Source organism: Myxine glutinosa, chromosome 8 (genome assembly GCF_964187855.1).
Source record: "Myxine glutinosa chromosome 8, kmMyxGlut1.1, whole genome shotgun sequence".
Taxonomy (NCBI): Eukaryota; Metazoa; Chordata; class Myxini; order Myxiniformes; family Myxinidae; genus Myxine; species Myxine glutinosa.
In genome coordinates this window covers 5686858-5758946 of record NC_136268.1, presented here as the reverse complement: position 1 = coordinate 5758946, position 72089 = coordinate 5686858, and the positions used below count along the sequence as shown (strand labels likewise).

Below are 72089 nucleotides of genomic sequence, written 5' to 3'. Positions count from 1 at the left end.
TAATCATATGATCAGTTAGAGCATGGTAATTAATCATATGATCAGTTAGAGCATGGTAATGAATCATATGATCAGTTAGAGCATGGTAATGAATCATATGATCAGTTAGAGCATGGTAATGAATCATATGATCAGTTAGAGCATGGTAATTAATCATATGATCAGTTAGAGCATGGTAATTAATCATATGATCAGTTAGAGCATGGTAATTAATCATATGATCAGTTAGAGCATGGTAATGAATCATATGATCAGTTAGAGCATGGTAATGAATCATATGATCAGTTAGAGCATGGTAATTAATCATATGATCAGTTAGAGCATGGTAATGAATCATATGATCAGTTAGAGCATGGTAATTAATCATATGATCAGTTAGAGCATGGTAATTAATCATATGATCAGTTAGAGCATGGTAATGAATCATATGATCAGTTAGAGCATGGTAATGAATCATATGATCAGTTAGAGCATGGTAATTAATCATATGATCAGTTAGAGCATGGTAATTAATCATATGATCAGTTAGAGCATGGTAATGAATCATATGATCAGTTAGAGCATGGTAATTAATCATATGATCAGTTAGAGCATGGTAATTAATCATATGATCAGTTAGAGCATGGTAATTAATCATATGATCAGTTAGAGCATGGTAATGAATCATATGATCAGTTAGAGCATGGTAATTAATCATATGATCAGTTAGAGCATGGTAATGAATCATATGATCAGTTAGAGCATGGTAATTAATCATATGATCAGTTAGAGCATGGTAATGAATCATATGATCAGTTAGAGCATGGTAATTAATCATATGATCAGTTAGAGCATGGTAATGAATCATATGATCAGTTAGAGCATGGTAATGAATCATATGATCAGTTAGAGCATGGTAATGAATCATATGATCAGTTAGAGCATGGTAATTAATCATATGATCAGTTAGAGCATGGTAATTTTATGTGAAGGTATGTTAAGGTTTTATGTTTTTATATTTTATGTTGTTATCGGTTTTAGCCTTTATCTCTCAATAGTGAAGAACCACTTAAATAATTAATAAGTCTCGTATCCGAATCCATATTCACATCGTCACCAAAATTGAACCAATTCTTCCTTTCCGCGCACACAACATCTCCTCCAAGTTTCGTCTAAATCCGTCCATAACTTTTTGAGATATCCTGCTATATATTATGGTTTTTGGCCCTATCTCTCAATGGTGAAGAATCACTTAAAAATTATACTAGCTGGATCCGGATCTACACCAAAATCTAATAATTTCGTCCTTGTCACATACACAACATCTCTGCCAAATCTTCACCATCACCAATCATCCTCCACTCGGTTATCTCCAGTAAAAGAGCATGCCTAGCTACAGTACTTGCGGAGCATCCCTAAAGTAGTGATTTGTTCAGATTGGCTTGTTGGTGTTCATCCTATCTTGTGCGTGGTGGTGGTGGATTTGTGTAGCCCAGCTTGTGGCCGTTTGGTTGCATCATTTTCTGGAGGCGCAGCTGTGCCACTGATGCAGTGCCCCTGGCACCAGTAAGCGGGTACTCATTTTGCCAACCTCAAGTCAACCCACCTAGAGTTATTTCAATGGCCCAACAGGGGTTTGAACTTCAGGACCTGAGGATCTTCAGGCAGCCGCCTTTCGCCATTGAGCCAACACCAGACTTTGCTTCATCCTTTCTGAACATGAAACATGATTGGTTCATGAAGCAGAAACCCCATGTTTACAACACATATTTTTTTAAATACCAAGTCGATTCGTCATGCGTATTTGTGTCCTTTGTCCGCTGATGTCCTTAAAGTTGTTGGGAAACTCGCTCATCATTGGTGCCAACTTGTGTCTTTGTCCTGCATGTGATGTACAAGTTTTATTTGAAGTTATATATTTTATTCGAGTCGGCTGCTCCTCCATGAGCCATAGGTAATTGTTAACAAGAACATTTTTGTGTTCGGGGTATTTCACCATAAAATGGCCGAGTCGGTGTTAGACACGCGTGGGATGATTAGTGCTTAATTTATCGACACATTAAATTTGTAAAGACAAGACGCATTCTGTGTTTTCCCCTTCGCATAAATGAATGAATGAATATAAGAATCAATAAATAAGTTCCCTTATTGCCAACCTTTATTTTTTTTATTTTTTTTTGTTTACAAGATCGAGGCTCGTGGAAGAGCTAAAACCTTTGGTTGTTTGTCCGTGCTCAATCCTTTTGAATGCTGAGCCTCAAGCAAGGAAGCAGCATGTACCATTTCTAGTCTGTTGTATGACTCGGCTGGGGTTGAAGTTAACCCTAATCTTAACCCTAACAGCTCAGGGTGAAAGCTCGAACCATGACACCACCGAGTCTGGTTAACAAACTGAACGTTGAAACTCTACCCTCTGGTGTCCAAACGTAGTACTTTGTTTAAAACACGTGTTTCGTGTAACAGGTTCTTGTAATATTGGCCATATGTTTATGATATACCAGCAGGGGTACCCTCCACTGCCCGGTGCTGTTCTAATCTTGTTGGCATTTTGAAGAAATAATTTCTTTGTGGGGGGGTGGGCTAAGTTGTGTAGCCCACCATTTAGCCCACCTTCTTCCGCTGAACTTGGGGACGACTAAGGAGAAGACCTTTGTTGGTCGAAAGCTTGTCGAGAATTAAAGATTGACCGTCCTGAAGCTACGTCCGCGTCTGATTTAATCTCCCGATTATTTATTTAATGCAAATGAGATGCCCTGCTCATACTGTGGAGTTTCTACTATTTCTCACAGTTGTATGTATGTATATATATATATATATATATATATATACATGTATATATCGTGGGTTTTAATCCCTTCTCCCTGGCACCTTCTCAAACTCGGACCAATGTACAAGAGATATATTAATGAAGATTAACATGCATGGGAGGCATTGCACTTAGGCTCACACAGCCAAGCACCAACATCATCCCAGAATTACAACTTGTGTTCGTCTTAATATACTGTTGCGGTTGTGCCATAAAGGTAAACCCCCTATAGTTCCTTGCATGACAACATGTAGCCTGCAGAAGTCAGTTATGTCTTATTGAATGTAAAGATTAGCCCTTTCCCATTGTGTAGTAATAAAGACCAAATATGCATTGAGTTAGGCAGGATGTCAAGCCTTCGTGGCTGGGAGAAGCCATTACTAATGTGCAGGAAGGCGCGGCCAGAAGCACAGGCCCACGTGACCAGTGAGGAGGCGGGAACACCTAGCCAGGATGCGACAAGCCTCAGCCAATGGGAGCCTCTGGGACATTTTGAAGGGCATGGGCGGGTCTGGTAAAAGCCCACGCGGAGCGCATTATCATTTCTCTTTTGCCGAGGATTTCGCTGCGCACAGGACGACTTCCTGCTTTGTTCTCTCTTTGCCTGGGATTTTGCCACGTGGACGACACCCTGCTCTGGGCTCTCTTGTTTTCGCTCCAACGACACGTGTTTTGGCTTTTGTTCTTCGTCAACGCCAATCGCTTCTGCGCCGATCTTTTGCGCCATCTGGCTGACCTGCAAGCTTGTCCAACCTGTGCTGAAGTTCATCCGTACCAACTTTGAGGCGGCGGTTCGTCCTTCGGACCTTACCTCATCCAGGCTGCACGTCCAGATCGGGTATTGAACTGCGAGCCACGCACACCAGACCATGTGGTCACTAGCGAGACAATTCCAGCACGTACATCGGTACGCCCTTAACAGGTGTCCTTTTTCCCTCTGTGTGTGTCAGAGTGTGAAGGCGCCAAGTCGGGGTTATTATTAGGTAATAATTGATGAGCTGAATCTTCGTCTCTGTTTCTCTGTGCCTTCTAAATAAAAGGCTGTACATTTTGTTCTTACTTTCCAACCTGTTCGGTACGTCTTTTCTCCATTGGCCTAGCATCATCCGGGACTGCATTTGGCTAGACTCAGGTCCATAAATCTCGTGGGGTAACGCCGCTTTCCACACCGTGCAAATCCGCTTGGCACGCAATTGAATAAGGTGTGTGAAAGCGAGGGTTCGATCGCGCGGTTCTTCGGCACGCGCGCGTGCACCTTGATCCATGCACCTTGAAGGTATTTGTGATTCTCCGGTATTAACCGAGGGGAATCACGCAAAAAAATTGTTGTGCAAGAAGGGGGTTTTGAACCCGCCCCCCGCAACAAATTGTTGTTAAAGAGTGGAATAAATTGAACCACCGCAACAAATTGTTGTCAGGAGTGGGGATTCGTACCTCCTCGCACCGCAATAAATTGTTGTTAAGGAGTGGGATAATTTGAACCACCACAACAATACTTTTCTTCAAAGGACAAGGAACTCAAAACATTTCCCCAGTTTCCCAGATTGTAGCAAGGAGAAAGACTCGGCAAGCAGGGAGCTCTAGTTTACTGTAGTTGTAAAACAACTGTAGTTGTTTTATTTTTTGTAAAATGGATCGGTATCAAAAATCAAAGTGGAGAATTGCATTGAAAATCAAAGGTTGTTGGTTCAAGGAATGCAAGAAGTGTTAACGGTGATCAGAAACAATCACAGGTGAGTTTGGACAACAGTCACACCCATGGAAGGCAATTTGCTCAAAATGCACCAAATAAACAGTTGAATTTGCTCAGATATTTTATTGCAGAACGATCCAAATAAGTTTTCCAAAGCACAAGTTAACTTTGAGGTCTGCGCAAATAAAGCAGAGCTACTGCAAAGGTAAGCGACCAGACTCTGTCAGAATGGCTTGCGTAAACGAGGTCTTTGAGACAGGTCATCATGGCAGGGAGTTCCCCCCTTGATCTGTTACTGTTCAGGTTTATGGGTTCTCGATGCAGGATGAGAGACCCAGACTTTGTTCAGTGCAGTCGACAAGATCTGGATCACAAGGTAGACATTTGCAAGTAACTGCTGAAGGAAACTTGAAGAATGGGTCTTCATCCGGAGGACATCCACTTGTAAAACTCACCAGGTCATTAAACTCTTCATACTGACAGGACACCTGAAGATTCCTCTTGAGGACGTTTTTCATATTGGGGTCCTGACAACGAGATGCAAACATACATCAGTACTATATACATTCACATAAGACCCACAGGTAAGGTTTGTGGACATTGCATCGGTAACAACCCTATGTAGCGAGTTCAACATTTGGACAACATGTCCTAGTGAAATTGTTTGAGGCTTTTAGCGATGTTGGTGTTGCTAACGTACCCATGTGCTGCAATATCCACTGCAGATGCTCACATTGATAGCGAGGCACTCACTGCACTGGGTCTTCTCCACAAACATGGTCACGTTATGGAGTTCACAGGCTTGGCTTGCTTGTGAGACAAAGAGCCCCATGACGATCAGAACTGAGGTTCGTGCAACCATCGCGTCCGTAGTGTCGGACGTGTGAACGACCAGACAGACGACGAGTAAAAATATATAGTTTCCTCCACACATCGGATTATATTTACAGGTAAAGGATATGCGTAATGCATGCTTATTAGGTTCTCCTCCCACTTTGTAAATCTGGCTTTATTCCATCTCTTCTGATAATGCTGGCAGATGTTACTTTTTCCATATTTGTGGAACAATTCAAAGTGTAATTTGTACATGCAACATGATGAAAAGTATCAATTCTGGGAGGTGATTAAATTGCATTATTTGCAGTCGGAAAATAAGTCTGGTCTTGGTTTTATGGTTAATCTTAAGACCCTGAAGACCCAAAATTCCATTAAAAGACACTGACGACCCCAAAGACCGAAAATGCCGCAAAGACCGAAAAGACCATGAAGATCCAAAATACCACAAATACTGAAAAAACCCTAAAATAATCAGAAGACCCAAAAGACCCTTAAAGACCCAAAATACCCTGAAGACCCAAAAGACCCTTAGAGACACTGACGACCCAAATGACCCTTAAAGACCCCAAAGACCGAAAATGCCGCAAAGACTGAAAAGACCCTGAAGACCCAAATTACCACAAATACTGAAAAAAAACCCTTAAATACCCAGAAGACCCAAAATACCGTGAAGACCCTTAGATACCCCAAAGACCCAAAAGACCCCGAAGACTCAAAATACAGCAAAGACCAAAAAGACTCCAAAATACCACAAAGACCAAAAAGATGCGGAGACCCAGAAGACCCATGTAATCATGTTTCAATAGCATGTAATTAATAGACGTACTCAATGTAATTAATAGACGTACTCAATGTAATTAATAGATGTACTCAGGTTTCCATATAGTATGGCAGATAGGTGCAGGAATTGTGCCTTTGATGACACAAGCATGGCATTTGGCACACAGTCAGAGTATGTCCTAAGAAAGATATTTGGCTATTGGGCCATCGCAGATTTGTCCTTTTTTTTAAAATGGCCGCCATTGTTGTCACAGCAAAAATCTGCGATGGCCCTATAGCCAAATATCATCCTTAGGGCATACTCTAACTGTGTGCCAACTCTCGTGCTTGTATCATCAAAGGCACAATTCTCCCAAATATTTCACCTATCTGCCGTACCAATAGCATGTAATTAATGGACGTACTCCACTCATATTCCAATAGTATGTATTTAATAGACGTACTCAGTCAGGGTTAAAAGGTATGTAATTAATAGACGTACTCACCTTTCAATCTTACTATAATTCACCAAATGTCCGTCTGTCCGTCTGTTCGAAGGTACCGCAAAAACGGCTCAACCGATCGAAACGATATTTTGTGTGGGTAATCCTGGGATCTCCAGGAGTGAAATAGGCGACGGCGAATTACAACCAATTGGATGTAATTAATCAACATAGTCAGGTTTCAATCGTATGTAATTAATAGACATATTCAACTTTAAATGATATATTTTTTTATTATTATAATGGAGCAAACGTATTTGATAATGTATGCATATTTGTAACCAAAATGTTTTCTTCTTCAAATTTTCTTTAACAATTCCATCGTGTTATTTATATATTTAAAGCTAACCTAAGAAACACATTCGTAACTTATCCATTTTCATCAGCGATACTTTTTTGTTACCTTGCCTTGGTCAATCGAGATGTAAATCGTGATACGGGCAAAATAAAAGATCCGTCGTAAAAACCCGGCCGGAAGTCGAGGGGAGCATTGGGGGCACATCTGCTCTGTGAGGCTGGAAGTTCGATTTTCCCATCCAGTTTTTGACAAATTTGTAATGACCTTCTCTTCCAGCTCGAACTGATAATATTTAAAATAAGTATAAATTTGTGCTCAGTTCATTTTTATTTACACATGTTGGGTTCTGATTTTGATTGACAGTATATATTCAATCAGAGCACAATATGTATTTAGCCGATCTCCTCCACAACCCGCCCCCATTCCCCAACACCCCCCCTCACCCCCACGACCCCCAATACACTGTCACCACTACTAACCCCCACCCACCAATCCTGCCATCCCTCACTCATTGAGAAAGCAGACATGGTCAAAGATGCCTATCCCTCTGAAATGACGTGTGGTGAGGTTTGCGGAGCCATGCTGGTAGCGAATAATGGATCACTCGAGGCTTTTGCCGTCAAACCTCGTCTTTGATTCTGCAACTGGACCAGACGGCATCAGCTCACATGTCCGAAATCCAGCTCTGCCGCTCTATCTCACCCTCTCTCTGTTCTCTTCACCCTCTCTTTTGCTCAAGGTCATCTGTTATCAGCTTGGAAATCAGCCAACATCACCGCTTTACACAAAAAACGTGCAAAAACAGATCCTAGCAACTACAGACCAATCAGCCTGCTGCCAAACATCATCAAAGTCATGGAATCCATCATCACTTCGGATATGAAATCTTTCCTCTTCTCCAATGGCTTGATCTCTGATCATCAATTTGGATTCAGACCAGGTCACTCTACTCTGGACATGTTGCTTCTGCTGTCTCAACAATGGATGGAGGTCCTCAATGTCAAACAGGAAATCAGAGCTGTCTCCCTGGACATATCCATATCACGTGCCTTCGATAGGTCGGGCACTCCGCTCTGCTCACCAAACTCTCCTCATTGTATCCATGGAAATATCCACGCATGGCTTCCGGACTTCCTCTCCTGTAAGTCAATGTGTGGCCCTGAATGGATTTCTCTCTCCCCTTCCTGTTAAGGCTGGAGTTCCACAATGGAGTGTTCTGGCCCCTGTGCTTTTTCTGGTCTTCGTCAATGATCTCTCTGACTCTCTGGAAAATCCTCTATATCTTTTTGCTGATGACTCCACTCTTTGCTGCTCCATATCCCAACCCTCAGATTGGCAGTCTGCAGTCTCCTCACTCTCTGCAGACCTGGATAACATCACAAACTGGTTAAACAAGCGCAACATGTTTTTCAATCCTGACAAATCACACACTCTCATAATGTCTCTTCAAAAGTACAGTCTGGAACCATCCCCCCCCCCCCCCCATCCCTACCGCCATATACTTTCTGAATAATCCTCTCCAAGAAGTTCTGTCACTCAAGCTTTTGGGTCTCACTATTTGCCATGAACTTTCCTGGGAAAACCACATTTCCAAGCTGGCCTCCAAAGCCAGTCACCGACTATGCATCCTCCATCGTGCGAAGTCCTTCCTTGGCACACCTGAGCTCCTCACCACATACAAGGCTTTCATCCGCAGCTCAATGGAATACTGCTCTCCCCTCTGGGCCGGTGCTCCTGCCTCACACCTAGCTCGTCTTCACGCTGTTGAAACCAAAGCTTTCAGAATCATTGGAATCTCTCATGATAAGGCTGATTGTGAGGGCCTTTCACTCTCTCACCTCAGGCAGGTAGGTGGTCTTTGTCTTCTACCGACACCTCTCCGGCCTATCTCCCCCAGCTCTCTCTGGGCTCTGTCCCCCAAATATTCCTACAGGTCGCACAAGATCTGCCTGCAACCCTCTTCTGGTTAAACTGCCAAAATCCTGACTCTCTGCTCACCTTCACTCTTTCATTCCTCTTTACTCCCGCCTCTGGAACAAACTCCCTCACTCTCTTCAATCCCACTCCTCCCTCCAGGTCTTCAAAACAGCTGTTCACCACCATCTCTTATCTTCCCCCATCCAAAACCTTGATCTTTTCTACCCCTGTTAATACACCTCAAATCCATCTCCTTCAAATTCCGTTTTCTTTCCTGAAAGTCCATGTCGTGTCCATCTTGTTTATCTCGTGTACCCCGCCCCAGCCCTCTCCCTTCCACAGTTCTCCCGATGTCCACGTTCTCCACTGTTGTTGTGCTTCCCTCCCTCTCTCCCCCTCTTCTCTCCTGCTCCCTTTATTATATGTTCTGTGTGTTAGCACTTGTATAACCCTTCACAACGAATACAAAAAGGCACGATTTGACAAAAAAGCAGAGTACCATGTTTGGGCTTTTGGAGTTGGGAAAAGATGGAAAGCCGAAAGATTCGTATAAAATGTACTTTTTTTTACTAACTAACGTTGGAGGCTGTCCAGGGCTTCGTGCCGATCCTGAAAAGAGAGGAATAAAATGGAAATGTTGAAAGAAACAGTGTTGAATATTGCAAGCGTTTCCTGATTCTAATCGATATGAGAAACGGGATTGAATTGAGACTCTGCATTATTATAAGTGAAGAAGAAGACGAAGGAGGAGTTTTTGTTTTAAACTGTAAATTGAAACCTGCCCATCTATTGTCACATTACTCGCGTATATCGTAGTGTTTGCAGATTGCCTAGCATCTGATTGATAATGCTGCCGATTGTGTTGGGGGGGGGGGGGGGGTTGGGTAGTTACTGTTTGCTTGATGAGAACAATTGTCGACGACTGGACGCACGAATGGATGTGGACACACGGACCCAGGTCCACCATGACCGAGCTCCTTTTATATATTAGATGCAGATGACAATCAACAACACACACTCACACATTTAATTATATAGGTTGATGATAATGGTCTGAGTACTGATGTCTGGCGAACCCCACTTCATACAACCTTCCAGCCCCCCGTCCCCCTCCAAGCCTTCTCCCTCCCACAGATCTCCCGATGTCCCTACTCTCTACTGTTGTGCTTGTTTGCTTCCCTCTCTCTCCCCATCTTGTCTCCCGCTCCCTTTATTATTATATTGTATGTTATTTTTTCAGTAAAAAAACAAACAAACAGGAAACAGGCCATTCTTATGCACACTAGTCCCGAAGCTGTCTAGCCTGGGTTCGAATCCTGACCTAGTCTACCGGTGAAGCATCAGCATGACAGTATATATACTGTATGTCTTTCAAAAATTTCCAGACACACCATGTCGTAAGTCTGTATATACAGGGACGCCTCCTCACTCCCACTCCAGTCCTGCTCCTGGTCCCTCCTCCCCTCTTAGTATTGCCGTCAGTGAAGCGATCTGATCTGTACCCTCCCCCCCTCCACTCACTCAACTCTCTCTCTACACCTCCTCTAACCCCTCCCTCTCTCCCCACCTTTCTGCCCTCTCCCCTCTCCTCCCTCTCAGCCCCCTACACTCTAACCTCCCTCCTCTCTCCTCCCTCTCAGCCCCCTACACTCTAACCTCCCTCCTCTCTCCCCCTCTCTATCCCCTTACTCTCTCCTCTCCTTTCTGCCCCTCCCCTCTCCCCTCAGCCCCCTACACTCTTCCTCCCTCCTCTCTCTCCCCTCTCTATCCCCTTACTCTCTCCTCTCCTTTCTGCCCCCTCCCCTCTCCTCTCAGCCCCCTACACTCTTCCTCCCTCCTCTCTCTCCCCTCTCTATCCCCTTACTCTCTCCTCTCCTTTCTGCCCCCTCCCCTCTCCTCTCAGCCCCCTACACTCTTCCTCCCTCCTCTCTCTCCCCTCTCTATCCCCTTACTCTCTCCTCTCCTTTCTGCCCCCTCCCCTCTCCTCTCAGCCCCTACACTCTATCGTCCCTCCTCTCTCCCCCTCTCTATCCCCTTACTCTCTCCTCTCCTTTCTGCCCTCTCCCCTCTCCTCTCAGCCCCCTACACTCCTCCTCTCCCCCCTCTCTATCCATCACTCTCTCCCCTCCTTTCTCCCCCTTCCCTCTCTTCTCTCTCTCAGCCCCGCTATATCTATCCTCCTCCCCCCTCACCCTCCTCCATCCCCTCCTCTCTCGCTTCCTCCTCTCCTCTCCACCCTATCTCTCCCACGCCTGTTCTCTCCTCCTCTCTTAGTATTAACAAACAAGCGGGGTGGGTGAATCGTTAAAGTCTGTGCCTTCACTCAGATGGACGTTAATTAAGGATCCCACGTTGTCCTTCGCAAAGAGTGGGCGAGTTATCGCCGGCACCATTAACAAATTACAAATTGCTGCCCTAACCTATAGAGGGGGCACTGCATTAGTGGCACAGCCTCACCCTCAGCCAATGATGCTCCCCCGTAGCCTTGTGCTTCATATGAACGAAGAAGCTATTATATTTGTTTCTTTCCAATCAAATGAGTTGCTACTCTACCAGCCATTGCACAAGGCCAAAGCTTAGCTGTCCTTGCACGAGGTACCCCATCAAATGCCTTCTGAAAACCCAGATTTAGTCCAATTAAGTCAATTCTATATCCACTGGTAGAAGTTATTTACAGTCACGTGAAAAAGTAAGTACACCCCATGTAAAGTTTTGACTTTTTCAACATATTTCAACATACAGCTATTTGATCTTCATTTCAACAATATTGACAGATAAAGGTGATATAATATAACAAATATCATGAAACATTTACATTTTGTAGTCCATTGTATAATTTAAATAAACATAAATGCAAATTTCGCATGTGGAAAAGTAAGTCCACCCTTGGCTCTAATAGGTGGTATTGCCCCCTTTGGCAGAAACAACTTCAAGTAGGCGTTTCTTATAACTGTCTACCAGTCTCTGACATCGACCGGGAGAAATTTTTTCCCACTCCTCCATGCAGAATTCTTTCAGCTGTGCGATGTTTGAGGGGTTTCTTGCATGCACAGCGCGTTTCAAATCCCCCCACAACATCTCGATGGGATTTACATCCGGGCTTTGACTTGGCCATTCCAGAACCCTCCATTTCTTTCTTTTCAGCCATTCCTTGGTGGATTTACTGGTATGTTTAGGGTCATTGTCATGTTGCAAGGTCCACCTTCGGTTGAGCTTGACCTCTCCGACAGATGGCCTCACATTATCCTCAAGCACCCTCTGGTACAATGAAGAATTCATAGTGGATTATATGATGGTGAGCTACCCAGGCCCCGATGCAGCAAAGTTGCCCCAAACCATAATATTTCCACCACCATGCTTTACAGTTGGTATCAGGTTCTTGTGATCAAATGCTGTCTTTGGTTTTTGCCAAACATGTCTTCTGGTACTGTGGCCAAATAGCTCTACCTTTGACTCATCTGTCCAGAGCACATTGTTCCAGAAGTGCTGGTCTTTGCCTCGGTGTTCATTGGCAAACTTTAGTCTTGCCCTGATGTTCTTTCTGGACAGCAAAGGTTTCCTCCTGGCACACCTCCCATGCAGATCACATTTGTGCATCCTCTTTCTAATGGTAGACTCGTGCACTTTGACCTCAACAGTGGCAAGAGCTACCTGTAGGTCCCGTGATGATATTCTGTGGTTCTTAGAGACTTCTTTCAGCATCTTGCGGTCTGCTCTCGGGCTGAACTTGCTGGTGGTGGCCTGGCCTGAACAAGTTGACAGTTGTTTGGAATCTTCTCCACTTGTAGATGATCTTCCGGACAGTCGAATGATTGATTTCAAATTGTTTGGAGATCTTTTTAAATCCCTTCCCAGACTCGTAGGCATCTATAACCTTCTTTCTGAAGGCCTCAGAGAGCTCTTTTGATCTAGGCATGGTGACGCCGCACACTTCGACAACAAAGAGCAAACCAAACTAAATGTCTGAGGTTTAAATAAGACAGGTTCCTCCAAGATCCTCTCTAACGATGTTCTAATCATTTGCACCTGAGCTGGTGCACCTGATTCTAATTTTAGGTATTTGAAGTAGTGATAAATGTAGCGGTGTACTTACTTTTTCCACATGCGAAATTTGCATTTATGTTTATTTAAATTATACAATGGACTACAAAATGTAAATGTTTCATGATATTTGTTATATTATATCACCTTTATCTGTCAATATTGTTGAAATGAAGATCAAATAGCTGTATGTTGAAATATGTTGAAAAAGTCAAAACTTTACATGGGGTGTACTTACTTTTTCACGTGACTGTACGGGATCTCAATACGTCAATATATTGACAGTTGTTATCATTTGAAAATACTCATCTCCACGTCATCGCCACATTCGCAATTACTCCCACTTTTGCTTTCTTGCATTTCACAAACGATCAATTTGTGTAAAACACACAAACAAAACCCCCACAAACTAAAAAAAATCGAGTGACATGCCGTGTAGTTACACAAGATTTATTCAAAATGTGAACATGATCTGTTGGGCACCTTATCCTCTCCACATGCAATGGTGTAAACGAATTGTACACAAAATACGTACGCACTCTTCTGCTCAAGTTCTTGGGAACATTCTGATTTCATATCTTTGGTTAAAACCGTAAACATGGTCATTATGCTCCACAAACAGGGTCCATTCCTGTAATAATGAGTCTGCTCCTTAAAAACACCATCTATTGCTGCCTGTCATTGGTACTTGGCATGTTGCTGTGTAATTTGTGTGTTATGATAAACTTCGAGGGAACACTTCGGTCATCGTTATTTATTTAATTATCCTTCGAATGTTTCATTTCCTTAATTTTTACTTGCAAGAGCAAACAATCTTGTAATCCTTCTTTTTCTGGGATCCTTCCTCTCTTTTACCCACCAAAGAATCCACTTTTTCCTGACTTTCCTTTTTTCCTGATTTTCCACTCATCCTGATTCTGATTCATCCTGGTTCTGATTCTGACTTCTGATTCTGATCTGACTGATTCTGATTGATCCTGATTTCTGGGGATCCTGATTTTTTTTCCTGATTTCCTGAGAATCCACTTTTTTTCCCCCTGATTCTGACTTCCTTACTTGGTCACAACTTTCAAACAGTTAAAATCGATTGGGAAGTTCGAAGTTCTCTCTCTTGCTCCATGCAATCCAAAACAATTTAATTTATTTGGACGATTTCTATTGGAATTACATGCCGTCCCTCGGATGGATGCTAAACTGGGCTTTCCATCCACCGGCATTAGTTTGTGTATGTTACATATCCCACGGAGTCCTTAGCAAAGAATGGGCGAGCTATCACAGGCACCCTGAACAAATTACTGCAATTCCTACTCTAACCTACAGGGGGCGCTGGATCCGCGACACAGCTGCACTCCCAGCAATGATGCAAAGCATCCGCTGCAGGTGCACACGAAATGAATGAATGAATTGAATCTGCACTGCGATGAAAAATGAATAGTTTGCTAACAGCCAGATAGCAACATGAATGAAGTACCTATGTTAGAGTGCATGGCTTGTGCGCATTGGCATAGTTTGGTCTTGTGGTGCCCGGGGCCAAAGGTCAATACTATCGTCCCACAAGCACTATCATAGTCAGGAATTTCTGTTGGTGGGGGGCATATGAAATATCTCTAAGCTTCCCCAGCAGGCTCAGCAGCAGAGCCCTGTTCAAAATGGAATTTAGAAAATATTTTAGGCGAGTGTGCATACGTCTAGGCCTTCCTGCCAGCCCAACATACTCTCTCAGGATTTTCATCACATTTACCCTTCTGTCCAGGTCCAGTCCATATCTAGACCCTTCGAGCGCCATAGCCTTCTTCGACTTTTTCCCTTACATGCCTGTCCTCACCATACCTCATACGTCATGGCATATCTCGTGTACATGCGGGCCAGTCTTAAGGAAACACTATAAAACGTGAAGAGAGAAAAATTAAGAAAGAGCACTGATTACAATTATCCTCGGATGGCCGCACACATTATAAAGAGGGTGAAATTGTACGAAAGTGGGAATTCCAATCCAATTCCTCAAAAAGAAAAGAGAGAGGGACAAGGAAGTTGAAGAACAAACTTGACATGTGATTCTACAGTCGCTAATTGGACTCGTACGTGAGATGTCTGGATATGATCGACACGTTATTACAAAATAACTGTCCACCAATTATAACCCCTCCATCCCTTTGGCCTATCATGGGCGATCTCCATATTACAGGATGCATAACCTCACCTGGTCGAAGATTCACAAGACAATTAGATAAGATGAGAGATTTATGGCTGCAGCCCCATAATTACGAATATGGATTTATTTACTGTGCAGAGGTGATTCATAATTACAAAAATGTGTTGAACCAGATGAAAAGAGTTCGTAAATATCGACATGAAACATTGACATGTACACACAGTTTAAAATGCAAAACGTAGTTCTGAAAGTTATGTCTGTGCTTTCACAAGTCTGTTTTATTATAATTCGGCCAAGTAAAAGAAATTATTCGTTTTTCTTCCTCGCCCGCTTCCTTTTTGATGGCCGCCTCCTTTTTACTTGCAAAATGGCCGCCTCCTTTTTACTTCAAGTATATTGGTTGGTATTGTGCGTTATTCTGTTTGTCTGTTTGTCTGTCAATCACCTACAGGTCACAATTCTAATCCGATCATCATGAAACTTTACGAAGTTGTAGAGCTAGTCAGAACTGAGAAGCATATTGATTTTGAGGTCAAATGTTATCTTGAGATCAAATTTATACGATTGTTACTTTTTATCTGATTGAATTGAATATTGAACAGGATTTGCATATTGAGTCACTGAATTCGCAAAACCTACTATTTTTGATGTCGAAAGGTCAAAGGTCAACTTAAGGTCAAACTTCTAAAATCATCAATTTTCATCTGAAAAATTGTCTATTTTCATCTGATTAACCTGAAAATTAAAGTGCAATTGCTTAGTACATCACGGAATTGAAAACCAACTATTTTGGGGGCCAAAAGGTCAACTTAAGGTCAAACCTCTAAAATCATCAAATTTTCATCTGAACAATTATTGTCTATTTTCATCCGATTAACCTGAAAATTAAAGCGCAATTGCTTAGTACATCATGGAATTGAAAACCAACTATTTTGGGGCTAAAAGGTCAACTTCTGATTAACCTGGAAATTTAAAGCGCAATTGCATAGTACATCATGGATTTGGGAAACCTACTATTTTTGGGGCCAAAAGGTCAACGTAAGGTCAAACTTCTAAAATCATCAATTTTCATCTGAAAAACCATCTACTATCATCTGATTAACCTGGAAATTTAAAGCGCAATTGCATAGTACATCACGGAATTGGAAAACCAACTATCTCGGGGCCAAAAGGTCAACTTAAGGTCAAACTTCTAAAATCATCAATTTTCATCTGAAAAAAAAAGCGTCTATTTTCATCTGGTTAACCTGAAATTTAAAGCGCAATCGCATAGTACATCATGGAATTGGGAGACCTACTATTTTGGGTCCAAAAGGTCAAAGGTCAACTTAGGGTCAAACTTCTAAAATCATCAATTTTCATCTGAAAAATCGTCTATTTTCATCTGGTTAACCTGAAATTTAAAGCGCAATCGCATAGTACATCATGGAATTGGGAAACCTACTATTTTGGGTCCAAAAGGTCAAAGGTCAACTTAGGGTCAAACTTCTAAAATCATCAATTTTCATCTGAAAAATCGTCTATTTTCATCCGATTAACCTGAAAATTAAAGCGCAATTGCTTAGTACATCATGGAATTGAAAACCAACTATTTTGGGGCTAAAAGGTCAACTTCTGATTAACCTGGAAATTTAAAGCGCAATTGCATAGTACATCATGGATTTGGGAAACCTACTATTTTTGGGGCCAAAAGGTCAACGTAAGGTCAAACTTCTAAAATCATCAATTTTCATCTGAAAAACCATCTACTATCATCTGATTAACCTGGAAATTTAAAGCGCAATTGCATAGTACATCACGGAATTGGAAAACCAACTATCTCGGGGCCAAAAGGTCAACTTAAGGTCAAACTTCTAAAATCATCAATTTTCATCTGAAAAAAAAGCGTCTATTTTCATCTGGTTAACCTGAAATTTAAAGCGCAATCGCATAGTACATCATGGAATTGGGAAACCTACTATTTTGGGTCCAAAAGGTCAAAGGTCAACTTAGGGTCAAACTTCTAAAATCATCAATTTTCATCTGAAAAATCGTCTATTTTCATCTGGTTAACCTGAAATTTAAAGCGCAATCGCATAGTACATCATGGAATTGGGAAACCTACTATTTTTGGGGCCAAAAGGTCAACGTAAGGTCAAACTTCCAAAATCATCAATTTTCATCTGAAAAGCCATCTACTTTCATCTGATTAACCTGGAAATTTAAAGTGCAATTGCATAGTACATCACGGAATTGGAAAACCAACTATCTCGGGGTCAAAAGGTCAACTTAAGGTCAAACTTCTAAAATCATCAATTTTCATCTGAAAAAAAAAGCGTCTATTTTCATCTGGTTAACCTGAAATTTAAAGCGCAATCGCATAGTACATCATGGAATTGGGAAACCTACTATTTTGGGTCCAAAAGGTCAAAGGTCAACTTAGGGTCAAACTTCTAAAATCATCAATTTTTGTCTGAAAAATCATCAATTTTCACCCCCATTGACCCAAGTTTTGATTTTAGATCAATTTAAACTTCATGGAATAGGACAATTTGATGTATCCATGGCAAAAAAATTTTTTAGGGGGAGAACGATTTTGCATGCTCTGCATGATGAAGTATCGTGCTCTGCATGACGTCTTTCTTATTTTTGATATTTATTATCTTCTGTCCAGATCTAAAAAGAGGAATTTTTTTGTTGTTGTTGTTGCAGGAGACTGGAACCCAGACCAATAATTATTAGAGGCCTAGCGTTCACACAAATAAAATCAATCTCATCTTTACGCATGCTTGCTCACATCGCACCGTGCGTTTAGCAAATGCAATTTTCGAGACATGTACGTACGTACGTAAAGTGTACAGTTAACTTAGCTAGCTTGCCCTAGCAATAGCATGCGTGTTATCAGTCTCAAGAATGAACTTCATTGGTACCTTTAATTGAGCAACTGACGAACTACATTCGACCTAGGTCTTACAGTTCATATGTGTATGCATCGGGAAGTCTGGCAGAAAGTTTGTGAAGCCATGGTACACTCGAACCCCATCCCTGTGCCGATGCTTGTGCAGAAGAGCCTTTGTGACTTTACAAAAGCAAGATGAATCCTGATGAAGTTATTAAAGATACTTTATGCTCATGATTTTCAATGAGTCCATCTTTGTCGTAAAGAAGTATAACATCAATGTAAATAAACACAGATTCAAGTAAAGAGAACCGTCTCCTCAAACTTTGCTCTCGCAATTAAAAAAAAGTAAGAAACCCTTTTGGATTCTTTGTCTTTTAAACAATATCCAATCTTCATGGCTATTAAATATATATATATATATATATATGTACATATATATATATATATATATATATATATATATATATATATATATATATATATATATATATATTTATACTTTATTTTTTTCTTCCCCACTCAATTGTCATGTTTTTCATCCAACAATCATTTTATTGTCCCTCAACTTGTGTTTTACATTTTCCCATGTATCAGTCAAACGAGGAAAATTCTAATATGTTGGCCCAAATTCAGTCTGGGGCCATTTACATATTATGTATTTAAAGTGGCCGAATGTAAAATGTCTTCCTACCAAGATGTGGGTAGTGAGATCTTCCACCTTGACCCGAGTCGATTGTCTTTTTTGTGATGTATGTAAGAACCAGGATGTAAATGAGCATGCTGTTTTATTACCATTCCCACAATTCAATGTTTTCTATCTCCTTCCTTTCACTGATCTTCACAGGTTCATGCATCCATTGTTTCCACTTTTACCTGCCCACTTCCTATGATTCCTCCCCACTCTGCTTCACCATCCTATTTATTAAATTGCCTCGAATTGGTAGATTTACAGCTACATAATATGAGTGCATCCTACGGAAGCAGCATTTGCACATCGACGTTCCTCCCAAATCTCCATGAAACAATTCCCAAGTCTACATCGCTCCGTCTCAACTACCCATTTCAGCATGGCACAAGTACACCAGTGCGCAAGTCATCGTGGAGAATGGAGCGCATTGTTTCAATGCCATAGAATGGTTACATTTGATTGTTCAACAAAACCATAAATTATAATTAATTAAAAATATGACCCGACAGTCATGGTTTGGATGGTTGCTTAAACCTGCCCCCCACCCCTCCGGTAGACCACTCTACCCACAGAACAGCATGGTGAGCACAAACTCACCCTTTACCCACCCCCTTCGTGCCCACGCATACATAATATGTAGAAAGGTCCTCCAATGAGACCTCCCCATCATCTAAATTTTGTAAAACGTTCCAAAGCTAGAGTTACTTAAGTTAACAACTTTATCTGTTTGGTATTTTACATACAGCTGTCATTCCCAGGTGTACAGTGCAAAGACTGCAATGAAAAGGCAAAGTGAAAATTCGGAGTGAAAATTAGAGAAAACTTTTCACAAGCAGTTGGAATGGAATTCTTTGGAAATGTTCGATTGAGGTAGAAATGATTTGAGCCCATTGTGAAAAATAAATATATCAATTTGCACCCTCATTTTTTTCCCCGTAAATCCAATCATTTATCGTTGTTACATAAACAGTGTATTTATCTGCAAACGGAATTTTTTTAAACCAGGGTATAAAACGCTAGATATTATAATTAGAGACAACAGAGTCAGCATAACAAAACTGTATATATAATATGTAAAACAAGCAGAAAACACTTCATTATTTCGGTACCTTTGATAGTTATGTTTAAATAAATAAAAAGATCCTTGCCGTTTTAATATATTTTAAATGTACATGCACGGCTTAAACTTTGAGGAATAAGTTAGATACATGACATCAGGAATGGCAATGTAAGCAGAAAGAATACGTTATGAAACTTCCAAAAAAAATCAGGATTGTGAGAAGAAGAAGAAGAAGAGGAAGAAGAAGAGGAAGAAGAGAATAAGAAGAAGAAGAAGAAGAAGAGGAGAAAGACACGCAGAGAAAATGGAAATCAAGAGGCAATCTGGACGGAGAGAAAGACTGCATTGAAGGGAAAGGTTGTGGGTGGTAAAACACATTTGGTGTCAGGAGTGGGATTCATGGGTAGAGAAGTCATACAAATAATAAAATACAGAGACAAACACAAGCAGACATGTAGACACTGAGAAAGTCCTGAGCAATAGAAGATGGTGCTAGGAGCGTAACTTAATGCTCTGCAGAGCGCACACGCACGCTGTGTTGATTCGGATGAAGCGCCATTGCACGTGACGTCCATTTTCCTTCGTGAGAGCACGCACGAAGGACTGCGTTGTCTTGCACTGAGACTGCCAAAAGCGCTTGTCCACACCGCGGCAACCCAACTGCGAGGCCAAGCTGCTGCGGCACCAGGTCTCGTAGAAGTATTGACTGTGCAGGCCTGTATTCGTCCGAATGTTATTTAATACCTCCACTACATTCCCTTTGATGTCAATGGCCACCGACTTGTTGGTCCACCCACTATCGCTGTCACATACCGAAAGCTGCCGTTGTGCTCCGTGCATCCTGCGCCTAGCATATCGCTTTGGGCGACCACGTTTCGTGTTTCCTGCACAGTTGCTCGATGGTTGAAGACGTGGCGGAGATCGAGGGACCTCTGATCGGAACATAACTCTCGATGAAAACGTGTCCTCTTCTGCACCACTGCTGTCCATCCCAGTGAGATGAACATGCAGTGATTCCCGTAAAAAGCAGAGTGCAGCTTCTGCAGCAGCTGCAGCCACGGCCTGTCGATCGTTCTCCCAGCTCACTCCAGATGGCAGGTTTTTGAGGATACCTTTGGTGAGAAGGTCCGCGTGAATTATATTGCCCATGGCTGCCACTCCAGGTTGCTCATCCTCTGAGGGAGATGCGCAAGTAATATGCTCGTGCTTTCGTGGGGACGACTCGGTATCTCTCAGCAAAAGCAGAAGCATGGCCAGAGGCAGGGTGCACATTCCACGGCCAGCCTGCAGGATCTGCAGAAAGAGCACACATGCTCTCAGAACGGCAACATCGATGGCCAATTACATAATGGAGGTTTCAACCAAAAGCATAAATACCTGTTGCTTCCAGTGAACTCGAAGCCCATATCGACTCCGACTTTATTTATATCTGACAACATGATTTCTGGACAATAATGGCTGGTACCAAGCCATGGAAGATTTACAATTTTTTATGTTCTTTTTTTTACCAAGTCTGCACACTATGCTCAATTATCTGTACTGTGTTATAAAAATGATGAATTGCAGCTACTTTTTACCACCAAAAATCCCTGCTATGATGAATCAGCTTACGAGATAGTTTCCTGCCATTAAGAATCCTGCTGCATGCGATGGCGAACACACCACTGTGCTTTGCGCCACTTGGCCATGTCAGACACCTTTTACAAGATAAGCAAGAAAAAGAAATCAGAGATTGCAGACCCTAGCCAGGACGTGCTTTTAGTGGTTTTTAAGGCTTTTGTGTTTAAACAAATATTGCGGCTGAACCACCTGACGTATGACATCATCATATATTTTTTTCTCCACCAAGTTATCCCTCGATGATGCTCAATAAATTTTATCTTGATCGGATGAAGTTTTGTACTTGTCGAATTATGACGTCATAATAGAGGCACCTATGACATAATCATTAACATATGTTATTCCACATGGAGACTTCTTTACAATGAGCCATGTCTCAATTTTTTTCTATGCAGCGCTTTTGGAGATATAGAGGTGCAAAGTTTTCCTGTTTTTCCAAGATGGCTCCATACCACGTGACATATGACGTCATAATCATCAGTAAGGATTCTACAGGAGGAGGCGCACGTATGTTGAAAATTTCCTGTCAATCGGATCAACGGTTGCAGAGAAAATCATATTTATTCTGTGCAGATAAACAAACAAACAACCAGATAGACAGACAAACAGATAGACAAACAAAAGGACACAAATGCAATACCCTCTCATCTGGTGAGGGTAACAATGGAATTTATAAACTGAAGTTTGATGAGTTTGTAATCTGCAGTTGGAAAATGAGGTGTGGCTGACGTTTCGACCATTTGTCCTCCATCAGCGCAAATGCTCGGCCAAGTTTCACTTCCTACGGCAGTAAACATAACTCTTATTAACTTTAATTGATAAAGTCCATTGTTTAAATCTTGTCCGCTGAAAGAGGTGGACACTCACTCACGTTCACAGAGACTTATATTCCGTTGTACCTTTACCAGACTTTGACAGCTGTTACGGTTGGGGTTATTAAGATTAGAATTAGGGTTACATTTATGGTTAGGATAATAATGAAAATAATAATAACTCGACATTTCATAGAACACCTTACCCCACAGAAAAACAACGTTTTTTCCGAAGTTAACGCCGTTGATGCACCGTCTGTTACACCACCAAATTTAACACGTTTAATTCCTTCCTCGTGCCTGTTGTTTGTATCCTTTAGGACGTCCCTAAAAACAGTAGGTTTCCTCTTTGGAATCATTTTCATCTATTTTGACTGCCAGACAGACAGAATGAACCATTGAACCAATTACCTTACGCTGCGTGTGTATATGCACACTCGGGATGAAATTCCATACAATTTGCCAAATTCAGAGCCAAATTACTTCAAACAATAACTTTACCAATGTATAGCTGACAAAAGCGTGATGCCATATGCAGCTCAACAAATCAAGCTTCTGTTGCAGAACTCTTGAGTACATTATTGCTTAAGAGTCGATTGTTTTTGTTGAAAGGATATTTCTGGTAGTTTTTGGGGGTAAAGGACCAATTCTGGCCATTGGGTGTACTCCCTCCAACGAGGGTGAACTTGCAACAAATAAAGTAAACAAGTACAGATTCATTCAAAGTACACGGCCCCCATGCCAAATAAATAAATAACATCCTCTAGTGCATCGACTGTATTGGGAGGGAGAGGTGCACAATAATTGATTGATTAATTGCATCATTAAAATCAATAAGTGATGATCATAAAATATTTTCTTAATCAATATTGGCTAATAGCATAACTAAACCACTCGTGCTTCATCCAAAGCTGTAGCTTTTTGAAATTAATTAAATAAGTCATTAATGATAAAGAAAATTTATTTATTTATTAATCAATAAATAATCGATCGATTATTTGATTAATCAATAATTCAAAAATATCCTTTACAGCCACATATCTTGGTCACCGTCGTGCTGAAATTTCAGCTTCCGAGCTCAAAGGATGGCTGAGATATCGCCCGGACAAACAAGCAAGAAAACAAACAACCAGAGTGAAAACTGAGTACTCCCTTTCAGCGTGCGTCATTGCCGAGCCCCCTTCGGGCGCCCCCTTCGGTGCCCGGCAAAGACGTCATGCATTGCCTGGAGATGGCATCGGAAAGCAGCGGTGTACAAAAATGACATGGTTATCAAAATTACCTTCATTTTAACACTAACATCCCTTTAAGAGTTATATATACATGCAGGGAATTTGGCTGGCACACCACAATAGCCTACTCCTTTCGATGCGTGCCGTGCACTCTTCGGCATCGCGATGGGATAGTCAGCTTGACGATCCCATCGAGTGGATGGCATTCCCTAAGACACAGCACACCCTGCCGGAATTGTACCGCAATGGCAGCTCTTAATGAAGGTGGAACACAGAGCTCAATGGTGATAATGCGACTAACTGAACCACTCCAGCACCTCTACCCGGAAAGGGAAATTGGTGCAGGAATGAAGGTCATGTTATTTATATAAAATCTGGAGGATATTTTGGGTACAATGTGGTACTGGACTTGCGGGACATCTCATACGTCTGGCTTCAATATCCAGCCGAGATTATAAACTGTCACCCTGTTGTTTCGCAAGCAAGGTGTTGCCCGGTATGCTGTCCGTCGGATGGGATGTCAAGCCATTGCTGCAGCGGCACCTTGGCCGCATCACAAATTCCTGCCCTCAATAGCGCTGGGAAAGCAATGGCAGACCACCCAGTTCAATTATTTCCGTGAGACTGATGGGCAAAAAATTTGAATCTGTCTTTTGGCAAACGACTGATGAAAAAAATAATAAAGGAGTTTGGTAAAGAGTTTGAGTATCAGGGCTCGGTTGGCTGATGGGCATTTTTGGACCTCCCCATCGCTCAGGCCAGATTGCGTTGGACAGGCATAAAATAGGTGGACTTGCAAATGTTGCAATTCATGACGTAATGAGACGCCTGTGGTGACAAGAACACCCAGAAACAGAACGATGACTCAATGTATCCAGGACATTGTCTGTCCAAGTGAATATTGGACAAACAGGCTTCGAACAGGGTCAGAACCAGGACGTGATCGCTGGAAGTCCACCAGAGGGCAGTCAATTCACATCAGGAGGAATAATTACCAGCCACGCATGAGGAGCCACAACCATGAGGACCCACAACCATAAGGACCCACAACCATGAGGACCCACAACTATGAGGACCCACAACCATGAGGACCCACAACCATGAGGACCCACAACCATGAGGACCCACAACCATGAGGACCCACAACCATAAGGACCCACAACCATGAGGACCCACAACCATGAGGACCCACAACCATGAGGACCCACAACCATGAGGACCCACAACCATAAGGACCCACAACTATGAGGACCCACAACCATGAGGACCCACAACTATGAGGACCCACAACCATGAGGACCCACAACCATGAGGACCCACAACCATGAGGACCCACAACCATGAGGACCCACAACCATGAGGACCCACAACCATGAGGACCCACAACTATGAGGACCCACAACCATGAGGACCCACAACCACGGTTTGGCATCTCCCATGTTGCGTGTGGTCACATCGTGGGGTTCACCAATCCATTATTCACCTGTTTGTTCAAGGTGGTACGTACTACGATTGAAGATTTACCAGCAAGGTGATGGCGTCTTTGTTTCACACCTTGATCAAAATGAGAATTGCTAATTATACCATGGGCATGTGCAGAGGGAAAAACAGCTGGGAATGATACTTGGCTCGAAAGAGAATGGCGTTCCACGTGACAACGAAGACGGGACTGTGTGAGGCTTGTAAAACCGAATTTCAGAATTTTTCAGAATTTCTTTCAGAATCATTGGAATCTCCCGCGATGAAGCTAACTCCGAGGGCCTTTCACTTACTCACCGCAGGCAGGTAGGTGGTCTTTCTGTCTTCTACCGATTCCTCTCCGGCCTTGCTCCCCCAGCTTTGTCTGTGCTCTGTCCCCCAAATATTCCTACAGGTCGCACAAGATCTGCCTGCAACCCTCTTCTGGTTAAACTGCCAAAGTCTAGGCTCTCTGCTCACCTTCACTCTTTCATTCCTCTTTACTCCCACCTCTGGAACAAACTCCCCCACTCCCTTCAATCCCACTCCTCCGTCCAGGTCTTTAAAACAAATGTTCACGTCTCTTATCTTCCCCCATCCAAAACCTTGATCTTTTCTACCCCCGCTAATTCACCCCAGATCCACTTTTTTGAAATTCCGACTTCTTTCCTGGAAGTCCGAGCAATGTCCATGTGTTTTATACCTCTCCACCCCTGCCCCCCTTCCCACGCCTCCTCCCACCAAGCCCTCTCCCTCCCACAGATCTCCGGATGTCCCTGTTCTCTACTGTTGTACTTGTGTGCTTCCCTCTCTCTCCCCACATCTTCTCCCGCTCCCTTTATTATATGTTTGATGTGTCCGTTTGTTTTTTGTGTAATTAACGTTAGCTCTTTCATAAGCCTCGATCTTGTATCCAAAAAATAAATTAAAAAAAGCAGGACTGCTAAAGTCTGCCCAAAGAATCTGAACAAGAATGTCATGGGTTCCGTGAACTCGTTGAGCTCTGTTTGGTGCAAAAGTTCCATTTGTAAATTGCAAACAAATGTTTCACGATTATGTTCAGGGGAAATCCACTTGTTACGTACACAGCAGGGGGATTTGAATAGGGGGTGTGAAGGGGCTAAAGTGAGAAATTGAAGAGAAGGGAGGACGATAGGAGTAAGAAAATTGAGTGTGGGAGGATTGGGAAGAGCGGTGGGAAGTTTTGGAAAAGGAAGGAGTGATCGAGCCATCGTTCACAAATGAGACAAGATGGTTGCAGCATTACTGGGATGCAGCTGTTAAAATGCTCCTGCACGTCGAATTAGGAATTTCTTGAGGATGTTGGCGTCTGATATTTAACATCCACCATCGTCATGATCATCATCATCATCATCGTCGTCCCAGGCCGTCCTTCCAGCCCTACCATCCACCAGTGAATGCTATCAGATGGGACACCAGGCTTAATGTCCATCGAGCGCATGGAGATGTGACCTTTTTTCATCATGGCGGGAATCGAACCCAGGCTAATTGAAAGGCTCCAGCATGTTTCGCCATTGCTCTTTGTGTAGGAAGCCATTAAAGCCATTCTTTGCGAGAATTGAGTTTTTTTTTGTTATTTTGAGTGCCTTCCTATAACTTTAGGCAAATAGTGAGCAGCCAATGACAATCGAGTACGTGTCATGTTACGTACAACCAGTCCAACAAGTCGTTACAGAAATACCAACGACACACGTTGGAGGAGCACGTAACACAATTAAACAATCCGTCACTCCAACACTACTCCTCACTTGTGTAGAGCAGCAATTGTACACTACATGACAAAAGTATGTGGACACCCGAACATCAAACATCTCATTCCAAAATCATGGGCATTAATATGGAGTTGGTCCTCCCTTTGCTGCTATAACCGCCTCCACTCTTCTTGGAAGGCTTTCCGCAAGATGTTGGAACATTGCTGCGGGGATTTGCTTCCATTCAGCCACAAGAGCATTCGTGAGGTTGTGCACTGATGTTGGGCGATTAGGCCTGGTTCGCAGTCGGCATTCCAATTCATCCCAATGGTGTTCATCGGAGGTTAGGGCTCTGCGCAGGCCAGTCAAGTTCTTCCAAACCGATCTCGACAATCCATTTCTGTATGAACCTCACTTTGTGCACGGGGCCATTGTCATGCTGAAATAGGAAAGGGCCTTCCTCAAACTGTTGCCACAAAGTTGGAAGCACACAATCATCTATAATGTCAGTGTATGCTGTAGCGTTAAGATTTCCCTTTACTGGAACAAAGTGACCTAGCCCAAACCAAGAAAAACAGCCCCAGACCATTATTCCTCCTCCACCAAACTTTACAGTTGGCACTATGCATTCGAGCAGGTAGCGTTCTCCTGGCATCCGCCAAACCCAGATTCGTCCGCCGGACTGCCAGATGATAAAGCGTGATTCATTACTCCAGAGAACGCGTTTCCACTGCTCCAGAGTCCAATGTTGGCGAGCTTCACACCACTCCAGCCATTGCTTGGCATTGCGCCTGGTGATCTTAAGCTTGTGTGTGGCTGCTCGGCCTTGGAAACCCTTCCATGAATCTCCCGACGAAGGCTGCTTGGCCTTGTTGTGCTGACGTTGCTTCCAGAGGCAGTTTGGAACTCAGTAGTGAGTGTTGCAACTGAGGATAGATGATTTTTATGTGCTTCAGCACTTGGCGGTCCCTTTCTGTGAGCTTGTGTGGCCTACCACTTCACGGCTGAGCTGTTGTTGCTCCTAGACGTTTCCACTTCACAATAACCGCACTTACAGTTGACCGGGGCAGCTCTAGCAGGGCAGAAATTTTATGAACTGACTTGTTGGAAAGGTGGCATCCTATGACGGTGCCACGTTGAAAGTCACTGAGCTCTTCAGTACGGCCCATTCTGCTGCCAACGTTTGTCTATGGAGATTGCATGGCTGTGTGCGTGATTAATATATACAGTCACGTGAAAAAGTAAGTACACCCCATGTAAAGTTTTGACGTTTTCAACATATTTCAACATACAGCTATTTGATCTTCATTTCAACAATATTGATAAATAAAGGTGATATAATATAACAAATATCATGAAACATTAACATTTTGTAGTCCATTGTATAATTTAAATAAACATAAATGCAAATTTCGCATGTGGAAAAAGTAAGTACACCCCTACATTTATCACTACTTCAAATAACCTAAAATTAGAATCAGGTGCACCAGCTCAGGTGCAAATGATTAGAACATCGTTAGAGAGGATCTTGGAGGAACCTGTCTTATTTAAACTTCAGACGTATAGTTTGGTTTGCTCTTTGTTGTTGAACTGTGTGGAGTCACCATGCCTAGACCAAAAGAGCTCTCTGAGGCCTTCAGAAAGAAGGTTATAGATGCCTACGAGTCTGGGAAGGGATTTGAAAAGATCTGCAAACAATTTGAAATCAACTATTCGACTGTCCGGAAGATCATGTACAAGTGGAGAAGATTACAAACAACTGTCAACTTGTTCAGGGCAGGCCGCCCCAGCAAGTTCAGCCCGAGAGCAGATGGCAAGATGCTGAAAGAAGTCTCTAAGAACCCCCAGAATGTCATCACGTAACCTACAGGTAGCTCTTGCGACTGTTGATGTCAAAGTGCACGAGTCTACGATTACAAAGAGGCTGCACAAATTTGATCGACATGGGAGGTGTGCCAGGAGGAAACCTTTGCTGTCCAGAAAGAACATCAGGGCAAGACTAAAGTTTGCCAATGAACACCAAGGCAAAGACCAGCACTTCTGGAACAATGTGCTCTGGACAGATGAGTCAAAGGTAGAGCTATTTGGCCACAGTACCAGAAGACATGTTTGGCGAAAACCAAAGACAGCATTTGACCACAAGAACCTGATACCAACTGTAAAGCATGGTGGTGGAAACATTATGGTTTGGGGCAGCTTTGCTGCATCAGGGCCTGGGCAGCTCACCATCGTAGAATCCACTATGAATTCTTCATTGTACCAGAGGGTGCTTGAGGATAAAGTGAGGCCATCTGTCGGCAAGTTGAAGCTCAACCGAAGGTGGACCTTGCAACATGACAATGACCCTAAGCATACCTGTAAATCCACCAAGGAATGGCTAAAAAGAAAGAAATGGAGGGTTCTGGAATGGCCAAGTCAAAGCCCGGATCTAAATCCCATCGAGATGTTGTGGGGGGATTTGAAACGAGCTGTGCATGCAAGAAACCCCTCAAACATCGCACAGCTGAAAGAATTCTGCATGGAGGAGTGGGAAAAAATTTCTCCCAGTCGATGTCAGAGACTGGTAGACAGTGATAAGAAACGCCTACTTGAGGTTGTTTCTGCCAAAGGAGGCAATACAACCTATTAGAGCCAAGGGTGTACTTACTTTTTCCACATGCGAAATTTGCATTTATGTTTATTTAAATTATACAATGGACTACAAAATGTAAATGTTTCATGATTTTTGTTCAATTCGATCACCTTTATCTATCAATATTGTTGAAATGAAGATCAAATACCTGTTTGTTGAAATATGTTGAAAAAGTCAAATCTTTACATGGGGTGTACTTACTTTTTCACGTGACTGTACCTGCAGGCAATAGGTGTGGCTGAAACAGCCGAATCCACTAAATAGAAAGGGTCTCTGCATACTTTTGGTCATGTAGTGTACATATCCTGAACTAGCTTCACAAACTTCTCCGGCACATATATATATATATATATATATATATATATATATATATATATATATATATATATATATATATATATATATGTATAAGAAAGTTTTTGTTTGTTTGTCTGCACGCGCTAATCTCCTGAACGGTGAAAGATAGGAGGAAACCTCTGAAACAAAAAATGTCGGGACGGGCCCCGGGAAGGTTATAGGCTAGGTGACGAGGCCGGTCGAGGCCGCCTTGGCCGGGTTGGGCCCATTTCGCAATAAATCTTCTTCTGCTTTCAAAATTCTCTTGAAGTACAACTTATGCACTTAATAGGAATATCTGACTGATTGCAACACATGCTTTCAAAATTCTCTCTCACGGGGCCCGACAGAAGAAAGAACAAGGAATCGTTTAGCACTAACGGATACTGGGCTCGCGTCAGACCTAAGTACAGAAGGTTAAATTCATTAAAAAAGAACACGGGCAACGCCGGGTGCATTCAGGCAATATATATATGTATATGTATATATATATATATATATATGTATGTATAGTAGAAGATAGGAGCACACAAACAACATCCCTAGCCACCACAACAGCAACAACAACTACTACCTCTACTACTACAACGTGTTATAAAAACCATTTTTCCATGTTTCACTTAATTTTACATCCTAATTGAGATTCAAAGAAAGACATGAAATAGTGTCCTTTCATTGTTGAGACGAGCGAGGGGGGAGAGCGCACACGGTAGGTGGTGTTCGGTTGCCTCTTTTCGAACCTCCGGGTTTGAGGCCTGGCCTCCATTTTGCCGTGTTTTCCTAGTCCAGGCAGCGGTGTTTCGTTGTTTGAAACGGTTCTTGGACCTAGTCCATTAGTTATGGTTTTACCTCCACTTGCCGGTGTTGCTTGTGGTTGTAGTCCGGCAGCTAAGCTACATATAGCATAACAATTGTGCATTTTGCGAGGAAAGCACCAAATTTGGCACACTAGTAGATTGTCATATTATGAAAAGATCTGGATATTGGGCCATCTCAGATTCAGAGATTTGATTTTTGCAAGATTTGCAGATTTTGCAGATTTGCAAGCTGAGATTGCAACGCCAGAGACGGCCGACTCCTTCCTGCGAGCTGCCCACGTCACCCGCACAAGAAGAGCTCATCAAATCACTGCAGCGGCACTGCACATCCTGCAACACCGTGCGTATGAACGCCACTGTATGTCATATGCTGATGATGCAGAAGACCTGCCTGAGTTCGAAGACTGGTGTCACCAGAGAGGAGAAGACATTCCCAACTTTCAGTACTGGGCAACTGTGCTGGAACTAGAGATGTTGGTACTGGTCTACGTGCGTTCTCTGCGGCAGGCTTCATTCACGATGTACCTTGATGCCCTGACGGAACTGGTCCCATGGTTCCATGCCTTAGACCACACACACTATGCCAGGTGGGTCCCTGTTCACCTGAGGGACACGGTTGCACTCCCAATGAAGCACCCAGATGTAGCCAGAGAATTCAGGGCTGGCAACGTCACTGTACAGAAGACGAAGAAGGTGTTCTCTTCGATCCCAATGGAATCGAAATCTTGCAAAAGTCAAATCTCTGAATCTGAGATGGCCCAATATCCAGATCTTTTCATAATATGATAGTCTACTAGTGTGCCAAATTTGGTGCTTTCCTCACAAAATGCACAATTGTTATGCTAAGTTGCCCCACTATTGGTATCGTTTTGTTGATTTCTCACCTTTTAATTATTTAATTTACGTTCGCTATGGCAAACGATTGTTTGAGGAATAGCATATACGAGTCGCTCACTCACAAGCATGGGCTGGTGTGCGACCCTCCGAGGGAGGTAAAGATGTAGCAAGTGCTTCTGGCAATCGGAAAGCGCGTCAGCTCACATAATATCCGTGCAGCCTCTCGAATGAACAAGAAGGTTGTTGTGTTTGTATCGGAGGTGCACATGGTGAACTCCATTGTGGAGCAAGGCCTTCTCATAGACCCCTACCTGTTTCTCATAGTTTCCCCATTAGATACACCTGCGGTGAAGGTTAATGTTTCTAATGTCCCTCCCTTTGTTAAAGGTGAGGACTTGTGTGCTCAATTGAGCAAGTTCGGTACGATCGTATCAAAATTGACAATGGTGCCGATACACTCGGCAAGGGGTGAATTTCGACCCGTGATGACTTTTAAAAGGGTCGTCTACATGATATTGCCCGAAAATGTGCAAAAGCTAAATGTAATTTTGCATGCAAAGATTAATGGCCATACTTATAGAATGTATGCCTCCACGGACGTCATGGCATGTTATGGGTGTGGAACTTACGGACACGTAAAGAGTACCTGTCCCGGTTTGGTGAGATAATTAGAAAATCGAGACCAGGTGATTGCAGATTCTCCTCCCTCCCCACCTAATGGGGTGGATGATGTTGTAGACTCCTCCCCACGACCTAATGGTGATCGGGAAACAGTTGACCCCCCTCACCTACTGAGATACGTGGAATGGTAGACCCCTCCCTACGACCTATGGGTGTGGAACTTACGGACACGTAAAGAGTTCCTGTCCCGGTTTGGTGAGATAATTAGAAAATCGAGACCAGGTGATTGCAGATTCTCCTCCCTCCCCACATAATGGGGCGGATGATATGGTAGACTCCTCCCCACGACCTAATGGTGATAAGGAAACAGTTGACCCCTTCCCCTCACCTACTGGGGTATGTGGAATGGTAGACCCCTCCCTACGACCTATGGGTGAGCGGAAAACAGTAGACCACTCCTCCCTCCCTGCTGGTGTGACAAAAGTGGTTGATCCCTCTCCTACTTTACAGGACTGTACGGATGACAATATGGAAGGGTTCGTAACAGTGTCTCGTAAAAAGGACATAAACGTTCATGTTCCGTCGTGAAGGATGCAAGCACAGTGCAAAGTAAGGTACTGGTTGCGTCAAATGTGTCGTGAGCTTGCAAGATGGAGCTTGTGTAGAGAATCCCTGTTTGGGATTGCAAACTGAACGGAACCGGGTTTAAATCCGAGCAATTCGTTTGCACCACTTGCCGAACTGTGTTGAGGTTTCTGAGTGTGAAATAGACATCGAGCATCCTCGTGCATCTCAGGAGGACACAAGTGGTGATATTGATAACCCTGATGTCTTACATGACATTAATGTAATGGTCACAGAGGTGGGCGCATGGATGGCCGGGCGTAATGACAGAACAGATAAGTCAGACAGCCCCACAGAGGAAGCCTACACTTCTGGAACAAAATAAAAAAGATGATAAGGAGGAAGCTGCATGTGACGGTGAGCAGCTAAATAGGAATGAAAACGATATCCATCCATGTTTCTTATCCTGGGGAGATTTGTGCCTCAGAAATAAGTTTGCATCAGGAAGAGAATGACAAAGATGATGCGTTTGATTTTGACGAACCCTACTCTACCCCGTCAGGTAGTGGGTTTTGTGCCCAAGAGGATGGGGATGGGGACACTGTAGTTACAGAAGATAAAATTAAAAAATTCCTCGATGAATCCTTCAGGAAAAGGAATGTCAGAATTCACGATTATTTCCGAAACCTACATGCTTTTCTAAAAACTACTAGAAACATGATTCGTGATCCCCAGCAAGTTGGGATATCAGAACCTCAATTTCAGCGGTTGAGAAAGTGTGCCACTAAGGCAGGAAAAGAACTCCAAGAGGAGGAAAATTAATAAAGAATAAATGAAGGTAACGTCTCTCAACATAAACGGAGGCCACAGCTGTATGCGGCGTCTGGAGGTGTTACAACTATTTGAGAAAGAAAAGATTGATATTTTCATGTTACAAGAGACACACAGAAACAAATCTTGTGAAGACGAGTGGCGCAGAATGTTTAAAGGGTGCCATGTTTTCTCCAATGCGGTTGAAGAAGCTAAAGCGGGGGTGGCAATAATCTTGCATCCTCGCCTTCAACCATCCGAGATTCACTATAGAGAGATTTGTAAGGGTTTCTTGATGGTGGTGGATTTTATTAGCAGCAATCAAAAGGTTAGCATTATTAATGTGTATTGCCCCAGTGACAGCGCTGAAAGGGCTCTATTTCTTCCAAAATTAGCGGATTGCTTAAGCACTGTTGATTTGACTTGTTTAATTTGTATGGGGGGAGACTATAATTGCACACTCAACCCTCCACTGGACAGGAACACTCCTGAGCCACATCCACCCAGTGCAAAGTCCTTGGCACAACTTGTGAAAAAATACAAACTTAGAGATGTATGGCGATTACAAAATCCAAACACCCGTCAATATACATGGGTGTGCTGTGCAAAAAACCAGTTAACCATGGGTCGACTGGACAGATTGTACGTGAACCAAGGAATGGTGAATCTGGTTAAGAGAACATGTATAACTCCATCTGGCTTTTCTGATCACCATATGATTGCAATGGATTGTATGTTACCTGGTCATTGCTGTAAGAGTGCACACTGGAATTTCAATGTGAAATTGTTACAAGATGAACATTTTAAAAATGCCTTCAGACTGGTATGGGAAGGATTAGAAAAGAAAAAGTGTTCCTATGTCAATATGCGACAGTGGTGGGACTGTACCCAATCACAAATTCGGATTTTCTGTCAACAATATTGCTCGTATGCCACCAGTAATATGTCTGGGTTGATAAGTGCTCTAAAAGCAGATGTACTTGAATATGAACAAGAAGCTGGAACATCTTGGGGAAGTAACCAATATCAGCAGCTGATAGAAAAAAAGACCCTGCTGGCCAAACTGGTCAAAGAGCGTGCGGCGGGAGCAATGATTCACCTGTCGATGAGCAGAATACACCTCGAGACTCCAAACAAAGATTTCTTCAAAATACAGAAGGCCGGCAACACTTCTCGGCAGCTTCAAAGTCTACGCTCTTCCGACGGTGTTCTGACTTGCCAGAGTGACATTAAACATTCACTGCAAGAGTTTTACTCAAATTTGTTTACTCCAAGAACGGTGGATAAAACGACGGCAAATGAGATGATTAAACTTCTCCCATCTCATTCTGAAGGACAGCAACTTCAACTGGAATGTGTCATTTCTCTGGAGGAGCTCACTACAGCAGTGAAACAACTCGAAGACGGCAAGGCCCCCGGAATTGACCGACTTCCTGATGAATTTTACAAAGTTTTTTTTGGAATGTTCTGGGTCCTGCTCTAATTGAGACTTTTCACGAGAGCCTAAATCAGGGGGAATTTCCCCTGAGCTGCAGAAGAGCTGTCTTACGTCTTCTTCCCCAAAAAGGGGATTTGCAGCAGATTACAAACTGGCGGCCTGTGTCATTGTTAAATACTGACTATAAGATTGTGTCAAAAGTGCTTGCAATGCGTCTTAAAAAGGTCATCTCTTTCTTAGTTGGGAATGACCAAACGTATTGCATACCTGAACGATCCATGTATGACAGTATTTTCTTGGTTAGAGACTTGATTACTATCGGTCAAACTGCGTCGCATGCTTTTGGGTTATTACTCCTTGACCAGGAGAAAGCTTTTGACAGTGTGGATCACTCATTTTTGTTTGCAGTTCTTACTAAAGCAGGATTTGGAGAAAAAATTATTTCTTGCATAAAACTTTTATACAACAATGTATCATGCCTGCTAAAAGTAAATAACAGTCTGTGTCGTCCTTTCTCCTTTCAGCGTGGCATCCGTCAGGGCTGTCCACTGTCAGGCATGTTGTATACACTGTCCATCGAACCCTTACTGGCTCTCCTTCGTACCACCTTATCTGGTTTGTCCTTGTCAAACAATTCCAAAATTGTTACGTCAGCATATGCAGACGACCTGTGTGTTGTGGTTAAAAACCAGGAATATGTTTTTGAACTATCCCGGTGTTTTGCCAAATTTGAACTTGCTTCATCAGCAAGAGTAAATTGGAACAAGAGTGTAGCTCTTTCTCTGTACCCAGATACCCTATCTGGGTCACAGGCTTCACATATGGTTCCCCCAACTCTTCCAGGAGGAATGTTATGGAAAACGGATGGGTTTAAATACTTAGGCATCCATTTGGGAACTACAAGCTATATGAAGAAAAACTGGGATGGTTTCCTCGATAACATTAAGCAGAAACTATCAAAGTGGAAAGGGATGCTCCATATCTTGTCACTTAAGGCACGGGTAACGAAAATAAACAACCTGGTGCTTCCAGTCGTATGGCATAAGATCATAGCACTCCAGCCTCCTCAAGCTCTGATCACCAGCATTCAGAGGGTTCTAGTTGACTTTTTCTAGGGAAGCCACCACTGGCTTAAGCCAGATGTGTTGTGCAGACCACGTAATTCAGGTGGCCAAAACCTGGTGCGTATCCCTAGTCGAATAATCGCTTTTCTGCTAACGACAATAAAACGTCTGCTGTACAGCGAGGTTGTGCCCTGGTGTCCTCTCATAAATACCTTGCTCAGGCAAGTAGGTGGAATAGACTATGACCGGGAACATTTCCTTATGGACTTGAAGCAGATCGATAGAGCTCGGCTCCCTGCATTTCATCGGTCTCTCCTGAACGCCTGGCAAGCTCTAGGAGTGCAGCGGTTGGAGATCTCTTATGATCCCAGAAAGTTTGTGCATGAGCCATTGTTCAAAACTCATTATTCACTGAAATATCTACCAACCGAGCTTTTATGGAACATTTTACGAACAATGGGATTAATAAAGTGCGAGATCTTATGGAGCTATCCTTGAAGCGATGGTTGTCTGCCAGCGCTGTTTCTGGAAAAATTGGCTTGCGTTCAATTAGAATAGTGGGCAGGGTCATAACGATTGTATCCCAGACTTTTTTAGATTTAAATATTGCGTGGAATGGGGTAAATGAAGAAGTAGATTTTCGCTTAACCTTTCCTGAACTCTCAGTCACTGCCCAGGAACAACATGGTGTGTTTTCCTCTAACAGCGAAGCATCCGGTGTGTTCCACATCATGGGGAAAAGGGCAATGTACAGAATTTGTCTCGAGGTGTGTGTGGCACCCTTAAGAAACAAGTGGAAAGAGCTTTTACCTGCAGGAGCATTTCTCACTCCAAATTGGGATGAAATATATAGGTGTCCTACTGTCGGACGTACAGGAGACCTAAATTGGAGACTGGTCCATCACACTCTGGCCACACAGGTGTTAGTTCAGAAGTTTAACCCTGCTGTGTCTAATTTATGTCCTTTTTGTGGTAATGTTGAACATTTGTATCATGCGTTTATTGAGTGCAAGAGATTGTCATCTCTGTTTCTGTATCTGAGCCGAATCTTTTGTAAATTGAAAATTGTTTTTTCTGTTACAATCTTCGTTTACGGACTTGCATGTAATACCAGGAAAAACTCTGTGATTTTTCTTTTCAATTTTTTGCTTGGAATCGTAAAGTTTTCAATTTATAAAACTAGAAAAGCCAGATTATGTAGTGGAAAAAATGAAAATGCACTTTTTTGTTTTATTGGGATGGTGTCAGCACGTATAAAGCTCGAACATGCTTATCATGTAAACATGGGGAACCTTCTTGTGATTCAAGAGTTATGGGGGCATGGGGGGTGTTTTGTGTGAATGCATTAGAAACGAGGTTGTGATTTGTATGTAAAGTGGAGTTGGAATACTTTTGGTTTTATACTTTTATAATAAAATAACACAAAAGTCAAAGTCAAAGTCTCTGTCTGTCTCTCTCTCTCTCTGTCTCTGTCTCTCTCTGCCTCTCTGTATTTGTCTCTCTGTCTCTGTCTCTCTGTCTCTCTCTCTCTCTCTCTGGCGCCACCTATCGGCCGTCGGTGCGTTGGGTGTAGCGTCATGGCGGCTGTGAGCAACTGCTCTGTGTTTTGGTGAGTCCGTCGTGAGGTTTCCCCCCTCTCCTGCCCTCCCCTGCCCCCCTCCCTCTCCTTTTCCATCCGGTGTGCCTTGGCATTTGTTTTCATCTGTTCCACACCTTTGCCTTCGAGAGAGAGAGGATTGAGAGCGGGCCCATTTTGGGTGCGGCCTACTGGCATTGACGGCGCGTTGTAAGCCATTTCTGTGCTTATAATGCACGTTTATTTTTTACTTTAGTTCGTTTATTTAGGTTTGATACCCTCGTGTCCGGCTCGGACAAGCGGGGGGAGGGGGGAGGGTACTTTCGCCGGAATGGCGAATGCACGCTCTCGTCGCGATGACTTTGAAGGCTTAACCAGGAAGCACGCGTTTGTGTGCGTGCCTCCGGATGGAGTCCCTGTCGAGGACATCATCCTCGCTGTGGGGAGCATTGTTGGGGATGAAAATATACGTGCAGCTTCGCGTATGAACCAGAAAGTGGTGGTGTTCGTTTCGGACGAGGAACTCGTCCATGACGTGGTAAGTGCGGGAATAACCACGGAAAGCGGTCACTTTATGATAGCTATTAACTCCCGCGACGAGAGTGGTTATTTCTAACGTACCACCATTTATCCCAAATGACAAGTTAATGACCGTGCTATCACGGTACGGTAAAATGGTATCGAGGATTTCAACAATCCCTCTTGGGTGTCGGAATGAACGTGTTAAGCACGTAATGAGCTTCCGCAGACAGGTGTATATGGTCCTTCCAGACCGTGGGGACGACACAGGCCTCAACATCACTTTCAAAATTAATTTTGAAGAGGCAAATTTCCAGCTATACGCATCGTCCACCACCTTAACATGCTTTCAGTGTGGAGCGTATGGACATTTAAAACGTTCTTGTCCCAAAGCCTCGTGTGTTAGGTGTGGCAAGACAGGTCACACTGCCATAGTTTGTAAGGAGGAGGTTGCTCTGCTAATGAATACGCCCAGTGGGAGGGAGGTAAACGCTGCTCCACTAATGAATACTCCCAGTGGGAGGGAGGTTAACGTTGCTCCACTAATTGAGATTCCCAGTGGGGGGGAGGTTATCGCATTGCCACCGCCTAAAATTCCTAATGAGGGTGAATCCAGTGTTCCAAGCGTGAACGTATTTATTCCTCCTCAGCAAAATGTTGAAATGGACACTGATAGCAAAGTGGGGACGAGTAAACGAAGGGCTCCGGATGATAGTGACTCATCTGGAGCAGGTAAAAAGGTTGTGCTCGATTTGCAGGCTGTTAGTGAAAAAACTCTTCAGGATGCACCTGGAATCTCTCTGCAAAGCGCGGACCAAATAAATAAAGAGGAAAACCCAGAAAAGAGCATCAGGGTTCAGCCGCTAAAACAACGCGCTTCCATTACTCACACAGACGACGTTAATGATGTAAATAATTCAGGCCACGATACCGTGAATGGCGCATCATTGATCCAAGCGAATGTCGCCGAACAGGCTGACATCCATAATAAATCTGCCAATATAGCAGAAAAGGGCGGAAACATAAATCCACAGGAATGTGGGAATAATGATTTCATGCCAATTGAGGAAATCAGTAATCAATGTGCTGATGTTTCCCAAACACAGCACTGCGTGGACCCCCCAGACAAGGGAAGGCTAGGTTGCATAGCAGGAGAAGAAAACGGTATTGACCCAGACCCCATTGGACCACTTTCTGATTTATCAGAATCGGAAGAGGAGGTGGAGGTAACAGCATTATCACAATTAATGCCAGATCAACCCCCAACCCCTCCCCATATTGTTCTCTCATTCCTCAATGAAACGTATAGACAGCGAAATGTCATCATTGGGGATCATTTCCCTGATTTGGCTCCCTTTATTCAGGCTGCAAAACTAGTCATAAAAAAATCTGAGGAACTAAACCTAACAAAATCGCAGTTTCATCGACTAAAGAAAATCATAACAAAGGCAAAGACTGAGTACTCACAGTGTCAGACAAAATTTACTAATGAGTGATGAAGACGCTTAATCTTGCAACACTCAATATAAATGGTGGTGGGGCCAGTCACGTCCGCCAGATCCAAGTGAATAGTTTATTCAAAAGGAAACAAGTCGATGTAATATTACTGCAAGAAACTCATATTATTGAGAAGGTTGAACATGACTGGAGCAGCATGTTCAAAGGTAAATGATTCTTCAGTAATATGTCATCTGTATCTGCTGGAGTGGGGTTTTTGCTAAAACCAGGACTTGTACCTGAATCTTGCCTCTTTCAGGAGGTGATTCGGGGACGTTTTGCCTCCCTAGAATTGGTGATCAATAGCCTGAAGCTTATTATTTTTAATGTATATGCACCAAGCGAGAGTACTGACCGTAAAGCCTTCTTTACTGAAGTGATAAACCATTTAAATTTGTTTGACCCAAATCAGTGCATATGCATGGGGGGAGATTTCAATTGTACGCTAGAGCCCAAAATAGACAGAAATTCACCGGAACCACATCCCGAGTCCCATGGTGACCTCTCCCAGTTCCTTTCAGGTGGGGCTTTTTTGGATGTATGGCGATTGATGCACCCAAATGACCGGCAGTTTACATGGTGTCGATGCTCCAATGGCCAAGTATCCTTAGCGAGGCTTGACCACTGGTACATCACCCCACGATTAAGGAATATTGTAACCTCCTCAACTATTACCCCTTCCATCTTCTCTGACCACCACATGGTCACGATGGGCCTATCTTTCCCACAATTCAAACGGCGGAGCGCCTATTGGAAATTCAATACAAGCCTTTTGGATGATACCCTGTTTAAGGAAGCCTTTCGCATCCTATGGATAGCAATAGTTGGAAAAAAGCCCCTCTTTGCTTCCACTAACCTTTGGTGGGATAATATGAAAACTCATATACGACTGTTTTGTCAACAGTTTAATTCCCATATCACTCATGAAAATCAAATCACATTGGCACGGTTGGAAACCGAAATTCTAAAACTGCAAAACAAAATGGCAGAGCAGGAAAATGTGACAAATTATAAATTGCTCCTTGAAAAAAGGACCCAACTCCGGGAACTATTACAGGAGAAGGCTGCAGGACTACTAGTTCGACTGAGAGTAAAAAGCATTAAAGTATCAGATAGCCCTAGCAAAGCCTTCTTTCACTTAGAAGCTGAAACGAAGCCTCCCCAGCTTATTTTATCAGTTAAGGACCCCAGTGGGAATGAAATTACAAGTTGTGATGGGGTAAAAATCACTATTAGAAAGTATTATTCTGAACTATTTGCTAAAAAAGATATATATGAGGATAAAATAAAATGTTTTACCTCCCATCTCCCAACCCTAACTGAGACTCAATGCCTGGAGCTGGATGTGCCTGTAAGCCTTGATGAATTACAGCGTGCCCTGGTTGGAATGGAATCTGGAAAGGCTCCGGGAATTGATGGCCTGCCAGCTGAGTTTTACATGGAATTTTGGGACATTTTGGGCCCAGAACTATTGATTGTAATCCAAGAATCCTTGCGAAAAGGTGTAATGCCACTAAGCCTAAGGAGAGCAGTGGTGAGTCTTCTCCCGAAGTCAGGAGACCTCCGGCGGATGGAGAATTGGAGACCGGTTTCAATAATGTGTACTGACTATAAATTGTTTTCGAAAGCAATGGCAAATCGTTTAAAAAAAGTCATTGGTGATCTGGTTTTACCTGATCAGACATTCTGCATCCCCAGTCGTTCGATTTACGACAACATTTTTTTCGTGCGGGATTTAATGTATGCTCGCCATGACCAAAATGATTTTGGAATATGTTTTCTAGACTTTGAAAAAGCCTTTGACAGCATTGGCCATGTTTTCTTGTGCCATGTTCTTGAAGCATGTGGGTTTGGGGTAATTTTCAGGGCCTTTATAACTTTATTGTACACTGACATTTCCAGTGTAATTAAGGTGAACAATGAACTGGTTCCCCCCATAAAGGTTCAGAGGGGGGTACGGCAGGGTTGCCCAGTCTCAGGTTTGCTTTTTGCGTTAGCAATGGAGCCATTTCTTTGCACACTGAGAAAGAATATCTCTGGCCTGACCTGTTTTCCTGGAAGCCCACCAATGACTATATCGGCCTATGCAGATGATGTTTGCGTCATTATAAAAAACCACCAAGACATTGTTGCTCTTGTAAAGTCCTTAAGAACCTTTTTCATGGCTTCATCTCTGAAGGTTAATTGGACGAAAAGCAAAGCTCTTTGGGTGCCATACCTTAATAGCTGCCTACCTGTCTCAACACATCTGCCTGCTCTTCCAGAAAACTTGGAGTGGAAAACAGATGGTGTTGATTACCATGGTGTGTCCCTGGGCTCTACACAATTTGAGAAAAGGAATTGGGAAGGTGTGACTGGAGAAATAGACAGGAGGCTGAACCTCTGAAAAAGAGCCCTACCGCACCTCTCATTTAAGGGCCGAGTCTTAGTGGCAAACAACTTGGTTGCTACAACGTTGTGGCATCGCTTTATTTGCCTGCAACCACCAGAAGTGCTGCTGGACAGGATACAGGCCAAACTTGTGGACTTTTTTGGGGGAGGCCATCATTGGCTGCGGCCAAGTGTAATATGCCTTACTTCATCTGAAGGTGGTCAGAGCCTTGTTCACGTGAGATCCCGTCTCATGGCTTTTCGCCTGTGCTCCATTCAACGCCTCCTATTTGGTGAAAACCTGCCAAACCATGCCTTGGCTTGCCATATTTTACAGCAGGCGGGTAGACTCGGCTATGGTCTCGAAGTATTCCTGACTCACCTCAAGTACGTGAATACATCAACGCTCCCCATATTTTACCAGAGCCTTCTCAGTGCCTGGGAAAGACTTTCCGTGAGCCGTAAAGCGGACACTTACTCCCCAGGGATGTTCGAGGTTGAACCCCTGTTCTTCAATCCTCTCTTCCCTGATGTTCTCAAGAGTCATCATTTGTGCCAACGCTTTATTGAGGCAGGCATAAACAAAGTATGGCACCTTCGGCCAAACTCCGGTGTCGGGTGGAGGAATGTGGAGGAAATTTCAACCTTGACGGCGATTCGGTCCAAGAGGACAATTGGAACGATTTTGAGGAAAGTTGTTCAAAAACGTCATCAGCTACAGAAACTTTGGACTTGGAATACTTTTGGACACCCCAACGAGTCCCCGTTTCTGAAACTGATTTTTGACTGCTTTCCCAAGGAACTTCCACCTGTTAGCACAGGGACAAGTGTATTGCATGCTGAGAGCAGCAAGAGCCTGTATAGGTGGTGGTTATCTCAAGTTCTTGGTATTCCTCCGCTAAATGGAGTAGCACGATGGAAGAGGCTACTCCCTGCCGGGCCCCCCAATGAACCTGTATGGGAATCAATGTATAGTAAGCTGATCAACAAAAGAACAGGTGATCTTCAGTGGCGCCTTGCCCACTGGATCATCCCATGTAATACATATGTATGGAATTTTGCCCCAATATCTGCATGTTGCCCCTTTTGTTCTGTAATTGAGGATGTTTTTCATTTTTTTATTGGTTGTGAAAGACTTTTTCCTTTATTTGAATGGTTAGACTTTGTGTCGTTCAAAATGAATTTCAGATTTACTTTTCGATCCTTTCTTTTTGGGCTCAAAAAGAGACGGCAACACAACAAGGAATATGAACTGTTGTGCTTTTTTGTAGCTACAGCAAAGCTTGCTACTTACCTGTCCAGAAAGGAGAGGCGGATTGGTAAGCCCATTCATCAATGCAAGGTCATGACGTTTTTCAATGCGCTGTGTGCTGCAAGGCTAAAACATGAGTTTGAGTTTTCCAAGAGCATGGGCGAAATTGATGGATTTGTGGAAAAATGGTGTTTGAAAAGTGTCTGTGAAGTCCGCCAAAACGAGTTGGTATTATTTTTCTCTTGATTGTTCATAATTTCTACAATTCATAGTATTGCTGCAGAAGATTGCATTTGTTTTCGGTAAAAGTTGATCTGATCAACGCATATATCTGTATTGTTTCCTCGCTTCATCGTTTTCTCTTGTTTTTGGCTTTGATGATTTTATACACTGTACATCCATGCACTTTATAATTTTTGGAATAAAAGGACGTCAAAAGTCAAAGTCTCTCTCTCTCTCTCTCTCTCTCCTCTCTCTCTCTCTCTCTCTCTCTCTCTCTCTCTCTCTCTCTCTCTCTCTCTCTCTCTCATCTCAGTTCGGTTTCCCTCGTTACAGCCTCTTTCTTTTGAGGCTCGATGGAAAGAGAAACTGCCTTCTGGGTCTCCCTCCCATCCGCAATGGTCTGCAATGTATGTTTCACCGATTGTTAAAAGGACTGGTGATATTGCTTGGAGACTCGCCCATATGGTGTTGCCCTCCAATGTTTTATTACATCGTTTTAATGAGGATAATTCAGTGGAATGCCCCTTTTGTATGATTTCTGAAGAGCTTTTCCATGCTTACGTAGATTGTGCAAGACTCTTTCCCTTCTTTGGTTTTTTATCAACCTTTTTTAATATTATGAACTTTTCTTTTTCTACATGTGTTTTTATCTTTGGAACACCACTTAGTTATAAAAAACGCTCTGAGACTGCTCTTGCTAATTTCTTAATTTCTATTGGTAAATTAGCAATCTACAAAACAAGAAAAGCAAAGCTCCTGGCAAATGCTGATATTTTATGTGATGTTGTAATTGTGTTTAAGGCTCTAGTCATGGCAAGGTTACGCTTGGAATTTTCTTTTTGCCAAATGAAAGATGATTTACAAACCTTTGTGGAAAAATGGTGTGCAAAGGGTGGGTTTTGTAAACTTGATCATGGTTTGTTAAGTTTTTTGTTTTAGTGCTTGGTGTTTTTATTGTTGTTGTTTGGCTGCACATGTTTTGAATTGTGGTGACTTTATTATTTGCATGACTTGTATGGTTTTCTTACCTTTATAATAAAAGAGCTTCAAAAGTCAAAGTCTCTCTCTCTCTCTCTCTCTCTCTCTCTCTCTCTCTCTCTCTCTCTCTCTCTCTCTCTCTCTCTCTCTCTCTCTCTCTCTCTCTCATCTCAGTTCGGTTTCCCTCGTTACAGCCTCTTTCTTTTGGGGCTCGATGGAAAGAGAAACTGCCTTCTGGGTCTCCCTCCTGTGGAAGTGTAACTCAGTGTAACTCATTGGTTGGAACTAGTAACGAACCAAGGTACGAGCAGGTGGTCGAAAGAATGTTAGAAATGTATCTCACTCTGTTAAAGCTGGGAGTCCATTGTCCACCTCCTGTACAGCCCTGGGCTAGAGCACCCTCCTACTGTGTAAATGGAACTCACAGCAGGAGGGGAGCGAGTTGGTGCCGGCAGGGCGATTGTGGATGACCAAGGAGCTTTAGCGCACGAAGGATTAACATTCAGCGGACAGGGGATTAACTCCAGTTTGTCCATATAAACCAGAGCAAACGTTGAGTCAGGACCACTTGTGACCAGAAGCTCTGACCTACGGAACGGAACGGAACCCTATGAACAGCGCTGAGAGAGAGGACTCATACTCAGAACCTCTGCCCGACGGGAATGGCGGAGGAACATCGGCCGAACAAGAAGGACCATGCGAATAGAGTTAACCTGGTCTATTGAGTTAAACGGTAGTTATTTGGTATTGGAATGAAAGTGAACAACCAGTTAATAAACCAGACCTTTTGTAAAACCTGTGTCCGGTCATTGGAGTCTTGAGTCTCCCCAACCATTTCCCCGACAATCTGGAGGCACCGCTGGGATTTCGAGTGGACGTCGCCAAGGTAAGCATGGCGTATTGGGGATCTGTCCATTATGAAATATGAATTCTGAAGATGGTAGGATTTGGTGTGTGGGACTTGTGATTGTTCATAGGTAATCCAAGGATGGAACATTGACAAACGGTTTTATCTATTATTCGTGTTTTTTTTTTCTCTAGCGTTCTGTAAATACGGGTTTTTTCGCTGTGTAAATAAATGCGCCAGTTCGTCTGACACGCGTCACTGAGAAACGCGCGTCTGTAGACTTGCCTGCAGTTGGGACCGTGTGTTGGCAAGGAGGCGTACGTAACGATTATCCGAGGAGTGTAACAATTTTTGTAAAATATGTATTTTTGCGCTGTCTAAGTAAAATGTGCCAGTTCTGACATGATAATTAAAAAACCCTACGGAGCACGGCGAACGGACCGACCCATGAAGTGCACCATGGGGGCGATCTGTTTTCCGAGGTCTGTAGGGCACGTACATTCGTACACTAGGGCGCGTACACCTGTTTGCACACGCACATTTGCTTAGCACTTGTAAACGTACCCCTGAGCTGCCCGCTCAGGGTGTGCGATTAAGGCAGCGGGCAATGGAATTTTATATACAGATATTTTTTTTTGCACTTGCTCAAAGCACGCGACTTGCTCGGCGTGCGACAGGGAGCCGGGATATGGAATGGGATCGGATTTTTATATATATAAATTGAGGTAATATTGAGTTATGGAATTAATTGCTTTCAACAATGCAAAGGGTGACAAGATATGGGATTTTAATGGGATTTTAATGGGATCGGATTATATATATATAAATTGAGGTAATATTGAGTTATGGAATTAATTGCTTTCAACAATGCAAAGGGTGACAAGATATGGGATTTTAATGGGATTTTAATGGGATCGGATTTTTATATATATAAATTGAGGTAATATTGAGTTATGGAATTAATTGCTTTCAACAATGCAAAGGGTGACAAGATATGGGATTTTAATGGGATTTTAATGGGATCGGATTTTATATATATAAATTGAGGTAATATTGAGTTATGGAATTAATTGCTTTCAACAATGCAAAGGGTGACAAGATATGGGATTTTAATGGGATTTTAATGGGATCGGATTTTTATATATATAAATTGAGGTAATATTGAGTTATGGAATTAATTGCTTTCAACAATGCAAAGGGTGACAAGATATGGGATTTTAATGGGATTTTAATGGGATCGGATTTTTATATATATAAATTGAGGTAATATTGAGTTATGGAATTAATTGCTTTCAACAATGCAAAGGGTGACAAGATATGGGATTTTAATGGGATTTTAATGGGATCGGATTTTTATATATATAAATTGAGGTAATAATGAGTTATGGAATTAATTGCTTTCAACAATGCAAAGGGTGACAAGATATGGGATTTTAATGGGATTTTAATGGGATCGGATTTTATATATATAAATTGAGGTAATATTGAGTTATGGAATTAATTGCTTTCAACAATGCAAAGGGTGACAAGATATGGGATTTTAATGGGATTTTAATGGGATCGGATTTTTATATATATAAATTGAGGTAATATTGAGTTATGGAATTAATTGCTTTCAACAATGCAAAGGGTGACAAGATATGGGATTTTAATGGGATTTTAATGGGATCGGATTTTATATATATAAATTGAGGTAATATTGAGTTATGGAATTAATTGCTTTCAACAATGCAAAGGGTGACAAGATATGGGATTTTAATGGGATTTTAATGGGATCGGATTTTTATATATATAAATTGAGGTAATATTGAGTTATGGAATTAATTGCTTTCAACAATGCAAAGGGTGACAAGATATGGGATTTTAATGGGATTTTAATGGGATCGGATTTTTATATATATAAATTGAGGTAATATTGAGTTATGGAATTAATTGCTTTCAACAATGCAAAGGGTGACAAGATATGGGATTTTAATGGGATCGGATTTTTATATATATAAATTGAGGTAATATTGAGTTATGGAATTAATTGCTTTCAACAATGCAAAGGGTGACAAGATATGGGATTTTAATGGGATCGGATTTTTATATATATAAATTGAGGTAATATTGAGTTATGGAATTAATTGCTTTCAACAATGCAAAGGGTGACAAGATATGGGATTTTAATGGGATTTTAATGGGATTTTAATGGGATTTTAATGGGATAAATATAGAAGATGTTTGTTTTTGTCAAGAGAAAGTGACAATTGGCGGAGAAGTCACAGAGGCCGGGTTTTGGGCCTTTGACAGCAGAGAAATTGAGTTTTGACAGCAAAAGACTTCCAAATAATGGTTGTGGCAAACAGTGACTTCTGGGATGACAGGGGTGTGGGGTATTTGGCATCGCCAGACTAGCTTATTGGTTTAGGAATGTTTAGAGGTCATTGCAATGTGATAATTACTTGTGATCATTTGTTGTTGGAACGTTTTGGGAACATTTAAATGTTGGGTTTTGCTGACGTTTCCACAACGTCGCCACAACGTTTCACTTTCGTTGTTGCAACGTTTTGCTCCAACGTTTTGGGAACATTTAAATGTTGAGTTTTGCTGACGTTTCCACAACGTCGCCACAACGTTTCACTTTCGTTGTTGCAACGTTTTGCTCCAACGTTTTGGGAACATTTAAATGTTGGGTTTTGCTGACGTTTCCACAACGTCACCACAACATTTCACTTTCGTTGTTGCAACGTTTTGCTCCAACGTTTTGGGAACATTCAAATGTTGGGTTTTGCTGACGTTTCCACAACGTCACCACAACGTTTCACTTTCGTTGTTGCAACGTTTTGCTCCAACGTTTTGGGAACATTTAAATGTTGGGTTTTGCCGACGTTTCCACAACGTCGCCACAACGTTTCACTTTCGTTGTTGCAACGTTTTGCTCCAACGTTTTGGGAACATTTAAATGTTGGGTTTTGCTGACGTTTCCACAACGTCGCCACAACGTTTCACTTTCGTTGTTGCAACGTTTTGCTCCAAAGTTTTGGGAACATTTAAATGTTGGGTTTTGCTGACGTTTCCACAACGTCGCCACAACGTTTCACTTTCGTTGTTGCAACGTTTTGCTCCAACGTTTTGGGAACATTTAAATGTTGGGTTTGCTGACGTTTCCACAACGTCGCCACAACGTTTCACTTTCGTTGTTGCAACGTTTTGCTCCAACGTTTTGGGAACATTTAAATGTTGGGTTTTGCTGACGTTTCCACAACGTCGCTACAACGTTTCACTTTCGTTGTTGCAACGTTTTGCTCCAACGTTTTGGGGACACTCAAATGTTAAGTAAATCGGATAAGAATTCACGAGTTATTTAATTATTAGCGATTAAGGAAGTACTTATTTAATTAATTACATTTCGTATTACATTACAGTAATTACCTGAGGTAATTACAGTAATTACAGTTCCGGTAATTACAGTAATTACAGTAATCATTACAGTAATTGCAGTAATCTTATTACAGTAATTACATTACATTAACTCAGGCACCTTTTGAGTAAGGAAGCTGATATTTGGACATGACACTGACCAAGTGATGTGGCTGTCAAGAAAAAATTTTTGATTTATTGATTAATCATTTAATAAATTAACTCGTTGATTTATAAATGACTTATTTAATTAAAATTCCTCAGAGATACATCTTCGGATGAGATACTTGCAGATTGGTTATGCTATGATCCAATTGATTAAGGAAAATATTTTGTGATGGCCATATTGGCAATTTTGTGGCCATATTCGTGGCAACTCGGTTAGTGCCACTGCACCTTTAAAATGCATCCCTGCGTTCATTTTTCGATCGATTGAGTTGAAATTTTGAACAATCGGATCTGGACTGTCGTTGTTAACGACTCTAGCACGCACTCGTCCAATCAGGATGGAGCGGTATGGTCCCCGGATCATCACTGCCCGCAGTTTTTAATTAATTTTACTTTTTCTCTTGGTCATATAATTTTGAAGACATGCATGTCATGATATAGGAAATGTTTGTTCTGTTGAACGGAATAAATGTTGTTTATTTTTGTGGGTGTGTATTTTTGTGTATTTTGGATATATTTTCATGACTAATTCCAGTTAACATCCTGCAAAATTTGCTCGTTTTCTGGCCGAGTCGAAATTGCGTTGAGTTCCTATGGCATGCGCCATTAAAAGCGCTGTGTAATGGTTGAGCTCCCTTTATTTCGTTTTGGTCATGCGGATGAGCAGACAAAGTGACGAATGCTGCGGCTGGAGCAGTAGAAGCGATGTTTTAATTGAAATGATGTAATTTAATTCAACGTGGTAGGTGGGCAACACCACAAAGCATACCTCTTTTAAGGTGTGTATAAACCCATGAACATTTCAGCAATCAATACGATGCTGAAATGGTGTAATTTAATTAAACGTGGTAGGTGGGCAACACCACAAAGCATACCTCTTTTAAGGTGTGTATAAACCCATGAACATTTCAGCAATCAATACGATGCTGAAATGGTGTAATTTAATTAAATGTGGTAGGTGGGCAACACCACAAAGCATACCTCTTTTAAGGTGTGTATAAACCCATGAACAGTTCAGCAATCAATTAATTTAATTAAACGTGGTAGGTGGGCAACACCACAAAGCATACCTCTTTTAAGGTGTGTATAAACCCATGAACAGTTCAGCAATCAATACGATGCTGAAATGGTGTAATTTAATTAAACGTGGTAGGTGGGCAACACCACAAAGCATACCTCTTTTAAGGTGTGTATAAACCCATGAACAGTTCAGCAATCAATTAATTTAATTAAACGTGGTAGGTGGGCAACACCACAAAGCATACCTCTTTTAAGGTGTGTATAAACCCATGAACAGTTCAGCAATCAATACGATGCTGAAATGAGTAATTTAATGAGTAATTTAATGAGTAATTTAATGAGTAATTTAATGAGTAATTGAATGTGTAATTTAATTGTGTAATATGGTCGACCTTGGATTTGTTTGGGTTTTGTTGTTTATTTTTGTGGGTGGGTATTTTTGTGTATTTTGGATATATTTTCACGGCTAATTCCAGCTAACATCCTGCAAAATTTGCTCGTTTTCTGGCCGAGTCGAAATTGCGTTGAGTTCCTATGGCATGCGCCATTAAAAGCGCTGTGTAATGGTTGAGCTCCCTTTATTTCGTTTTGGTCATGCGGATGAGCAGACAAAATGACGAATGCTGCGGCTGGAGCAGTGGAAGCGATTTTTGAATTGTTCAATGATTATTCGATATTGTTATGACTTATTGTCAATAGGTATACTAAGTGGCCATGAGGTAGCCTGTTGCTATGTACAGTTTTATTCTATTGTTGATTATACCACATAGCTGTGGTGATAAAGGAAATGTTCGTTTTAAATAGATGATTATGATATGACCATGACTATAAAATCATGATGATTATTATGAATGATATCATAGGGTTCAAATGCAGAATGATTGCATGAACTTGGGAAAGAACTTTCAAGCCCTATGGGATAAATTGGGTGTTACAAGCGATGGAGTTTCAAAATTTAGCATGATTGAAGGAATTTTACAGTCTTATTTCAGGAGTTTTACGAAATTTAAATTGCCAAGAGATTTTGGGTACTATTAAAAGAAAAAATGATGAGATATTTTTCCCAATGAACTTTAATATCTGCCATCCATTTTGGCTGTCTCACAAATGAAGGATGAGTTGCCTTTAGTGGTTGCAAAGAAAATTTGTGGAGACCAGGCAAAATGGGGAAATATGTCAGATATGACCCTAGGACAGGACGGTGATTCATCAATTGACATGAGGTACGAACCAGAGGTGACGACCGATGAGATTCGATCTCAGTCAATGGATGGACCTGTCCTGACATCATTGGGGAAAGGGCTTATGCAAGAAGTCATCCAAAATGATTAATTTGATTTATTGATGAATATTGATGAATTAATTGAAATTGAATAATTGATTGAATTGTTGATTGATTGAATCTAATTGATTGAATTTAATTGAATAAATTTAACTGAATAAATTGAACTGAATAAATTGAATTGAATATATTGATTGTTTGATTGATGAAAATGCGGTCTCAAGAAAGAAGCTTTGATATCTTTGTGAGATATTATCAATGTGAAGACAACCTTGGAAAATTGAGCAAGGTGGTGAGTTTATATACAGATATATATGTGCGGTTACCATTGTGTGATTTCCCCGTCAACAGAGCGGACACCTGAGGATTCACCCATTTCATACTGACCCTCCGGCTCATCTGCAAATACTGATCTGTGAGATTGGATTGTGCAAAAGCCACAGGTGAGGGAGATTCTCTGGAAATCACCGTTTGAACAGGTGGAGAGATCCTTCCTGGAGGTACGAGTGAAGCTTTAGAGGAACAAACTACAACACATCCAACGCTACTTTGATAAAAGGCAGAATGGGAAATGGAGCCTGCAAGAACACACAAGGACAACCAGAGATTCCACAAAAAGGTACTTGTACACATCATATGTACGACCGTTATGGTGCCGAAGCTATAAGGCAGGTCGAGAATTGGTATTTGTGGACAAAGGGACATGATGAGGAGTTTCCAAGAGATGGTACATTTGAGCGAAGTCGATTGGAAAGATTGGAACAAAGATTGAAAGCCAGGAAGAGACAGAATCTAACGGTAGACTGGCTTGCATTCCATCTTTGGGATGGTGAATCCAGACAACGGGAACAGGAAGAACGGATAACGGATCTAGAACTTAAAATAAAAAGGATACAGGATACAGTGGAGAAGACAAATGCACAACTGCCCTCGAAATTAGGAATGAAAGTGACAGTTGTCCCATCTGATTTCCAGTTGTCTCCCCAAAAAGGACGGTACAGAGAATTTTTTCGTGTTTCAGGAGATAACGAGAGATTGCAGTGGCAACTCAGGGATGTAGAGATGCAGCCCAACAATACAAGTGCACAGGTGCACAGACCAGGCAACGACAGAAACCGGTGTTTCAAGTGTGGACGGATGGGACATTGGAAAAGAGGATGTCCGTATACCAAAAGGAAGACAAGTTAATAGGGTAAACCAAGATCAAGGGTACCAGTGCTGACCGATACCTCAGACAATGATTAGGCCTTCATTGCGACAAATCCCAAATGACGATTGGCCTCAACAAATTAGATTACTGGACAAACATGAATAACTGTCGATGATTCTTGGGTCTGAAAAGTTGTCGGAGCAAGAATTATTCATTTTTTCTTTTGCTTGTAAGCAAATTGATAATTAATTGATCAAATTCCGAAATTGGATCTTTTATGTTGGGCACAAAATTTTAAATTTACAAAGTTTGGAACAATTGCTTTGCAATTTTTTTGGCAAACCAAGTAGTCTAGTAGGAAGACTAGGTCCCCCTGCACCCCCCGGAGATATACTTCTAATCAGTGTTTCTAGATTGGACAAAATGTGTAGAAAATGAATAGCTATGGCCCCAAGCTGAAAAAATGTCCCACATACCATTTTTATGCAAATTACTGCTGCCATTATCAAAAAAACGATTTTTGACATATCTCAGCCAATATTGCAGATAATTGAAAAATGAAGGTGTCTAGACCCATGTTTTGAAGGGCATAGATCATGATAGAACTATTCATAACATGATTACATGTGTCTATGGTATACTAGTATGCATATTAATGCTGTAATTACAAAATAATCAGTTTTACAAATGATAAGGATACGTTAATACTGCAGATAACTTAACATGGTACATAAGGGGTCTAAACCCAGGTATTTTCAAGGTTAAATGTCAACAAGATGCTCCTGAGTCTTGCATAGGGGCGGGACATTGGCAGTAACATTGGTACCACTCAACTTTTCTTCCCACCATTGACTTTGTATTGCGAGAGATTTTCACTTGCTTATTTAAAGGTTTCTCACCCAGCCCACGTAAAATCTACCAACTCCTGCTGTTAACTCCCAAACATATTTTTTTATGTTATCCAATCACAGTGCAGAAATGACAGACTAGAGATCCAAATTAGTGCTGCTATAGCTGCCATTTTACATTTCCATCCATGTAACATGCGCGCTCGCGCGCTCGTATCAATTGGTAATGTCGCGCGCTCGTATCAATTGGTAACGTTGATGTTATTGAATACCTCAGTTGAAAGTTCAGTCTTCCATTCCATCTGTGTGTTGTTCTTGGTATTCATCCTCCAATCTAGCCAGGTAAGATGCTAACTATAATGTTACTCACACTCTTGACTTCAGTTTCTGCATGAAATCATAAACAGGCAGAATAACAGCTGAGCCAGCTAGCACCATGTTAGCTAACGTTAAAGCTAGCCTCATCTATGTACAGTATGTTCCTAATGTCGGTGTAACTTAAACTTTTGTTAATGCCAAACATGAGACATATCTGTTGACTTCTGTATATGAATTGAACCAGAAAGAGGCACGACAGCTGAGCTAGCTACAGTAACTTAGCACAATGTTTCATTGGCCTAGATAGCTAACGTTAGTGTGGAAGAATTTAGATGTTTTAGCTATTAGCACTTTTGATGCCACTAAACATGGTTTAGTCAGCTAAAAAGTACCCTAGTGTAGAACATGACTCAGAACCTCTGTTACCTCACTGAAAACTCAGAGCCTCCTTTCACAGGCACTTTTAACATCATTCGTGATTTCTTATTTGTCATTTAACAGTGATGGTAGACATCGACAGCAAGCATGCCCAAAAGAAAACGGAGTGTAGAACCTGCAGCCCAAAGCTCTCCTCCTACATGCATCCTTCATGTACCATCCATGTCTGATCATGGGGATTTCACGCCCCTCCGTAAAATTAAAGGATCTGCTTCAGAAAAACTGCAACTGCTTCAAAAGATCCGGGATAGACGTCTCAACCAACCGCATGACTCCCCATGTCGTATGCAATCAGTATGTGATCAGATCCCGGCAACTCTTCCTGATGACCTAGAAAGAGTAGGATATCACAGCAAGTGTTATAAGCACTTTGTCCGCCACTTTCATCGTCTGGGAGATGATACAGAACCAGGGCCATCAACCTCATCATGGCATCACTCTCCTCGTAAACCAGGAGGTTCTGCTGAACCCATCTTCCCGCCAGAGTGTATATTTTGTGAGAAAGTTAAGACCAAAGATGCTCATCGCAATACTGAGAGGCCTACAACCTTCCCATCCTTTAAAAACAAAGAAAATGCATGGGAGCAAATCGAAACACGGGCTGAGAAAATGGGTCTCTATCGACTCCATCGAAAGGTGAAAAACAAAGACCTCTTTGCATGTGAGGCCAAACACCATCCGTCATGTTTTAAAGCTTTCCGCACAGCATTCTACAACTATGAGCGTGCGATTCACAGAGCCGAAGCACCAAAGGAGCAGGCTTGCATGTCAGCCGCCCATGAAAAGGCATTCAACTCAGTACTGGAACACATTCAAACCCAGGTCATCCAGCAGAATAAAGTTCTACAGCTTTCTTCCTTGCGCTTGCTCTATGTCGAGGAACTGAAACTGAATGGATATGAGAACTCAAATTATCGGTCAGAGAAACTACTGAAACGCCTACAGAATGACCCAATCAAGGAGCATATCCACTTCACGAAGGTTGATCATGACAAATGTGATGTCATTTCTTTCTGGCTTGTGCACAGCTCAAACATAACAGTTTCCAATGCTCTCGCACGAGCATTCACACTCGGAAGCACAAACAAGAACCAAAATGTTGCCCTCCAACTTCGCCAGGGTATTCTACAGGCTTTCAGAGAGTGTAAAGACCAACCATGGTCACCAACAGCTGAAGACATGGAGCTCAATCCTGAAGACATCCTACCTCCAGACCTTGTCCGCTTTCTCAGCGTGCTAATGACTGGCAAGGAGGGCATCGAGACAGAAAAGGTGAAGCGTCTGGTCTTCTCCATTGGACAAGATCTGTGCCGTGCAGTGTCAGATGGAAAATGGAAGTTACCAAAGCACATTCTCCTCTGTGTGACTGTAAGGCACCTGTTCCGAAGCAAACAGCTCACCACAATACTACACAGGCTTGGACACTCTGAGAGCTACGATTTCGCCTTGGAGTTGGAAACTGCTCTCGCCAAGGTCCTGGATGAAGTCTCAACTTATCGTACACCACAAATTGTGACAGGAGAGGGCAACCTTGTATTCCACTGTGAGTGGGACAACTTGAATAAAACCACTACCAGTGTGCACGGCAGCAACATTGTAAACAGTGCTGGAGGAATCATGGTGCAGGAGGTCAAGCCCGGGTTCGAGAGCAGCAAGGACCGAATGCTACCTACCATCAATAGGTCACAACAGCGTAGCCTGAAGGTCGACACACCAAAAACTCTCCCACCCTTGCACTTTACTCGCGTTGGCCCGAAGTTCCCTGAAGGCTCATCATTCACACCGCCAGCAGAGAATGACACAGTCTATGCCACTACGATGCAAGAGTACTACATCTGGCTCTTCATCAGATACATCGGAAGCTGTGGCCTGCAGCCTGTGCCTGGGCTAGGGGGTTTCACCTCTGCAACTGGTTCTCCCCCACCCAGCAAATCAACAGTCGACTACTGCACGCCTATCCACCAACCGATCACAGACAACGCAGTTGTTCGTGAGCTACTGAAGCGTTCCGAGGCAGCAACTGCTGAGGTGGGTCAGAGATGGGTCCTGAATACATTTGATCTGGGTGTCTGCATGAAAGCCCTTCCCATCATCTGGCGCTGGCCAAATGAATTTGCTAGTCATGTAGTAACGATTGGACCCTTCCACACATCCATGAACTACATCGGGATGCTCACTGGACACAAGATGCGTGGTTCTGGATATGCAGAGATTCTCTTTGAGGCACAACTAGTAACAAGTGGAGTGGACAAGAGGCAGCTACCAGGCTGGAGAGAACAGAGATGGCTGTGCTGATCGTGGAGGGGAAGGCCCACCAACTTGCCTCAACGAATGGCAAGGTAAAATTGAAAGCCCTTCGTGAATGGCGATTCAATTTGTAATTTTTCCTGAAAAAAAGGTGATTACCTGTGATGTTTGTCTAGATCTGAAACTGGCAGTGACTGGTGATTGAAATGCGGTGCCTTTTTGTGTTTCAGGTCGAGGTACGTGAACTCCCCACGATCTACAGCAACCAGGAAGAGACTGATACCAGGGTGGTTCTGTACCTCCATCATGCTGCTACCATCGGATACAAGAACGCTGTAGTCAGAACACCGGACACAGACATCCTCCTGATCCTGCTCCACCATGCCCACAACATCAAGCTGACGGTGTACCTGGATACAGGGTCAGGGAAGCATCGCCAACTTGTCAACGTCTCTGAGCTGGCAGAATCCCTGGGAGAGGACTACTGTGCCACTCTCCTGGGGTACTATGTGTTCAGCGGAGAAGACTGCACCAGTGCCTTCAAAGGGAAGGGAAAAGTCGGGCCCTTGAAAAAGCTGGAGAAGAATCCCAGGTTTCACAGGGCATTCGGTGAACTGGGTGACAACTGGGATGCCAACCCTGAGGTGGAGAGGCAGTTAGAAAAATTCACCTGTGTGATGTACGGCCAGAGTCGCGAGTCATCAGTGGACATTGTCCGTGCCAAGCTGCTACGAAAAATGGTGGGAGAGGACAAGACCCTCACATCCAAGTCCAAGGTTGATCTGGCTCGCCTTCCTCCATGCCAGTCTGCCCTGAAGCCGCACATCCAGCGTGTGAACCACCGCGTAGCATTGTACAAAAGAGCCGATCAACCTATCATCGAAAAGCCAAAACCTTATGAGGAGCAAGGATGGATAAGGACTGATGAAGGACTGTTGAAACCAATGTGGTCCAGTGGTCCCATCCTACCAACCTCACTGGTGGATCTTCTGAACACAGGAGAGCACGAAGAGGAGGAGGAAGAGGAAGGAGAAGAAGAGTTTGACTCTGACGATTTCGATGAAAATGATGATGACTGACTCAGTGTAGAATCACTAATGCTAATGATGTTTATCTAAAACAAGCAAGAGAAGAGTGGTCACATTGAGTGCTAGGACTATTTTGACAGTTGTAATATTTAGAAAAATAAAACTTTGTGTTAACGTCTGTGTAGACGGACCTTAATATGAGTCTATTATTTCGTAAAACTGTGATTATTTTGTAAATAAAGCACTAATTAGCATACTAGTATACCATAGACACATGTAATCATGTTATGAATAGTTCTATCATGATCTATGCCCTTCAAAACATGGGTCTAGACACCTTCATTTTTCAATTATCTGCAATATTGGCTGAGATATGTCAAAAATCGTTTTTTTGATAATGGCAGCAGTAATTTGCATAAAAATGGTATGTGGGACATTTTTTCAGCTTGGGGCCATAGCTAGTCATTTTCTACACATTTTTTCCAATCTAGAAACACTGATTAGAAGTATATCTCCGGGGGGTGCAGGGGGACCTAGTCTTCCTACTAGACTAAAGTGACAAGAGTCACATCATGACCAGGTGGGAATTTCGGACTATTGTTCCACACGAATGATAGGTCAGTGGTCGACTGACATACAAATGGGTGGGTAGTCAAATTTGGATAAATTATTGTGAGAACTGAAAGGGTAATGTCAATGTGACGTCATAGGGGTTTTCTAAGAATAAACTTTTTGGTCCATTTGTGTATTAACGCTTATAAAATTGAAGGACAAATTTTGAGAAATTGAAATAAAGTTGACACCCATCCGGATCTGTAAATAAGGGTTCCAACGCAAACAAATACGCATAATGCATGTGTGTGTGGGTATTTTGTGTGTCAGTGTTTTTTTGTTTTTGTGTATCAATCTTACAAGATTGCTGACACCGACAGTGTGCCTTGTCTGGAAAATAGATAGTTCCATGGGGATGGGATCGCATATCGAGAGAATTCGTAAAAAAAAAAAATAGAAATATAATTTGATTATAAAAATTATCACTTTTGTCAAGGGAGATGGAGAATAAAGATTTGATTTGCTGAGTTATGAGCAGCTATTCATTAATAGTAAAATTGGGAGTAATCTTGGGATTCCATTGTGATCGAATTTATATGAGAATCAAAGCTATTTATGGATATGAGCTTCATAAAAATGTGGGAGTACAAAATTAGCCAAATTTTGGAGAGGTCTTACACTGACTTCCCAGAGTACTCTGCTCATGGATTTTTTATATATATAAACTTGAATTTTATCAGCATATAAATTGTGCTGTATGTATGGATGTGTTTTAGGCATAGATGATATGGGAAAATAGTAAAGAAAATTTTGCTGGTTTGAACTATTGTGGGTTTTCAGTTCTGGAGTTCAAACAAAGTCACTGGTTAACAGATGAGAAAGGATAGTAAATAAATTATTCGATGATGGGTAAATTAAGTACGATATTACTAAGACTTATGAGAGCTATTGTTCTTCCTTACAGCAGTGGAAAATTATTGGGAAAAAAATTTAGATCCAACATAATGAATCTAATAAAGAATGTGATCGGGATAATATCCTCAATTTGTACTAATTATTTGATTGTGGGTAAAGGAATTAATTTATCGTAGTGGATTGTTAACAGCAGCCTGAAAATGTCCTGAGAGTGTGCATCCATGTAATCAGAAATCCCAGATTTGTTTTTACAAACAACATTTTGGTAGAGGTCTTGTGTGGACGAACACTTCCTTGGTAGATAAAAAAACGGTACTGCATGCTGGCAGCCACTTTTGCAGCCAGTTAGGCCAAACAAATTGAGAGGAAATTGTAGTTAAATACGTAAGTTACACATGGCTATTTGAAAAAAGGAAATTTGTTGAGATGGGAAACATTTTTCGAAGGTTTATTAAAGTGTTATAATATGACATGTGGCAAGGCAAACTATTGGATGGGAAAATTAGATCTGGCTATAGAATAAATTTATTGACCCCTTGAAGTTAATTCTTCGAATCATTGTTTCACTGGCATTTTTGTTCAAATTGGAAATAGTTTGGTAGAGCTTTGGTTAAAACCTTTGGTTGCGGTATCTTGGAACGAAATGATAAACCATAGGAGATTGATAAGAATAGAAATGAATATGGACCCAAAATAGAAAGTTGGATTCATGCCTCTCATTGCAAGCAAGCACATGGGGCTAAGGTGGACGATCCCACAGAAAATGAGGCTGCACCTAGCAGCCCAGCAGAACATTCAGTGGCAGATAAATGATAGTCGTGATTTACAGTCATTTGAATTACATTTTAACACCCCTTGCATTGATAAACATTACATTTTCAACATGTGATATTCCTACTTGGGATAGTGACATTTATTTGCCTACATGACATACAATTACCTGCTGATATTAATACAACATGAGTGAAAAATGTATCACAACTACACTCATGATCAGGGGATTGAGTTCAACCCCGGGAGATAGGGGGATCAGGGTAAGACAAATAATCTGATTTATGTTACATATTAAGGGATTTTCTTTATTTACCTTTTAGGAAGCTTGTTAGTTTGGTATATAATGTTGAATGTCATCAACATATAATTATGTCATAGGTATGAATATATACAAGGAGTAGCAGACTTGTTTGTTGGTTTAGTAGTTATATTGGCAATTGTTTTAGTGGTGGCTTGCTTGAAAGCCTTAGTGACGGTGTATTTGAATAAGGTAACCAACAACACGATGATAACGCATGAAGTGATAAATGAGGAAAGAAATGTGGAACCAGAAAAGGAAGACTTTTATGGTGGCATAAATACTGAGATTAAAAGATTAAATCAAGTGATGTTGCAAATGAATACAGTAGAATTAAGATAATGGCATAACGACAATGTTATGAGTTGTGTCAATTACAATATCAGTGAACTCATATCACCACGAGTGACACACTGTTAGGAAAAAAAAAAAAAAAGAGGGAAAAGAAAAAAGTGGAGAGGAATTATGGTAATAATACATTATGCTTAATTTGTTGGTTTGGGAAAATTGTTGTTGGGAATTTGGTATTCCCGTTTGTGATTGTAATCATATACAATTTATTTGTGTGACGCATATAAATGAATATAACTTTTTGTGTTAAGGAAAAACAACAAATTGTTGAATGTGAAACTGTCAGAAGATATACATGATTATGCTGATTTCATGGTAAGATGTACCCTATCTGATTCAGTGTGTGCGGAAAGCAGATTCAGATGTGACTGGGCATAAGGATAAGACGAGATCACATTTTGAAGGAAGTGCTAACGGAATTGGGAAGAAGTTCGAGAAAGAAAATTTGTGTTTAAAAATGAAGTTAATCGTGGCATACACCCTCTTTCTCAAAGAATGATGAAGACATTCTCCCATGTAACTTGGAGATGAATGCTTACCTTCACCAAGGAAATTTATGTGACCATTTGCCTGGATCACACTGCAACATATGAAAGAAAGGCGATCACTTACTCTTGTTCGAAGGCTTCGAACATTCATCACATCAGAAGTTGCAGGACAACGACATTTTACCTGCAACCTCTGTGAAATGCGGGGACATAAGTTATTACTTCACCAACGTCCGGGGAACCAGCATGGAGCTGCAAAAAACGGCTGTGCCCTTGTCACAACAGCTGTGCACGATTCTGCGGGCCACTCCTGGTATGGACCATGGATGACCTGAACACCATGGTCCCAACATCATTGTGGATGCATCCGGCATCCCTGTTCCACATCTTGCTGGCCAATCAACGTCACACCAATACTTGCTGCCCACTCATAATGAGGGAGGAGGCAAGTCGACTACAACTGGGCGAAGGCCTTGTTCAAGGAATCATTATGGTTCACAGCAAAAAGTGGCAAGAATGCTACATGGAGAGCAGGGTCAGTCTATGACTCCGCAATGTTACCACAACAGCAAAATCCTACACGAAGTAGTGCAGGAGCTATGAAGACATTAGGAGAAAATGTTTCATACCTGGATTCAAACACAAGTGATCAGCCCTTCCTTTCAAACAAAGTCAACATTTGTGTGGAGGCAAACGTTTTTGCCAGATGGTGCAGATGCTTTACAAAACTTGAAAATGAAGTGAAATTGTTGTATCTTGGTGATGGTGAAGTGTTGTTTTGAAAAGATATTTGTGATGCAAATGCAATAGATTGAACAATATGGAAGGAGTCAATGACCAACGAAATGTTTTGTGATTCTTGCAGGATGATGGTGTATGCCTAAGGGAATTTGATTACCAAAGTTATGATTATTTACTTATACTTGTAATGATGTTTACTTGCAGTGAATGATTATTTACTTATACTTGTAATGATGTTTACTTGCAGTGATTGATTATTTACTTATAATTGTATTGATGTTTACTTGTAGTGATTGATTGAGTACTAGTATTGATGTTTACTTGTAGTGATTGATTGTTTACTTATATTGATGTTTAGATTCATGGTTAATATAAACAAAAACAAAAAGATGAGGGAATTGTGGAAGTGTAACTCAGTGTAACTCATTGGTTGGAACTAGTAACGAACCAAGGTACGAGCAGGTGGTCGTAAGAATGTTAGAAATGTATCTCACTCTGTTAAAGCTGGGAGTCCATTGTCCACCTCCTGTACAGCCCTGGGCTAGAGCACCCTCCTACTGTGTAAATGGAACTCACAGCAGGAGGGGAGCGAGTTGGTGCCGGCAGGGCGATTGTGGATGACCAAGGAGCTTTATCGCACGAAGGATTAACATTCAGCGGACAGGGGATTAACTCCAGTTTGTCCATATAAACCAGAGCAAACGTTGAGTCAGGACCACTTGTGACCAGAAGCTCTGACCTACGGAACGGAACGGAACCCTATGAACAGCGCTGAGAGAGAGGACTCATACTCAGAACCTCTGCCCGACGGGAATGGCGGAGGAACATCGGCCGAACAAGAAGGACCATGCGAATAGAGTTAACCTGGTCTATTGAGTTAAACGGTAGTTATTTGGTATTGGAATGAAAGTGAACAACCAGTTAATAAACCAGACCTTTTGTAAAACCTGTGTCCGGTCATTGGAGTCTTGAGTCTCCCCAACCATTTCCCCGACACTCCCATCCGCAATGGTCTGCAATGTATGTTTCACCGATTGTTAAAAGGACTGGTGATATTGCTTGGAGACTCGCCATATGGTGTTGCCCTCCAATGTTTTATTACATCGTTTTAATGAGGATAATTCAGTGGAATGCCCCTTTTGTATGATTTCTGAAGACCTTTTCCATGCTTACGTAGATTGTGCAAGACTTTCTCCCTTCTTTGGTTTTTTATCAACTTTTTTTAATCGTATGAACTTTTCTTTTTCTACATGTGTTTTTATCTTTGGGACACCACTTAGTTATAAAAAACGCTCTGACACTGCTCTTGCTAATTTCTTAATTTCTATTGGAAAATTAGCAATCTACAAAACAAGAAAAGCAAAGCTCCTGGCAAATGCTGATATTTTATGTGATGTGGTAATTGTGTTTAAGGTTCTAGTCATGGCAAGGTTACGCTTGGAATTTTCTTTTTGCCAAATGAAAGATGATTTACAAACCTTTGTGGAAAAATGGTGTGCAAAGGGTGGGTTTTGTAAACTTGATCATGGTTTGTTAAGTTTTTTATTTTAGTGCTTGGTGTTTTTATTGTTGTTGCTTGGCTGCACATGTTTTGAATTGTGGTGACTTTATTATTTGCATGACTTGTATGGTTTTCTTACCTTTATAATAAAAGAGCTTCAAAAGTCTCTCTCTCTCTCTCTCTCTCTCTCTCTCTCTCTCTCTCTCTCTCTCTCTCTCTTTCACAAACAGTTCCACAGCTCCTATCGTGGCACTCTATCATCGGCCTTTTCCAAATTGATAAACACCAAATGTAGATCCTTCTGTCCTTCGACACTTTTCAACCATATGTCTAAGGGCAAAAATGGTGTCCATAGTACTCCTGCCTGGCATAAATCCAAAAAGGTATAGCTGGAAACACAACTTCAATAGATTCACATGGTAAAATTCGGAGAATTGATCGGTAATGTAATACTGGGAGATTAGATTCTGAGAAGAATAGCATGGGCGTTCCGAGACAGCCGAGTTATTCTCTCCATGAAACCGATGCTACGTCCCGTGCACACGTAGCACTAAAAGATAGATAAAATACACCTTGTATTGTGATAGACAAAAGATTTGTGATAAACGATCCCCATTTTGACTTGAATCGAGCAGTTGTCAAGTTATGCAAAATATCACATTCTATAGTGTAACGACGCTAATGATGACGATGAAGAATTAATTGAGGAATAAACAAACGATTTCTTCAATAACCCTCTTACCTTTTGTAATATGCAACTTTCAAAATGATGTATGAATGCTAAACGAGGCCTTTCACACATGTGCTGTGTATGTTTTTACACTGACTCTGTTCTGCTCGCCGGGCACTTTTAACCTGCCGTTGCTAGCACTAAATCTGTAATTCAAATAGTCTTTTACACAATTTTCAGCATTTATAGAGTACCAACATCAAAATGGTTAATCGTAATTGTTCTGTTCCTCAATGTAAATCGGAATCCCAGAAATATAGGAACACAAAAAATGGAAGATAGGAGTTTGGTTTCTGCCATTTCCTGTAAATACAATTACCTAGCGGCAGCCGTGGTTATGACACACAAACGCCACGGATGCTTCTCCTTTCACCAAAAGATGCAAACATCTCGTATCATTTATCTCATGACCCCAGACCCAAACAAATAATAAATAGTTAAATGGTATTGGCTTAACGGTCAGGGTGGTTGGCTTAATATCTTAGGGTTTTAAGTTTAAGCCCCGGTTGAGCCATTGAATTAACACCAGGTGGGTTGAGTCAGCCTGTCAACCTTCTGAGGTCACAAAATGAGTACCTGCTTACAACAGGGGGGCACCATCAGCAGCACAGATGCACCTCCAAGAAATGATGCAGCCCAGCCGCCACAAGCTGTACATAAACCACCACCACCACACTCTCTCTTAAACATGATCAATAGTAAATATTGTTACGTTTGTGGGGGTAGGGATACTTTCGTCCAGGTAGATTTGTATCGGTAGGTGCTCGAATGTCGTGTAGAAACCGTGATGTAATAAATTACTTGTTTAGACCGTGTGTTTGGATTAAGCTTGTATATTCGTCCCCATCACGGGGGTGCAGGGCATGTTAATTAGCTCAGGGATTATGTAATTAATTCCTTGTATGTTGTTCCCTCTGTGATTTATCCCTATGTCCCTTATGGCAACGCACCATAGACACGTAGAGCTGGAATCACGCATTTAATGGCACTCATTAAATAAACATACCGGAAGCCAGGACATTGAGCCCTACTGCTGACAACCCCTACTTGGGAGGCACAAATAGGACGGGCAGGCTGAGGCCACTGCCCGGATGAGTCGTGATTTGTCAGGGTTCTTGATTGACAGGAGGACTCGTAAGAAGCAACTCGCTGATTGGCAAAGAGGACAGATGACGTCAGAGCCTGGGTGATAAAAAGGGTGCTCGAGCGGAGATACGCTCTTCTCTTCTCTTCCCTTCTCTTGTAGCTAGAGCTTGTGCCTTGTCGTTCTGGTGATAACAGAAAATGGTCGTTATTGACTCGCTTGTCCCTTCTGATTTCGACATGATCATGAGCGGCCGTGTTTGGGAGATCTTGCTGTTGGTTGTGAGGTGGAAGAGCCGTGGACGGAGAGTTGCGGTTTTACCAACGCGGCTGGACGAGCAAGCTGTACGCCTGCTGTTCGGGACGCACAGCGAGGCCTGCTACGTGGGAATGGGTGGTTCCCGTAAATGAGCGAGCGGTCCCCGCCAACGCCCCAGACGAGACAAGACGAGACGAGACCAGCCGATTTGAGTTAAGACCAGTCCACATAAATCCAACACAATTATTTTCCAGTTACTTTATCTTTCCCTGTGTCCGTGTTTCAAGTTTGTTGTGGGGACGTCCCAATTTAGGAAATTATTTGATAATTTGTTTCTTTGTTACCTGCATTTCTTTTAATAAAACCTGTTTCTTTTCGTACATTTTAAATCCGTTTCATGTGAGTTATTTTCTGCAGGTTTGAGGACTGCTGGTGGGATCCGTTCAGGTAAGCACTCTTCAGGATCCTCCTCCTCCTCCCCTCCCTCCCTCCTCCAGCCCCCTCCCCCCCCCCCGGCGTTTATTAACTCCACCATATATTGAAGTGAACTCTTCGGAGTAACAGCTTGTTCCGCTATCCTTTCCTTGGAAAGATTATAATCGCCAGGAACACGACAATATCAACATTTTAAAGATACTCTGTGCATCAACAAGCCCCTGCTATGACCTTCCCTTCGGTGTTAAGAATCACGAAGGTTTGGTTAGAACAAGCCATCTACGAACTTTCGGCCTTTCATGGGCCCACATCACCCAGAGTTTTTGCAATACAAACTGCAAGATATCAAATTTTTGGACGAGTACATCAGGAAGTTCTCCAACTGTTTCATTCATTGTGCAGAGGCACATACTTTTCTCGCAGGTAAGTTTACAAGTAATCTTGGCTTCTTTACAAGTTGTTTAGTCATTCCATTCCACAAACCCTATCTGGCAGGAATCAAATATGCCCAGACAGATCCGATTGACTTCGTTACTTGGCGGTTCTGCGCATGCGTGCGAGCAATACGGGACGTATTACGCCATTTCAAAAGTGGGCATGGGAAACATGAAGGACAATTGACTGCGATGATAACTGTTGTTTCCAGATTATAATTTGAGCAGGAACGGCTCGTTTACTTTTATAGGAACAGATGCGTTGAAGAGAGCAAATGAATTATTCGTGGAAGATAAAGAAAATCTAAAAGAAAATGGTGACAGGAAGAGCCACAAACGAGCATTTAACGGAATGCTGACAACAAACAGCAGAAGACTTCATTAAATAAATAATCTCCCACTGTGAAAGCGTTTTAAGCATCCGTGAAAATGTTTTTTACTTTTAAAGAGACCCGTTCAAACTATCAGACCATGAAACAAACATCCAGAAATAGATATAGGAAGTATAACTAAGTCATAATGTCATTGCCTCAAAATGAAGACAATGCTTTCATGCAGAGATGGTACTCAAAGAAAACTCACCATGCTAACTGAATCATCTCAGAAGACTCAGCATACTAACAGAGTTATCTCAGAAGACTCAGGTAACCAACAGAGTTATCTGAGAAGACTCACCATAATAACAGAGTAATCTCAGAAGAGTTAGCATACTAACAGATTTATCTCAGAAGACTCAACATACCAACAGAGTCATCTCAGATGACTCAGCATACTAACAGTGTCATCTCAGAAGACTCAGCATACTAAGTCATCTCAGAAGACTCACCATACCAAAAGAGTCATCTCAGATGACTCAGCATACCAACAGAGCCATCTCAGAAGACAGCATACTAACAGAGTTATCTCAGAAGACTCACCATACTAACAGAGTTATCTCAGAAGACTCACCATACCAACAGAGTCATCTCAGAAGACTCACCATACCAACAGTCATCTCAGAAGACTCACCATACCAACAGAGTCATCTCAGAAGACTCACCATACTAACAGTCATCTTAGAAGACTCACCATACTAACAGTCATCTCAGAAGACTCAGCATACCAACAGAGTCATCTTAGAAGACTCACCATACCAAAAGAGTCATCTCAGATGACTCAGCATACCAACAGAGCCATCTCAGAAGACAGCATACTAACAGAGTTATCTCAGAAGACTCACCATACTAACAGAGTTATCTCAGAAGACTCACCATACCAACAGAGTCATCTCAGAAGACTCACCATACCAACAGTCATCTCAGAAGACTCACCATACCAACAGAGTCATCTCAGAAGACTCACCATACTAACAGTCATCTTAGAAGACTCACCATACTAACAGTCATCTCAGAAGACTCAGCATACCAACAGAGTCATCTTAGAAGACTCACCATACTAACAGAGGCATCTCAGACGACTCACCATACTAACAGAGTCATCTTAGAAGACTCACCATACTAACAGAGGCATCTCAGACGACTCACCATACTAACAGTCATCTCAGACGACTCAACATACTAACAGAGTCATCTTAGAAGACTTGCCATATAAACTGAGTCATCTCAGGCGACTTGCCTATTTCAGAAACTCTCAAAGAAAACGTCTTGGATTTGTGAATGTTGTCAGAATGAGTTCACAGGTGGCACTCTATGATCAAATGAGTGATCGATCGGAATGAGTTCAGAAATGGTACTTCATGAATCCAATGAATGATCGATCAGAAAGAGTTCCCAAATTGCATTTGATGAATTAAATGGGTGACCGATGTGAATGAGTTCACAAATGGATGACACACAATTATTCAAATGAATGATATATTGGAATGACTTCACAAATTGCACTTTATAAAGTAAGGAATCATCCATTGAATGAGTTCACGTGTGGCACTTTATGAATCAAATTAATGATCTATGAGAATGAGTTTACAAATGGCACTTCATGAATCGGATGAATGATATATCGAAAAAGTTCACAAATTGCACTTTATGAATCGAATGAATTATACATTAAAATGAGTTCACGAATTGCACTTTATGAATTGAATGAATGATATATTAGAATGAGCTCACAGATTGCACTTTATGAATCGAATGAATAACGTATTAGAATGAGCTCACAAATTGCACTCAATGAATAGAATGAATGATATATCGGAATGAGTTCACAAATTGCACTTTATGAATCGAATGAATGATATATCGGAATGGGTTCACTAATTACACTTTATGAATCGAATGAATAAATATATTAGAATGAGCTCACAAATTGCACTTTATGAATCGAATGAATGATATATCAAAATGAGTTCCCAAATTGCACTTTATGAATCGAATGAATAACGTATTGGAATGAGCTCACAAATTGCACTCAATGAATAGAATGAATGATATATCGGAATGAGTTCACAAATTGCACTTTATGAATCGAATGAATAAATATATTAGAATGAGCTCACAAATTGCACTTTATGAATCGAATGAATAAATATATTAGAATGAGCTCACAAATTGCACTTTATGAATTGAATGAAAGATATATCAAAATGAGCTCACAAATTGCACTTTATGCATCGAATGAATGATATATCAAAATGAGTTCCCAAATTGCACTTTATGAATTGAATGAATGATATATCAGAATGAGTTCACAAATTGCACTTTATGAATCAAATGAATGATATATTAAAATGAGTTCACAAATTGCACTTTACGAATCGAATGAATGATATATCGAAATGAGTTCACAAATTGCACTTTATGAATAGAATGAATGATATATCGGAATAACTTCACACATTGAACTTTATGAATCGAATGAATGATCCATTTCCGAAGAAAGGACTCTTTCACCAAGGCCCATGATAAATCTGCCGGGTCGCATGACCTCCTGGATCCCACATGAACATTTTCCATCAATCGCTTTGTCTCGCCGGATCAATTTGGAGTGTGTCCCGTTTGTGGGTTGCATATTCAAGGTTGCGCATTTCCACGTCGTAAAGACCCTGGAATGGGATCCGTTTACGAAGCTCCGTCACCTTGTGGTTGTGACGTCATGAACATTAGACCAAATGATGTGCAGGACAAATATGTAACAACAGATCTCACTGTACTTTGGCTTGAGTCACAAGGCCAATCGCAGACAAGAAAGAAACACACATGAGTTACAAGGTACGGGATTTGAACCCTGGTCCTCCAAAGCTGTAACGTTTTGAAACCAAAGTTAATGCGTATATTCGTTATGTGCACGGACCAGGGAGATTTACGTGTTGGTTCGAATGTCCTGGCCGACTCTGTAATATACGATTCGACGAATACATTTCCAACTTTTCCTTTGAATTTCCCAAACGCTTTTCCATTGAACTGTAAACGTCCATTTTGTGTGTATAGAATGTACATTAAATGGACTCGCCCTCAAGTGCTCGAGTACCCTTGTCCAAGTTTGATAATCGCCCAGCAGAGGACGCTTGACGGACAGACTGGAGGACCATTCGCATTATGACGTCAGAAAGGAACGTTCGTCGCGTGGTGACATCTCACCGGGTTCTCGGAATGCGCTGATTGCCGCCAGGCACGCGAGCTGCACCTTGATCTGCGAGAACGTGGAGTCGGATCCACCCCCCCCCCCCACCCCCCCAGGGGGCCTCGTCGGGACGAGGTGCAAAAAGAAAGTCATCGGACCAAACTTTTGTTGCGAGTAACACGTGCAGTGCGTGTACGACACGTACTATCCGACGCTCGACCTCGACCGTGCGGCCATCTGGAATCCAGATGATTCAGGGAGAGAGAGGGAGAGAAGGCTTGACGAAAGTCGCATGGAAGAGTCGGTCGACACGCCGCGTTTCGCGCACTCACGGTTGGCATCGCGCCTGAATCCGGTGCACGGAAGGACCTTCAGCAAGCACAAGCTCCAAATCACGAGCATCGTCCGAGTCGCAATTAACCGACCCCGATCTATCCCCGGGATGTATATCCAACACCGGAGCATCCCGGCGCGGACGACCGCTTCCAAACACGGCGCCGCTAGTGTAAATAAACAAGCGCCAAGGAGCGATAAATTGCGAACGCGCCGTCGGTTTGTTTCGCTAAGTTTTCGCACCGGCGCCGATCTACTCGCTCCTTAAAAGGCAGAGAGCCGCGTCCCCGACACCAGGAGTGAAGCACCGGCGTGTTCGAGCGCATTCCCGGCCCCGAGGCTCCGTGGCGATGAGCAAACTGTCCGTACATGCAACACCATGTGCCAGATGCACAGTGCAAACTACAAAAGCACCCGCACTTTATAACAGCTCCGTAAACGCCCAACAAGTGTCAGGAACTTCTACAAACTTTTATTCTCGACTTTGCGAAAGCTCGCTTTGTGCACTTGGGAGCGGCTATATACCTGGAGTTTGGGAACTTACTTGAAATCTCATCTCTTGGCATCCGAGTCACATCGTCGGGATCAGTGTCCGGTTCCGTGAAGACTCTGCGCCTTTCCGCGGCATCCATAGGGCAGCGAGCCCAAGGGGCCCGTTCGTGTGCGCCCTGTGCGGGCGCTAACTCGCATCGATCCCTCACGGAGTCGCCGCCAATCGCTTCCCGTCCTCGGAACAACGACCGCAGGTAGAGAATCGGCGACGAACGATCGGCGTCAGTAGCAGCGGCGGAGTCAGTAATCGCGCACGAGTCGCGTCAGGCGAGGAGGCTCCGAGCTCTGCTCCTGGACGCCCTCTGCCTCCCGCCGAACAGAACGCGTGTTGTTTTCCAGCGGGAGCGCGACTGGCAGGCGGTGCCCGGCGCTGACCACGGTCCTGAAATGAGGGAACGCGGGAGGCGCTTTTCGGAGGCATCGCTCTCGTCCGGTCCGCCCGCCCGGTGATCCCGAAACGCGTTAAACGAATCCTCGCCCTTTGCGCAAAGCTTTGGGTGGGCCATTGTCAAAGCGCACTCGCTTTGGCTCCATTCCTGGATTCTCGACGCGAGTTTGTATTCCATGAATCGATAAGGCGAAACGATTTCAATCCACCCTACACCGTAACGGAACAACATTAAATGACTGAAAACAAACCACGCGAATTGCAGCGAAATCATCTGGATTCGCTTCTCTTCGGAGAGCGCATCGTTAAACAAATGCGCAAAAGCGCTTGCTCTGCGAAGGACGTCCGAAGAGCACGAAGGACGTCCGAAGAGCAATGGGAAAACATCGAAAATAGGATACGCTTTGGAAACATTTGGAGAAATCTCCACGACGGGACTCCCTCTCATGTGTGTAAAACTTTTACAAACAATAAATGAGCTTTCACTCTTTGTTATACGTGGCAAACAATGAACCATTTGTTATATGCCACAAACAATGACCTCTTTGTTATACGTGGCAAACAATGACCTCTTTCTTATATGCTGCAAACAATGACCTCTTGGTTATACGCTGCAAACAATGAACGAGCTTGCACTCTTTGTTATACATGGCAAACAATGAATGTTTTGTTATACGCGGCAAACAATAACCTCTTTGTTATACGTGGCAAACAATAACCTCTTTGTTATACACGGCAAACAATGACCTCCTTGTTATACACGGCAAACAATGACCTCTTTGTTATACGTGGCAAACAATAACCTCTTTATTATATGCGGCAAACAATGACCTCTTTGTTATACACGGCAAACAATGACCTCTTTGTTATACGCGGCAAACAATGACCTGTTTGTTGTACACGGTAAACAATGAATGAGCTTGCACTCTTTGTTATACATGGCAAACAATGAACGTTTTCTTATACGCCACAAACAATGACCTCTTTGTTATACATGGCAAACAATGACCTCTTTCTTATATGTGGCATAAAATAACCTCTTTGTTATACACGGCAAATAATGACCTCCTTTTTATATGCGGCAAACAATGACCTGTTTGTTATACACGGTAAACAATGAATGAGCTTGCACTCTTCGTTATACATGGCAAACAATGAACGTTTTGTTATACGTGGCAAACTATGACCTCTTTGTTATACACGGCAAACAATAACCTCTTTGTTATACACGGCAAACAATGACCTCCTTGTTATACGCAGCAAACAATGACCTCTTTGTTATACACGGTAAACAATGAATGAGCTTGCACTCTTCGTTATACATGGCAAACAATGAACGTTTTGTTATACGCGGCAAACGATGACCTCTTTGTTATACATGGCAAACAATAACCTCTTTGTTATACACGACAAACAACGACCTCCTCGTTATATGCGGCAAACAATGACCTCTTTGTTATACACGGCAAACAATGACCTCTTTGTTATATGCGGCAAACAATGACCGGTTTGTTATACATGGTAAACAATGAATGAGCTTGCACTCTTTGTTATACATGGCAAACAATGAACGTTTTGTTTTACGCTGCAAACGATGACCTCTTTGTTATAAACAGCAAACAATGAAGTATTTGTTATATGTGGCAAACAATGAACTCTCTGTTATATGCGGCAAACAATGACCACTTTGTTATTTGTAGCAAACAATGAATGAGCTTTCACTCTTTGTTATACATGGCAAACATTGAACTCTTTGTTATATGTGGAAAACAATGAACTCTTTGTTAGACGTGGCAATTAATGACCATTCAGGTAAGTGCTCTTCAGCATCCTCCTCATCCTCCCCTGTTATACATGGCAAACAATGAACGAGCTTGCATTCTTTGTTATACATGGCAAACAATGAACTCTTTTTATACATGGAAAACAATGAACTCTTTGTTGTATGTGGCAAACAATGAACTCTT

General features: G+C 42.2%; 2 protein-coding genes and 1 pseudogene across 2 annotated transcripts; 1 reads left to right on the top strand and 2 right to left on the bottom strand.

Annotated features, from left to right (window-relative positions):
- Positions 1 to 4783: 4783 nt before the first annotated feature.
- LOC137418759 (follitropin subunit beta pseudogene) lies at positions 4784 to 5340 on the bottom strand (annotated as a pseudogene).
- Positions 5341 to 19605: 14265 nt separating this feature from the next.
- On the bottom strand, positions 19606 to 70123 carry LOC137432028 (neurotrophic factor BDNF precursor form). Its single transcript, XM_068123766.2, has 2 exons — positions 69727 to 70123; positions 19606 to 20907 (listed from the first exon to the last, which is right to left on the bottom strand). The coding sequence occupies exons 1-2, from the start codon at positions 69736 to 69738 to the stop codon at positions 20107 to 20109; spliced, it is 813 nt and encodes a 270-aa protein (XP_067979867.1). The 5' UTR covers positions 69739 to 70123; the 3' UTR covers positions 19606 to 20106.
- Positions 32580 to 56926, top strand: LOC144893181 (uncharacterized). The gene is made up of 9 exons (XM_078782817.1): positions 32580 to 32673; positions 34223 to 34289; positions 34342 to 34537; positions 35700 to 35793; positions 36235 to 36335; positions 44284 to 44359; positions 45212 to 45311; positions 55689 to 55794; positions 55933 to 56926. The coding sequence occupies exons 1-9, from the start codon at positions 32580 to 32582 to the stop codon at positions 56779 to 56781; spliced, it is 1683 nt and encodes a 560-aa protein (XP_078638943.1). The 3' UTR covers positions 56782 to 56926.
- Positions 70124 to 72089: the final 1966 nt, after the last annotated feature.

Bases quoted from the DNA above. Each gene is read 5' to 3' on its own strand.
- LOC144893181 (XM_078782817.1), top strand. From the start codon at position 32,580: ATGACAGAACAGATAAGTCAGACAGCCCCACAGAGGAAGCCTACACTT. The intron at 32,674-34,222 runs GTGAGCAGCTAA...TTCAAAATACAG, and splicing joins GGAGGAAGCTGCATGTGACG to AAGGCCGGCAACACTTCTCG. The intron at 36,336-44,283 runs GTGTGTGTGGCA...TAACGAACCAAG, and splicing joins TGTACAGAATTTGTCTCGAG to GTACGAGCAGGTGGTCGAAA.